We start from the raw sequence: 72,089 nt of genomic DNA, 5'->3' as shown, positions 1-72,089 counted from the left end.
ATTTCGCCAAAGAGCTGGGGGTCGAATACCTTGAAGCTTTTGGAGATTCTCAACTGGTGGTTAATCAAATACGAGGAGAGTATGAAGTCAGAAATCGAGACCTGATTCCATACCACCAGGTGGCCATTGAGATGGCAAGCTCGTTTGAAGAATTTTTCATCGAGTACGTTCCGCGTCTCCAAAATACATACGCGGATGCATTGGCAGCATTGTCAGTATCCTTGGCTCAACCTCCCGAAACAGAGCAATTAATTACAGTGAGGACTCATCAGCTTATTGTTCCAATCTACGATTCGAATGCTAAAGAGGTATACTCAACTGGAGTTGAACCCGAAGTTCGAGATTGGCGTTTTCCTATTATTGACTACGTCTTACATGGTATATTACCTGAAGATGTAAGAGAAAGGGAATCGATTCGGCGAAGAGCGCCGAGATTTTATTACAATGCCACATCGCAAACGTTGTATCGACGAGCTTATGATGGTCTTTTACTTCGTTGTCTATCCAGTAAAGAAGCGGAACAAGCACTCAAAGAGGCACATAATGGGATATGCGGTGCACATCAGCCCGGTCCTAAACTCTGCGACCGACTTAGGAGAATCGGATATTATTGGCCAACTATGGTGAAAGACGCAGTCGATTACGCACGACAATGTGTAGTGTGTCAATTGCATGCAAATTATATGCACATACCCCCTGAATATCTGCATCCTTCGGCGACATCGTGGCCGTTTGAAACTTGGGGAATGGATATAGTAGGTCCTATTTTTCCACCTTCGGTTAAAGGAGACCGTTTTATTCTAGCAATCACCGATTACTTCTCGAAATGGGCAGAAGCAGTTCCACTCCGAGAGGTGAAGACGAGTGATGTGATCAAATTTATCAAACACCATATCATATATCGATACGGTGTTCCGAGACGAATAGTGCATGACAACGGTCCTCAGTTCGTGAGCAACGCATTTATCAAGTTCTGCAGTAAATTCGGGATTAAGGATGTTTCGTCGACTGCTTATAATCCTACAGCTAACAGACTGGCCGAAGCTTTTAACAAGACTATCATCAAAATTCTAGCAAAATTGGTGAAAACCAATAAACGAGATTGGGACGACAAACTCGGCGAAGCTCTCTGGGCTTATCGTACGACCGTCCGCACGCCTACCGGAGCCACCCCGTATGCTTTAACATATGGGTGTGAGGCCATCCTTCCATTGGAAATACATATTCCTTCCCTCCGTATCGCTCTCGTAACGGGAATGACGACGGAAGAACATCATCAGAAACGTCTTGAGGAATTAGAGATGTTAGATGAGAAACGCTTGGAAGCTCAACAACAAATCGAGTTTTATCAAGCTAGAATTTCTCGGGCTTTCGATAAAAAGGTCCGACGACGAAGCTTTAAAGAAGGAGATCTAGTTCTCGCCGTTCGAAGACCTATGATTCTCACTTCTAAGAAGAAAGGCAAATTTGAACCTAAATGGGAAGGACCGTTCGTGATAGAAACAGTCTATTCGAACGGTGCATATCACCTGATTACTCAGGATGGTAATAAATTGATGATGCTAATAAATGGGAAGTTCCTAAAAAAGTATTATCCGTAATACGTTCAGGATAACCTATGTAAAACGGGAAGTTCCTAGAGAATCCTGTATAGGATATTTCAGGATAACCCGATATCAGTTGATTGTTCTAAATGAAAACTGATTATGCGAATGGTCTGTTCTTAATTGTTATAAAGATAATTAAGAACCACTTACTGCTTTTGTCGAGATGAGAGTTAATGACAATTAATATTTCCTCACAAAACCCTGTAATGTGATCATAGAAGATGAGATTCGATAATTTGTAATCTCACACTATGAAACCCCCATCGGTCGGATTGATCAATGATCATCAGTCTGTATCAGTTGGCAAATTATTTCATGTCAAATATTCGAAATCAAAATTTCTCACCGAGTAGTTTATGCAACTCAACAAATTCATGGTTATTTGCATCCTACTCCTATTCCTCACCCGGTCAAACCTTTAAATAGTTAGGACCACAACCAAAATCCCCTCTCGATTCGTTCCATGAACGAGAGGTCTACAAATTGAGCGATCAAACCTTCATACAGTTAGGATCGTCTTAAAACCCCCACTTGGTCAAACCTTACTACAGTTAGGACCACAGCCAAAATCTCCTTTCGATTCATTTTTTGAGAACGAAAGGTCCACTTTTGAATTGAGTAATCAAACCTTATGACAGTTAGGATTATTCAAGCCAATCCAGATTCTCTGAGTGGAGATCCCACTTTGAGTTTTCTTTACTCCAGGAGATAGAATATAAAATTCTTCCTCTCCGATTTTGGGTTTATCTCTACCAACAAACAAGAGACCAGGAGATAGAATATAAAATTCTTCCTCTCCAATTTCGGGTTTATCTCTACCAACAAACAAGAGACCAGGAGATAGAATATAAAATTCTTCCTCTCCGATTTTGGGTTTATCTCTACCAACAAACAAGAGACCAGGAGATAGAATATAAAATTCTTCCTCTCCGATTCCGGGTTCATCTCTACCAACAAACAAGAGACCAGGAGATAGAATATAAAATTCTTCCTCTCCGATTCCGGGTTTATCTCTACCAACAAACAAGAGACCAGGAGATAGAATATAAAATTCTTCCTCTCCATCATCGGGTTCATCTCTACCAACAAACAAGAGACCAGGAGACAGAATATAAAATTCTTCCTCTCCATCATCGTTTAATTCTTTTAGCACAACGTGATATGTAAAACGGACCTAGATAATTCACATACTAGCCCGATTCAAACGGTAATCGGTAAAGGCATATCAAATCCGTTGATGGCTGAGGATTTGCCAAAAATCCTATAAGTATTATGGTTATTTATTCTAAATAAGAATGAGTAATCATAATAAAAACCTCAATGAGCAAAAAGATTCAATATAATGAGCAAAAAGGTTCACTATGTTGACCAAGAATTTTCAAACAAAGCTACAAAAAAATGTATGTTCTCCAATTACAAAAGTTTATACTGACTAATCCGATTTTCAAGCTGCGAAAGCTCTAACGCAGGAGCCTGTTCAAGCTCAGCGGCCAATTTGATTTTGAAGGCTTCTTCGTCAACGCTGTGAAGCGCGGCGACCTCTTGTTCCTTTTCAGCAATTATTTTATCTTGAAGGTTCAGTTGCTGTAACAGGTTGCCTTCAATGTGAATTTCCTGTGTCAACTCGGATTCCAAGACCTCATGAGCATCCTTGGCCATTGCAAGTTCCTCCTCTAAACGAGCTATTTCCACTCGACTCGATTCTAAATCCCGGCGTAGATTAACCTTGGCTTGTGTCATTTTGCCAACATTCACCCTAATCTGATCACTTTGGACTCTCAGCTTTTGAAGTTCGAGATTAGCTGATTTTTAGGAATCACGCCACGCTTGCAACTTGGATTCCATATGAGAAGCGATGTAGAAGGGTATGCCTTTGGTGCGAAGAGCTTGCAGAAGTTTAACATGTCGCTTCAAATCAACTAAATAAGCGTTGACTGAATCGGCTAACTCATTATACCCTTCCTCTCTGAACCCTGACGTAAAACGCTCAAGAGATTTGTTATAACTCTCGAAGTACGATCCTTTGAAGAGAATACGATCGACCATAGAGTTCAAAAAGGGGATGAAGCCTTGGAGATTAGAGCAGATGACAGCCTTATCCGGATCCTCGTCGGTCAACAGAGCTTGAATATAGTCTGACAATGATGAAGGAACTGTGAAGAGGGTAAATAAGTCAGTACAGAACATATATATGAATTCAAGGTAATAAGCTGAAACATACCGAGTTCAACGGAAGAGCCTTCAGTGCGACTTGGTTCACCCAAAGATGGTAGTCCGCCTTCCTGAACAACGAGTTCAACGGAAGAGCCTTCAGTGCGACTTGGTTCACCCAAAGATGGTAGTCCGCCTTCCTGAACAACCAAGGTTGGTTCAGGAATAGTAGCTGTTGATGCACCCGCTACATCAGATGCTTTTTTAACTAAAGCCTCAGAAGACGGCGGGTCCAAGCTAAGAGACTTCTTAAGAGGGGATTCTACAAACAGAAGGATTACAATGAGAATAATGATAATCCGAACTTGAAACAAACGATGGGTAAAACTCACCAATTCTAGGCACAACATCGGCCGACGTACCAACTTCTTCAGCTGGTCTCGCTTTTGTTGTAACCGGACTAATTTGGGGAGAGGCGGTGACTTCTATCATCATAGGGTCCATAGGAGTAGCAGGTTGAGATTCGAAAGCCGATGATTGCAAATCGAACTCAGTTCTCGCCCATGGCACAAGGTCACGACCCTCCAGTTGATCAGACGCTCCAGTGATTATAGTAGTATCAGTTCTAGCAACTGGTCCTATAATTCAAACACTCGTATGGTCAAGCAAATTAAAATATATATATATGGAATTTAAAGAACAGAGGCCTCACTCTCAGAAGGACCGGCTTCTGTTGAACCAATTCCAACATCTGAACCGGTAGCTGCACCAGAAGCTTTCTCTAACAAAGAATCAAGGATTCGCTGATGGTCGTCCTCTGAGATATTAAAGTCGAAATCATTAAAATCATCGACTTTGGTGGCATGGGTAGTTTCTCCTTCAGTAGGCTCATGCATTATGGCATCTACAAAACGTGTTGAGTCGTAAATGACACGTAAGTTTAAACAAATTTGCCCAAGACAAAGATTAATGTTACCTTTGTGGACCGGGACAGATTCGAGAGCTCCACTACTTGTACCTGCTTCTTTTAACTTGACTAAAAGAAGAGAAAGCGCACAGGTCATTAGAGGAGGCACACAGTCCGACTCATTCATTTCTCGGATTTCTCTTCCGAGAGGAGAAAGATCAATACCTGTATCCGTAGTGGATGGATCAACGTCAGGAGTCGGTGGAACATCAGCTGGTCCTTCTTTCAAAGCATCCTGCATTTGTTGGACATAGCTGATTTCCTCAGTCTCCATACCTCCGGGAGAAGCAGCTTTAACTCGATATTTTCCCTCTTCTTGACTCCCTACAGAAGTTGAAAATAGAATGAGTTCGAGCGTTAAAAAGCGTGAAAGCGACAAAAACAAGTAATTACCTTGTTCGTCAGAAGAAGCACTACGACCAGACGTCTCTTCTAGAGCAGGAAGATGAACACGTGGTTTAGAGGCAGCTTTCTTCTGTTTCTTCAGTGGACGTACGTCAGAACCTTCGTGACGATATTTAGTGCGCAGTTCAACTTTGGGAGAAGCTTGAGTTGGAGCCTGAGTGGAAGATTGAGATCTTTGCCTACGAGCAATAGGCACTGTATCCTCTTCATCCTCTTCGTCGCAGCTGAGTACCTCTACCGTCATCCGATTAGGATACTCCATGATGACTCTCTCTTTCCGTTTTTTCGGAGCAGCTTGTGATTGAGTAGGCGCTGCAGATGGGCGCACAAGTCCCTTATCGAAGAAAGAGTCAGGGAGACCAGATGCCTCTTCAGAATTTGAACTGGTTTCACCTTCCCCTTCTGAAGTTTCGGTCGCTTCACTATCAAACTCCTCTTCACTATCCGTTGGATGGGCTGGTTCCTTTCCTTTTCTCGAGGATTCAGTAGCTTCTTTTCCTCGAGTTGACACCCCAGCCTCAAGAGTCGACTCTGCCGCTTGCCGAGGAGCTGCCTCTCCCTCTGAGTCAGATATTCTCCTGCGTCGAGTGGCGATATTAGCGGCAATCAACCACTTACAAAAAAGGAAAGTCATCCGCAGAGGCGGCGCCTCTAAGGGGAGATCAAATTCAACATTTGTGCAACCGGCAATGCTCCAAAACCAAGCTCTCGCCCCGTCGATAAGTCCACCTCGAAAGCTAAGGTGACGATTCGGGTTGCCGACGTACATTTGATCATAGCCAGATAAGGTTCAATGTGACAAGTATCTCTTACCCTGAACAACAGATATCCAGGTCGAATGTTCATCAACCATCTGAAGCACCCGACATCCAAGATGGTGCGATTCTGCCTTGGGTCTTCAGCATCTACTAAAGTAGTATTGTAGGTACCGGAGAACTGAGGGAAGCAGGGGAAGAATTCCCAACACTTGTGGATTTTAAACTGCCTTGTTATGTCCGGCCCTCGATGCTTGATCCATTTGCAACATTCGAGATTCTGTAACAGAGGGATGCTGGGATTTACCGTCTCAGGAGCTTCCATTAAATCTGGCCGGTGAAGTACTAGTCAGGTCATTAGATAAGTATAGGGCAGCTCTAGTTTCGGAACTGACAGACCGGCGGAGGGTTTCTTTTTCTCCTGAGTAAGCACGGAAATTAACTGCCGTAATCCACTGTGAATAGCGGCCACCATAGAGGGAAGCAAAGATAATTTGCGACATGTAGCTAGCTGGACGGCAGGATACAACACTTCCATTGGCATCACATCTGAAGACTGGTGGGGAACTACGCACCTCTTTAGCCATAAAGCCAGAAAACCCGCCAGCAGAGCAGTAGGGCTAATCGGAACACCAGCTTGCCACAGATAAGAGCGGAACTTAGTGCCGTGCAAAAATCCATCTTCTGAGCGCGAGGTATAAGATTGTGCGTGGGTTTTCTCTAACAGACGATTGATTTCACCCGTACTCAAAGGAGACAATCCGCACACATCTGCCGAACGGTCATCCAGGTTCTTGAAAAGATAATCAGCGAATTGTTTTAAGCTGACTTGAGGAGATTTCTTTCTGGCTTTGGGCTCCATCTCGGCCATGGCTATATGATAATGGCAGGTCAATTCCCATAAAGTGTCATGGGTCACAGTTGAGCTATCTTTCATCTTGGTCAGCTGATTGGTGGTTGGAAAGAACTCTTGATAGGGAACATCGCCCATAGGCAAACCAGACACCTGCATCATTTCATGCAGTGGTAATCCGAGTTCCCCGTTCTTGGTAAAGAATGTATTAGTGTCCGGGTTATAGATCTCGAACAAACAGAGGAAATGACCTACACTACTCTGCAGGCCATGCAAGCAGAGGAAATGACCTACACTAATCTGCAGGCCATGCATGCTGGCACGAATCGGGACATCCAACCCTAATTCTGCTAACTCTCGCCCAAAACGGCTCAACACATATCGGGTCATCCTGGTCCACCACCATTTGTCCCCAGAATAATGGACCCATCCATAACATCTAAAAGTCTCTCTGGGTAATTTTAAAACCACAATGAATACGCTCGTGGTTTTCAGTCAACTTCCAGAACATCTCACGTCCAACTGATAGATTCCTGAACATTAATAGTGAGTGATCCCGGGGGATAAAAGGCAGATATAAGAATGAGGACCCATTCTGGTGCAACCATTGCGCAGGCTGGCAGAAAGCAATCTTCGGATCTTTCACCGAATCACCAAACAAGAAATCCGGCTTCCTTATACATTGATTTGAGTCTTGCTCCGAAATCAAGGTCGCATCTGTGATTAATCGTCGTAGAACACGACAACTACCTCGCTGGATTAATTCTCTAGCACTTTCGCTATAACCAGATTTGAACTGGGGAGATGATTCAACTAACGGGATCCCCTCATAATAAGAGTGGGTCACGCTCCTCCGGCCAGTAACCACATCAGCAGTAAATGTGGTAGAAGGAAATCGGACTGATAAAAGAAACATACACATAAATTGTGTAAGTGTAGTCCTAAAATTTTAGAGAAAACGGTATATCTTACTTCATAAGATATAGTCGTCATCTCACAGCAGGTGTGACGATTTTCCATCTACCACATGTATAAAGGAGATATGCGTTACTATGCACGGGCATTATAACGGCATACCAAAACCTTTCAATACACGTGGGATGATATGAAATCGCCCCTGTGTATTCTGAAGTGTGTTTTGTCAAAGCAAAACAAACACTTTTAAGCGTCGATCCCCTCAAAGGAGGATACCGGCTCTTCTCGAGGGTATCTCAAAGGATACAAACGAGGATCTGCAAGCAAATACAGAGACATATATATGGAACTGACGAAATACAGTATTTAAATTCGTGAAAAGGTGAAAGAAATATACCTCCACGTGAGATCGCAGCAGGGGCAGCCTCCTCAGGGCTCTGAACAGTCGGTCGGCTTCGGGTTCCTCTGGATTGACGCGGCGACATAATGAGTAAATGATCTACAAGGAAGCCCAACGAAAAAAGTCAGGATTTTGAGCAAGAAATCGACCAAAATATCACCAAATATGGCCGAAATAATGCATGCACAGTCACAGGTGAAGAAAATCAAAGTTTTGGAGAAAGAAGCAGACAGACCTTTGAAATCCAAGTGGAATCTCCCCAAACGAAGCCCTACCCAAATCAGAAACGAAGAGAAGAAGAAGAGGTGAAGAACTGGTCGAAAATCGCTCGAAAATCGCCCAAGAATCACCCAAAAAATCGCCAAAATCCGACGTGAAAAAGTCCTAAAAACCCTAAGTTTGAGTTTTATACTCGCTGGCTCACATCGCGAGACAGAAAACTCTGTCTCGCTCAGCGAGACAGAAAACACTGTCTCGCTCAGCGAGACAGAAAACACTGTCTCGCTCAGCGAGACAGAAAACACTGTCTCGCTCAGCGAGACAGAAAACACTGTCTCGCTCAGCGAGACAGAAAACACTGTCTCGCTCAGCGAGACAGAAAAAGTACCAACTTCAATTCAAGATCTCGACAACGGTCAAGCGATAAACGCGACGCCGGGAAAATATTAGCTATTCTACGAAGAACTGAATAGACTAAAAGCAGAAGAGATCAAGCATTGAATCCGTTTACAAGTCCTTCCATACGATCTACTCAGCCAAGCATTGAAGGGATAGTAAGTAAAATCTATCTTATCCAAAGTATCCTAGACTCTTCTATAAAAGAATGCATCTGGAATACTTTGGAGGGGGTATCTGTAGGCATAAAAAAATGCTAATAGATATCCAAACATAGGGAAAACTACCCAAAATCGACAAATATGAACTGTCTCGCCAGCGAGACGGTGTTTGCTGTCTCGCCAGCGAGACGGTGTTTGCTGTCTCGCCAGCGAGACGGTGTTTGCTGTCTCGCCAGCGAGACGGTGTTTGCTGTCTCGCCAGCGAGACGGTGTTTGCTGTCTCGCCAGCGAGACGGTGTTTGCTGTCTCGCCAGCGAGACGGTGTTTGCTGTCTCGCCAGCGAGACGGTGTTTGCTGTCTCGCCAGCGAGACGGTGTTTGCTGTCTCGCCAGCGAGACGGTGTTTGCTGTCTCGCCAGCGAGACGGTGTTTGCTGTCTCGCCAGCGAGACGGTGTTTGCTGTCTCGCCAGCGAGACCGGGGGGAGATAGTAAACACTGTCTCGACCAGCGATACAGTAAACACTGTCTCGCCAGCTAACTTCTTCGTTTGTTTGAGTTTTGTGCAGTTATTACCCCAGAGGCTATAAATACCCCCCTAGGGTCATTTCTGACGAGGATCGAGCATATTTTTGAGCATTCCAGAGCAGAGAGAGCAGATTTGAGTTTTCTTACAACGCCTTGAAATTAAGCTTTGACTTGATTTTAAGAAGAACGACTATCTTACTTCGATAAGATATCGTTTCAATTTCTCACTTCGATAAACGGAGTCAGAATCAGTAAACCCCCTCTTCACGATCTGTGATTCGGCGGTCCACGAGCCAAAGCGTTCCCGGCACAGGCAAAGTCCCACGAAAACAAAGATCGATAGACGATTTTTGTGTTTGTTTCTAAAAAGTTGTAATTTTCGCTTTGTTGTGTAGAAAAAATCTTATAGAAAGATTATTCTTTCGAATTTGTTGTAATCAAACAAAGTTATAATGAATTCCTCAACAACACCGACTTTTGACTCAAACAATATCTTTCAAAAGAATCAAGCGGTTTTTATTTCAAATGGAATTAGAAATGTCCATGAATCACTTCAATTAACACTAACATAAGTTATATTATCAAAAAAACACCGACTGAATACCCCCTGAAGAATATATCGAACAACTTTGTTCCAATCAAAGAAACATTCTTCATGGAAGATAAAAGAAAAATTACTATGCCATGACTCTGCGTAAGCAAAAAATATAAAATCAACCTTTTTTTTCTTATATAGTGTCACGACCATGCGTGTGACTTTATTTAGGGGTATGACAACTAACAAAGGATCTATTCTTAAAGACAATATCAAATATAATGATGTAATAACACTATTAGAATTCAATATCTCTAAATATGAAGGTAGTATATTTCATTACTAAAATTCTTATTAAAGACCACTAAATATAAAATTTATCTTATATTTGTCTCAAATTTATAGAGGAGATATGTATGTCATCATAAATTACGTTAATAATATATATCAATCCAAAGATACAACTTACTGAAGAAATAAGAGAATAGTAAGTAAATATATCAATCCAAAGATACAACTTACTGAAGAAATAAGAGAATAGTAAGTAAACCAAGCAAACATCCATATAACACACTTACTGAAGAAATAAGAGAATAGTAAGTAAACCAAGCAAACATCCATATAACACCGTAAAGAAAAAAATTTACATATTAAAGCTAATATGCAGCGCTATTTTAGAGTAAGCTGCCAAGACAAAAGCATCTCTATTAAGGCTCTATATAAATGCAGCAGAAATTCAAATTACTAATATATACAACCACTATAACATTCGAAAGAGGTATGATCTTAGAAAACATACTCTAAAATTCATACAATTAAACCTAAGAATAGTTTACCAATATACAGACACACTATTACACCTTTAAGATAACAGTAACTATCATTTATAATAGAGTTGAGCATGGTTCTATGTTTGCAAAGGCTGCAATAAAAAAATGGATAAAGATGTTAATAATAAGTGTCCATATGATAAATATTGTAGAATCACCGATAATGTAGTATCAAGGTTAAGCGATATCCCTTCTTCATGAAATAAATATATCAAAATTAAATATTAATATTATAATCTAAAGGAAATTGATAATAAAAAATGTAATGTATTTAGTTCAGACCCTCATGGAAATTAAAATAGAGAGAGCAAAGGTAACATTATGAAACAGCTAAAATTCTTATTGGATGCACAACAGAAGATTTTATTGCAGAGAAAAAAGAGGTAGCTCCTAACCTTATTTAAGTAATAAATTAAAAGCACAAAAATTTCATATATATAAAATTAACATTTATTCTTATTGAAATAGGGAAAAAATCAAAGTCCGTATTGTCAGAAGTTTGTGTTGAACATAAGAAAATATATTCAACTTCTTTGTTAATTTAGACGAGAAGACAAAAGATGAATAGCCCAAGGAAAGATAACATGCTCTAGTCTCATATCACAATCGATGTAGATGATGAAGACACTACTCTAGAATTGCCCAGGAAAAAGATAGAGATGAAGAAGGATTGATCTTGACTCAATAAAAAATAAAATAGAAGCAACAAAAGATAATGTTTTGTGAATTGTTATAGAATAGTTTTATTTTTTAGTAAAATTAGGAATCTTTAGAAGGAATTTCATAAACTATTTTTAATGCTTTCATATGCATATGTGGATGCTTTTATCATATAAAAGTGTACTAGAGTTAGTATTAATCTTTAGTTTATGATTTTTTTATTAACTATTTTCTATCATTTTAGCCCACTTTAAGTCAATCATCTTGTATTGTTGGCTTTGTTATTCATCTTCCTTTTATAATGTTATTTTTTCAAGTATTTTCACTTTCATAACACTATACTTCATCAGGTCAAGCTCGGTTTCATGCCGATCCAAATGTAATAAAAATTTAAATTGGCTTTAGATTATATTTATCTCCTGACAATTCAACTATCAACATAAAAATTTAAATTGGGTGTAGCCTATTCAAACAAACATCAAATAAATAAATAATCAAAGTATAATTGAGAAACAAATTTTAGTAAGAAAATAATAAAAAATACTTAATCAAAGTGAGCAAAAATTATCAAAAAGTAATCGAGAAACAAATTTTAGTAAAAAAATAAACCAAAAATACCTAATCACAGTATTTAACAACGTGCATTGCACGTTTATAAAATCTAGTAATTAATAAATGGTTTAGTTATTATTCGTCTAACTATTCGATCGTATTCGAGCCTAATTGTGGGGAAAATTTTCAGTGGACTGAAAGAAAAAAAAAACGAGGCATCTTCTACTCGGAGTTCGCCTGAATCTTCAAAGATCGTCTGATCTTCCAAGTTCGCCTGAACTTCCAAAGCTCGCCTGAACTGCAGGTTCACCTGAACTCAGCTTCGAGCTTCGCCTGAACTTCCAAGTTCGCCTGCATGCTAAGTTTGTCTGAACTGAGGATAGAGAAATTTCTGCTTGTTCCGAGGTTTGAGTCTACACCCGAAACCAACATGGAGAAGATACTAGCAGGAATCATGCCGGTTAGGGAATTCGAAGAAAGTTAAAGATATTTATGTTTTGAGAGATTGCCAACTTGCAAATCTGGAATAGAACCAGATAGCTTATTGTCGCTGAGGTCCAAAGAACTGAGATTCCTTAACTTGGAAATCACAGAAGTAGGGATTGGGCCTTCAAAATGATTGTTGTTCAGAAACAAGGTTTCTAAACCAGTGGTGTTACTTGGAATGGTAATGATCGCATTGAGAAAATTATTTCCCAAGTCCAAGTATTTTAAGTTGGCTAGCCAATGGTGTTGGAATTTAGAGAAAGTTCTTCTAACGCGGGAAAGTTTGAAAAGTTACCGAGCGGACTGGTCAGTGTGTTGGTAGAAAGATTCGAGCGTCTTCAATGATCGGGAGAGAGCGCAGTTGGAGAAGAAAATGATAGGAACAGAGAGAAAATAGTTGTAGGAACAGAGGAGTACTCTGTGTAGGAGTTTATTAATCACCATGTCAACTGTCTATATAAAAGGAATAATTTTAATATGGGGAAAGATTAACCAACAGTGGACTAGTCTGACTTATATTTTATAAAGGCTTCAGGAGTCCATATACACAGGTTTTTTGATTTGTAGAATAGAATGAAAGGCGTCGATCGTTCATAATATGAACTAAATTTAGAGTAAATTATATTTATCTCTCCAAGTTTTACCTCAGTAACATATTTCTCTATATGTTATTCTTTCAACAATTAATGTTAGAATTTAGAGGGATAGAGCGGTTTTCCCATGCCAATGTGCAGGGGAAACTGTTGGAAGAGGAGAATAAGTAAATTGGTTTAATTTACTGAAATCTATGTGTAAATGAATGACACACTAGGAAAATACCATGACGTTAAAACACAGACCTATGCATATGAATATATGTTGATTTCAAAAAGAAATTGAACTCTTTTCTTTGTGTTTCCAATATTATGCAACTTACACAGCTGCAGTTGGAAATTTAAAATCAAACCGACCTCTTGCCTTTCCAGTTCTGTGGTACCTAAACTTTTTAGAAAGAAAGATGTATAACTAACATCATACTTGGTTTTGTAAACCTGAAGCAACATCCCCAGTGTTATCAAAATTTTGTGCACTGACAGTTCCAATGGTAGATTCTATCAGCATGTGTTCTCAGGTTTCTTTACACATTTATTTCTTCAGCTATTTTGAGAGAAACAGGCAAAAGCACCATCTGAAAGATGTGCTATTGTTCCTAATGAAATTGTGAGTCCTCAATTTTATACTGCATAACAATATATTTTCCCTCATTTCGAAAGTTGAGAGCTTTCAACCTGGCAAACTTAAGATTTTCTTATAATATTCATTGTCCGGTTGGAAACATGTTTTCCTTTTGGCTTTCTGACTATAATATAGGATTGCTTACTGTCTTGCTAATGTCTAAATTTTTTCAGTTTTGAAATTAGCACCAATGTACAACATCGATAACTGGCAAGATTCCGGTTATAAATTTGTATTTACTATTTAGCAATCCGTGAATCATTCTCAATTTAGAGTTTTGCTTCACACAATCTCGTATTGATGAAGAAAAGATGATAAGATTGTGATTGGTTGCAATAACTTGACTGAGCTTTAGTATGGAATGGGCCAAAACTTCCCTTTTATATCAAAATGTTAAGCTAGCAGTAATTTGATATAGGCTAAGACAGACTATACTTGAGTATGGGATGAGCTAAAACTTCCCCTTTATATCAAAAATACAAGCTTAACCAGGCATTCATGAATAGCTTGACCTAAGTTTAGGCTGCTGGGAGCCAACATTTAGACATGAGGACACAATATCCTTCAAGTATATTTGACTTAATTCTTAGGAAGATATGAATTATGCTATTATTCATGTAAACAGAAACCTATTTAGTAAATGATAAATATAACAGTTGGTCTTTCTCGAAAGGGATTGAACATACACTATTGTGTATATAAATTTTTTAGGCGTTTAACATGATATACAATTCTCTCAGTTTTGGACACGAATTTACGTTCTTTAAATATTCTGATAATTTGCTAGGATATAACAAGATCAGCTTATCTATTTAAAATTTATATGAAAGTGCATTCTTTAAGATAACAGAGACTTGTTTGTTGGATTTAATCTAATAAATCTATTTGTGGGCACATATGATTAATCAATGTGTATTGCTATCTTTCAGGATAACCCACTAAAGTGATCAATTAATTTGGGTTAATTGGGTATTTAAATAAGTCATGGGGTTATATGTGCAGATACCAGGTTGTAATTGTGATTTGTTGAGGGGCCAAATTGTAAATGTACAACATCTATAAATAAGGGGTTATGGTCCCTAATCTAGGGTTACATTATCTAATTCTCTTCACCCTCATCTAGAGAGAATTCGGCTATAGAGAAACCCTAAGGTTAGAAGTGTCAGAGCCCAAGCCGCCCACATGTTGATAATCAAGAAAAAGCAGCAGCCATCTTTGAAAATTTGAGAAGAAAACAAAACAGTGGGCCCCACTGCTACAGTAGAATATTAATATTTTATTGTGCATAGTGTTTTTCTAAAAACTATAAATAGGGCTCCAAATCCTTAAGGAAATCTCATCCCAGAAACAACTTCTTATATAAGAAGAGTGAGAGAGAAAAAAAATAGAGAGAGTTTCTCCTTGTAAAGAGAGAGTTTGTAACTCCAGAGTTTTTTCCTCATAGTGAATTCTTCTATCCTTGCCCGTGGACGTAGGCAATCAAGTGCCGAACCACGTAAATCTGTGTGTCCAATATTTTATCTCTACTTTTGCTCTACTATTGCTGCGACCCTGCTCTATTAGGCCCCGGGTTTGTCCCAACAAGTGGTATCAGAGCCAACTTAGGGTACTTGTATATATCTATTTATCGTATGCTCTGTGGCTGCCACCAAAGGTGGATCCTCCACATCAGAAAATAAGTTAGGTTATCACTTACCCTCTGGAGGTGACAGGTACTATTCACGAGTACGGTACTGTTCACAAATACGGTACTATTTACAAGTACGATACTATTCACGTATACGGTTACTGTTTATAAATACAGTACAATTTACGTGAGATAGTAAGAAGTTACTATTCGTGGTAGAAGCAATGGTGGCGAAGTTCAAGATCGAGAAATTCGACGGGAGTAATTTCTCACTGTGGAAGTTGAAGATAAAGGCTATCTTAAAAAAAGATAATTGCCTGGCGGCCATCGGTGCAAGGCCGGACGACATCACAGATGATAAGAAGTGGAACGAGATGGACGAAAATGCTATTGCAAATCTCCATCTGGCATTAGCAGACGGGGTGCTGTCAAGCATAGAGGAGAAGAAGACAGCAAAGGAGATCTGGGATACTCTAACAAAGCTATATGAGGCGAAATCCATGCACAATAAAATCTTCTTAAAAAGGAGACTTTACACTCTGAGGATGGAGGAATCTACATCGATGACCGATCACATCAACACCCTAAACACACTGTTCTCCAAACTCACAACGTTGGGATATACAGTTGGTGCGAATGAACGTGCAGAACTTCTACTTCAGAGTCTACCTGACTCGTATGATCAACTCATCATCAACCTGACGAACAACGTCCTCACGGACAATCTAGTCTTCGACGGATGTTGCAGCGCTGTTCTAGAGGAAGAAAATCGGCGCAAGAACAAGGAAGACAGGCAGACAAGTTCGCAGCAAGCGGAGGCCTTGTCGGTGACGAGAGGAAGATCAACAGAACGTGGCTCTAGTGGGAGTCATGCCCATGGTATATCGAAATCACGAAGTAAGAAGAATATCAAATGCTACAACTGTGGCAAAAGAGGGCACGTCAGATCGGAGTGTTGGCACAACAAGAAGAGTGGAGATAAAAAAGTCTTCAGAGCCATCAACATCTCAAGGATGCGTTGTCAGCACGTCAGAGGATGGTGAAATTCTATTCAGTGGAGCAACCACTGTTGATGAAGGTAGAAAGAAGTTTGCTGATGTCTGGCTTCTAGATTCAGCAGCCTCTTGGCACATGACCTCTCGGAGAGATTGGTTTCACAAATATGAACCTATCTCAGGAGGATCTGTATTCATGGGGAATGATCATGCCTTGGATATTTATGGTATTGGTACTATCAAAATCAAAATGTTTGATGGTACAATACGCACCATTCAAGATGTGCGACATGTGAAGGGCTTGAAGAAAAATCTATTGTCTTTGGGACAATTAGATGAGCTCGGATGTAAAACTCATATCGAAAATGGAATCATGAAGATTGTTAGAGGGGCGCTTGTGGTAATAAAAGGAGAAAAGATAGCTGCAAATCTGTACATGCTCAAGGGAGAGACTCTGCAGGAAGCTGATTCATGTGTGGCATCAACCAGCCGTGGAGAAGAACAAACCATGATGTGGCATCGCAAGCTAGGCCACATGTCAGAACGAGGCTTGAAGGTTCTCTCCGATCAGAAACTGCTTCCTGGACTTAATTCGGTAGCTCTTCCATTCTGCGAGAATTGTGTTACAAGCAAGCAACATCGACTGAAGTTCAACATATCGAGTTCTAGAAGCAAGGCTATTCTGGAACTGGTTCATTCTGATGTATGGCAAGCACCAGTTACATCCTTAGGAGGAGCAAAGTACTTTGTGTCCTTTATTGATGATTACTCCAGGAGATGTTGGGTGTATCCTATCAAGAAGAAGGCGGATGTGTTCTCAGTCTTTAAAGCCTACAAAGCGCGGGTCGAGCTTGAATCTGAAAAGAAGATCAAGTGCTTGAGGTCAGATAATGGAGGAGAATACACAGACGGTGAATTCCTAGCATTCTGCAAGCATGAAGGCATCAAAAGACAATTCAGTACGGCTTATACTCCTCAACAAAATGGAGTGGCGGAGCGGATGAACAGAACTCTGTTGGAAAGAACAAGAGCTATGTTGGCTACTGCAAATCTGGAAAAAGTCTTTTGGGCGGAAGCAGTAAAAACCACCTGTTATGTGGTGAATCGATCTCCATCAACTGCAATACAATTGAAGACGCCGATGGAGATGTGGACTGGCAAGCCAGCTGATTATTCCAACCTCCATATATTTGGAAGTCCAGTGTACGTAATGTACAATGCCCAAGAAATTACAAAGCTGGATTCAAAATCCAGAAAATGCATATTCTTGGGGTATGCTGATGGAGTAAAGGGGTATCGCCTGTGGGATCCCACTACCCGCAAGGTTATCATCAGCAGAGATGTTATCTTTGTAGAGAACCAACTACAAAGTGAAGAGAAAGAAAGCAGTTCGAGGAAGGACTCAGAGACTGTAGCTGTTCAGGTAGAAGATAATCCGAATTCTTCTGAAGCGACACCGGAGCATGATGTACAAGAACCAGTCGAGGCCGAGGCTCCAGAAGTTCGAAGGTCAACTCGTGAGAGAAGACCACCGACTTGGCACTCGGAGTATATTACGGAGAGTAATGTTGCATACTGTCTTCTAACAGAAGATGGAGAGCCATCAACTTTTCATGAAGCTATAAATGGCACAGATGCATCTTTGTGGATGGCAGCAATGCAGGAAGAAATTGAAGCTCTCCATAAGAACAAGACTTGGGAACTTGTGTCACTGCCACAAGGAAGAAAGACCATTGGAAACAAATGGGTCTACAAGATCAAGCGAAATGGCGATGATCAAGTGGAGCGGTATCGTGCTAGATTGGTGGTAAAAGGATATGCTCAGAAAGAAGGTATTGATTTTAATGAAATATTTTCTCCTGTAGTTCGACTAACAACAGTCCGAATTGTCCTGGCTATGAGCGCTATATTTGACTTACATATAGAGCAGCTAGATGTGAAAACAGCATTTCTTCATGGAGATCTTGAAGAAGAAATTTACATGCTCCAACCAGAAGGTTTTGAAGAAAAAGGAAAAGAGAACTTGGTTTGCAGATTGAACAAATCTCTGTACGGTCTAAAGCAGGCGCCGAGGTGTTGGTATAAGAGATTTGATTCATTCATCATGAGCCTTGGATACAACAGACTTAATTCAGACCCTTGTGCATATTTCAAGAGGTTTGGTGAAAATAACTTTGTTATCTTATTGTTGTATGTTGACGACATGTTGGTTGCAGGCCCCAACAAAGATCGTATCCAAGAATTAAAGGCTCAGTTGGCTAGGGAATTTGAAATGAAGGATTTAGGATCTGCAAACAAGATTCTAGGGATGCAAATTTACCGAGACAGAATTAATAGGAAGATTTAGCTTTCTCAGAAGAACTATTTGAAGAAAATCTTGCGACGCTTTAACATGCAAGATTGTAAGTCAATTTCTACCCCACTTCCTGTTAATTTCAAGTTATCCTCCAGTATGAGTCCTAGCAGTGAAGAAGAGAGGATGGAGATGTCTCGAGTGCCGTATGCATCAGCAGTGGGAAGCTTAATGTTCGCGATGATTTGTACAAGACCAGACATTGCACAAGCAGTGGGAGTGGTTAGTCGATACATGGCGAATCCTGGTAAAGAGCATTGGAATGCTGTAAAGAGGGTTCTAAGATACATTCAAGGAACCTCAAATGTTGCATTATGTTATGGGGGATCTGATTTTATTGTCAGTGGATATGTTGATTCTGATTATGCAGGTGATCGTGATAATAGCAAATCCACCACAGGTTATGTGTTTGCACTTGCTGGCGGAGCTGTAAGCTGGGTTTCAAAACTGCAGTCAGTTGTGGCTACTTCAACAACAGAAGCAGAGTATGTAGCAGCTACACAAGCTAGTAAAGAAGCGATGTGGTTGAAGATGGTGCTGGAGGAACTCGGCTATGAACAAAAGAAGATTTCTCTATTTTGTGACAGTCAGAGTGCTTTGCATTTGGCAAGAAATCCAGCCTTTCATTCAAAGACCAAGCACATTCGAGTTCAGTATCACTTCGTTCGTGAGAAAGTGGAAGAAGGAACAGTGGATATGCAGAAAATTCACACCAAGGACAACCTAGCAGATTTTTTAACAAAAGCAGTCAATACTGACACAAGCTAGTAAAGAAGCGATGTGGTTGAAGATGGTGCTGGAGGAACTCGGCTATGAACAAAAGAAGATTTCTCTATTTTGTGACAGTCAGAGTGCTTTGCATTTGGCAAGAAATCCAGTCTTTCATTCAAAGACCAAGCACATTCGAGTTCAGTATCACTTCGTTCGTGAGAAAGTGGAAGAAGGAACAGTGGATATGCAGAAAATTCACACCAAGGACAACCTAGCAGATTTTTTAACAAAAGCAGTCAATACTGACAAATTCATTTGGGGTAGATCCTCTTGTGGTCTGATGGAGACGTAAGTAACATGAAGAAGGCAAGATAGAAAGAATGGTGTGAAGATATGATTGATACTCAATCAAATCTTCAAGTGGGAGATTGTCAGAGCCCAAGCCGCCCACATGTTGATAATCAAGAAAAAGCAGCAGCCATCTTTGAAAATTTGAGAAGAAAACAAAACAGTAGGCCCCACTGCTACAGTAAAATATTAATATTTTATTGTGCATAGTGTTTTTCTAAAAACTATAAATAGGGCTCCAAATCCTTAATGAAATCTCATCCCAGAAACAACTTCTTATATAAGAAGAGTGAGAGAGAAAAAAATAGAGAGAGTTTCTCCTTGTAAAGAGAGAGTTTGTAAGAGTTTTTTCCTCATAGTGAATTCTTCTATCCTTGCCCGTGGACGTAGGCAATCAAGTGCCGAACCACGTAAATCTGTGTGTCCAATATTTTATCTCTACTTTTGCTCTACTATTGCTGCGACCCTGCTCTATTAGGCCCCGGGTTTGTCCCAACAAGAAGATCCAAAACCCATCTCAAGGTTCATCTATGGATTCAGGTATAAGCTTCCGCTCTTTTGATTCTTGTTAATCTCTTCGAATTAATCATGGATTTATGGTTTAGATCTCAAATTTTTATTAGATCTAACATTGTTGCCTTTACAAAGTGAGCGGTTGATCCAATCACAGGAAATCTAGTTAATGTAAATGCATGGGACTATATCCTTTGACCTAGGACATTAGTCTATGATTTTCTTTGAACTTCTAAACATATTATTGTTTGTAATGTAATTATATCTCCACATATAGTCCAGACAAGCAGTAATATAGCGACAATTCTGGGTTTTTCCTCATTTATACTCGTATATATTCTCTTTCGATGAGTAAATCGTATTCTTCATATCCAAAATAAGCTAATGTCATATGATTTACTGATACATTGACCTCTGTCTTAAAAAAAATAACCTAAATGTGTACTTGATTTGAATAATTCATTTGATCATCCTGAACTGTTTATAAATCCTATTGCTGAATTGAAGAGAAATTATCATCACAATATTTCAAATTGTTTGACACTATCACTGCAAGTCCTCCTGTGATCATGCAACAAGCCTGCAGTATGCAATTCAGATTAATACCTTCGTCTTGTAGAGAGAATATTAGCATCAAAATCTGTAATCTGAGCATCTCCATTTTCTTTTCAACCTGGACTGAAATCTTGTTGATATCCTTTGAACGCAATGAGGCAAGGATGTGTTGTTTTCAAAACCTTGGTCTCTACAAAAGACGCTATTTAATCTTTATGCGGTAAAGGTTAAAAACTGGGTTCCTCTCGGTAGTGATAACGACGACGAGACGAAGAACTAGCGTCTGGGGGGAAGGTGCTTGTTCTGTCCGGTCGATCATTTTGTTATTTTGCTATTTTGCTTGTCCTGCACTATCCACAGTTTAACTATTCTAATTTTTGTAAGGGTGACACTTATTTGTATCTTTTTTTTCTCGTTAAATTCTTATTAATGAAACACGGAGAATAGCTATCCATGGTCTCACTAAAAGGATTTTGAAAACTGTTCTGTCCAGCTAGCTTGCACAAAGACCGTATGTGAGCCAAAATGATTGAGTCCAGGTAGCGTCTTGCCGCCGGCAGCAGTGGTCCGAGGCGATCCGGGGCCCACCCCTACCTCAGATTCGGCCGCCACCTCTCAAGGGGGAATTTTTGGAGGAACAGCGTCACGGTTGGCGACTGGCTGTAGTCTAAAGTAGCTCGAGATGATAGCCTGGCTTTAATTTCCCACACTTTTCCTTTGTTCCGAATCTTCTATCCTCAATCTCAACTCATCGATCACATCATAATGGCATCTTCTTATTTATTCCGCTTGGTTATATGAGTATGTTGACTGCTGAAATGATATCATCTCTAATTCGATGCCGAGAGGTAGCGTCCGGTGGACGTCGGGTGTTCTGAGGAATGAAAAGCTCTTTTGTATTGCAAAACAGAAGGGTTTTGAGAGTAAATAAGTATATGTTGGTCCAAGGACTAAAGGGTTCTTCTCTTTTGAATACTGAAAAAAGTTGGAGTACCACTTAATGATGTAGGACGCTTAACAAAGAAATAATCATATCTTCCAACCTAGAAGACGGATTTTAACATATTATATATGTAAATCGCCTATCTCGACGAGACGGAGCCAACTAGATTATCAGATTTTTAAAATCTCATCAGTAATACCCATTTTGGCAGAAATCCAAAAATAATCAGCTTTTAGTTTATTTTTAGTAATAAAGTTAGAGTATGTTTAGATTAGAAAATAAATTAAATATTAGAGTCAAATTAGACTAGGAAATAAATCCAATTTTAATTCATGATTTGTTTCCTCTATTATAGGGAGTCTTTTTAGTATAGAATTTAATACTTTCTATTTCTTTGTAATTCTAGTCTTACTAGGAGTCTTAATTATTTATTTTTCTATTTAAGAAGAGTCATGTAACCCCAAAGAATAATAACTTTAATTCAATAAAATTTATATTTTAATATTTTCTTCATGAATTTGTAGTTTTTCGTGGATTTGGAGATTGTTCTTTGTGGATTCAGATAACACCCATTGGTAGATTCTGAGGTTTTACTTTCACGCTTCGTCAATTGGTATCAGAGCTTTGTTCCTCCAATCCGATGGCATGTGATGAAGCCCTTATTTCTCGAACTAAGTTCGATGAGTTAAATACCGATGTTAATCATAGGAAGAGTGTCATGGAGCGACTTGCGTCGATAGTAGAGCGTCTGAACATGGTAGGAGTTTGAAATTGCGTTGATGGTCGCCAGCAACATGATCCGACTCTACAGGATGAATTCAATAGCGACAATGACCCTAAGCAAGACCTTGGAGTTGGGAAGAGCACTAAAGAAGCAATAAAGAAAGAAGAACCACCTCCATAGTATAATATCTTCCGCACGAGATGCACTGTGATGCAAAATGTTTGTGATGTTATTATTGACAGTCACAGTAGAAAGAATCTTATCTCTCGGCGTATGGTGAATAAGTTAGGTTTGAAGATAGAGAAACATCCACCTCTCTACAAGATCGACTGGATTCGCAAGGGCAATAATGTGCAGAACGATGAGATGTGTCGGGTACCTTTTTCTATCGGTCGCAGCTATGTTGATGTGTTGTGTGATGTGGTCGAGATGGATACTTGTCATATGTTTTTAGGTAGGTCATGACAATTTGATATTGGAGCTAGTCACAGAAATAGAGACAGTGTTTATATCTTTAAGAAGGATGAATGTAGAATTGTACTTATGTCTCTTATAGAAAAGGAGCCATCTAAGATAAAAACTACTGAGAAAAGAAACCTTTAGTGGCAAACAACGAGCCTTTAGCAGAAAGTATGAAGCAATTTGAAGAGGTCTATGATTTAATTATAATTGGAAATAAAGAACCTACGCATGCCGAAATTCCTCCTAAGGTGCAAACACTCGTTATGCATGAGAATATTCATGATGGTGATATGATAGTAAAGATGGATGATATACATGATATTCTCAAACAGGTTGAGAGTGATATTGCACATATTGATGTTGTCCCGATGGAGGAGAAGGATAAATTATTGAGTGATGCAATTGATGATATGTGTGAATTGTTTGGTGGAGGGCTAGAGACAAAGGAGATGAAAAATTTGTGTATGGAGTATGACATGAGATTTTCTTCTCTGAAAGAAAAGATTGTGAATAATTTCAATATGATTTTGATGATACTTTCAGCACTAGAATATGAGAAGCAACATGGAACATATTTTGATGAGTTTTTCAAGTCATCTGCACATCCTCATACCGCTAATAAAATACACATGATGTCGGAAAGAATAATATATGAATTTGATTCAGAAGAAGCCCTAGCCGAGAAGGTAAAATAACAAATGGAGAACATCAATGCTAAGTATAAGGCGGATGATGATCGATGCAGGTTAAAAAAGATATTTATCGATGAAGCTACTATTCAAGCAAATATAAGCTCAAGGTCGAGCTTCTTTCAACAAGGGGAGACTCATGTAGGACGCTTAATAGACAAATTCATGGAGGATTCAGACAATCACGAGCTAAATATAGATTTATATGTATTATTAACTTCTGCAAAGAAACAATTATATCTTCCAGCCTAGAAAGCGGATTCTAACATATTATATATGTAAATCGCCTATCTCGACAAGAAGAAGCCAACTAAATTGTCAGATTTTTAAAATCTCATCAGTAATATCCAGTTTTGGCTAAAATTTGAAAATAATCAGCTTTTAGTTTATTTTTAGTAATAAAGTTGGAGTCTATTTAGATTAGGAAATTAATAAATTCAATATTAGAGTCAAATTAGATTAGGAAATATATTTAATTTTGATTCATGATTTGTTTTCTCTATTATATAGAGTCTTTTTAGGATAGAATTTAATACTTTCTATTTCTTTATAATTTTAATCTTACTAGGAGTCTTATTTGTTTTTCTATTTAAGAAAAGTCATGTAACCCTAAAAAATAATAACTTTACATTAATAAAATTTTTATTTTAATATTTTCTTCATGGATTCAAAGTTCTTCGTGGATTCGGAGATCATTCTTTATGGATTCAGAGAATACCCCTTGGTGGATTCTGAGGTTTTACTTCCGCACTGCGTCACGTAAGTTGCAAATTTCTTCATTGCATGTTGAGATTTTTCTTGAAGTCAGCCGACAATCTTTCTTGAATTCGTGGCCTCCATCGTGTTCGATTTTTTTTTGTTTTCCATGGACTTCTCTTGAACTTAAGTGACATCTATTTCAAAACCGAGCAACTAAATGCCCAAAAGTGAAAAAACCCGGTTTCTCTACGCATGCAAGAACATCACATAACGGATGGTATTGAAGTGTAACTTTTACACTTTAGGGTATTTAAGTGAAGTCATTTACAAACTGAGGACATTTATATGCAACATTGAGTAAACAATGGAGCACCAAAGCACAACATTTTAAAACTTTAGAACATTTATTTGCAAATTTTAAATAATTAGGGTACTTATTTGCTCGACTTTAAAATATAGGTCATTTAATTACAATATTGATGAAACTATTGGGCATTTAACTACAATTTTGCCCATATTTACAACACACGAAAAGAAAAAAAAAACATATCATATGTTCACCTAATTTTTTTTTTGATAAAAACAAGGGTTAAACCTTGTTCATTAATAAAAAAGAAAACTGAGTACAAAAAAAGTACAAAAGAAGGATACGAACTGTATCCGCATGTTGCAATATAGAAAATAGAATTTCTCCTGGTATTGATGTATAACTTTCTTCTTCCAAAGATCTGTGAAGATGAAGAGAGGGCCTTGCCGTCATTCATCGTTGACACAGATATAAGGAAGAACCAAAGCCAGCTATACATATGCGCAGTAGAAATTAAACTTTCTATAATCAACAACTAAAAAACATCAAAAACTATCCTGTATACAAAAGAGAGAGTTACATATCAACCAAACAAACCATAACAGATTCAGCGGCTTCACTCACTTGCTCTTGGTAATGGACAATCCTTCAACATGGCAGATATTTTCCTTGCTGTCAACCCCTTCCCCACACCTGACCATTCAACCAAACCAAAAATTGACTGATCAATGATCATCTTAGAAGAAAAGTTTACTTTGTCAAACAGAACTTTATTTCTACAACTCCAAATATTCCAGCAAACGTGAGAGAAGATTCCACGCCATATATATCCTGTGCCTCCCCTTAGATTCTCAATAGTTTTCATAAGAATATCAAAAGAATTTGGCCATGTAAAAGGAAGATAATAATCTTTAAAATGTCCCCAGACCTGAGTAGTCCTACAACAGGAAAAGAACAAGTGGTCTCTTGTTTCTGGTTCCAACCCACAGAAAATACAAATAAAATCTCCATGCCATCCTTTCATCAGTAAGTTATCTTTTGTATGCAGTTTGTTCATAGATAAAAGCCAAATGAAAACACTGACCTTGCTTGGAATAGCATTTTTCCATATGACTTTGTAGAAAGGTGATTTAATGCCTCTGAAATTGAGTAACTGATAGAAGGATTTGACAGAGTACATACCATTAGTTGTAAGCGACCATATAGGAATATCAGAATGAGTAGAAATTTGATAGCTTCCTATCAGATTCAAGAGATTGGATTTATCTGTACGAGACATATGAGGAATACATCTTCTTAGCAATAAGCTCCAATGCCAAGCATTATCTCTAAAAAAGCCTTGACTACGAACATTCACATTTGATGATAATGCCAACTGATAAAGAGAAGGAAAAAGACTAGATAATGAGTTATGTCCAATCCACTTATCCTCCCAAAATCTAATCCTTTCACCTGAACCAATAGTCCAAATAATATGTTGAAAAAACTCCTCTTTAAAAGAAATGAGAGTATTCCAGAAGGAGGAATTGTTAGCATTAGCATGTAATATTTGGATTAAAGAGCCTCTGTGATTATAAAGTTGACGAAGGAAAATACCAGTATGAGAATTAGGATCAAGATATTTCCATAGCCATTTAGCTAGAAGAGCACAGTTGAAAACACGAATATCTTTTACTCCTAATCCTCCCTCTGATTTGCTTAAACATACTTTCTTCCAATTGACTAAGCACTTAAAACTGCTATTTTGAGAACTCTCCGACCATAGAAAACTCTTTTTGATTTTGTCAATCTCAATGATAACCCAAGTAGGCAATTTGTAGAATGACATGAAATATAATGGAATGGATGTAAGAACTGAATTAAGAAGGACTAACCTCCCTCCATAAGACAAAGAATTCTTCTTCCAAGTAGACAATTTTTTATGAAAATTGTCTAAGAGAGGTTCCCAGTCAGTTTTTCTAAGCTTCCCATACCGCAGAGGTAAACCAAGATATTTGATTGGTAAAGTGCCAATTTTGCAGCAAAGAAGTTCTGAAAGATATTGTCCCCTCGTAGATATTTTGCCAAAGTATACAATGGAAGACTTGGAATAATTTATTCCCAGACCAGATACCTCCTCAAAGATGTACAGGATTGTTTTTAAAACAGATATATCCTTGTAAGAACTTCTAACGAATAAAAGAGTATCATCAGCAAATTGCAAAATTCTTAACTGATTAAGAGGTAACTTAATACCAAGATTTGAAAGGAGGCCATCTTCCACATTGTTGTGAATCATTTTATTCAGTGCATCAACTGCAATATTAAAAAGCATTGGTGATAAGGGGTCTCCTTGTTTAAGACCTCTCTTACAAGAGAAAAATTTAGATGGAAGACCATTAACTTTAACGGAGCAGCTAGAAGAGGATACAATATGATAAATCCAATTGCACCATTTGCTACCAAAACCTCTAGCTTTGAGAAGGCCAATAAGAAAATTCCAATTAATGGAATCAAAAGCTTTAGAGAAGTCAATCTTAAACATTGCTACTTCTTTTCTTCTCTTAGAACAATAGTGGATCATCTCATTTGCCATAATGATAGAATCAAGGGTTGATTTCCCTGATTGAAAAGCCGATTGAGTAGATGCAACCAAATTGGGAATGACAGTAGAAAGTCTGTTAGCCAGGATTTTGGAGAAAATCTTGAAGATACAATTAATTAAGCTAATAGGTCTGAAGTCATTCATATGAACACTGTCCTTGGTTTTTGGGATAAGCGTAATGAAAACCTTATTTAACCTGTGGAGGTTTGAAGGCTGTTGTTGAAGAAAGATCATCAATTTTATAAGATCATATTTGATTGTCTCCCAAAAAGTTTGATAGAAGGCCATGGAGAAACCATCAGGGCCTGGGGCCTTATTGGCATTCATACCAAAAACTGCACATTTTATCTCAGACTCCGTAAAAACATCATCTAAAGAATTCAGAAAAGATTCTTCCTGAGGATATAAAATGGACCAGTCTAAATTCATTTTTGACCTATTACTCTGACCAAAGATACTACTGAAATACTCACAGAAAGCTTCAGAAATATGATGATCATTTGAGAGCTCCTTTCCTTGATAGTTGATACAAGATATATAATTAGCATTTCTACGAAAGGTAGCAGTTTTATGAAAAAAAGCAGTATTAGAATCGCCCAATTTTAGCCATTGGACTCTTGACCTTTGATGCCAATAAGTTTCTTCTTCTTGGATAATTGCAGAAAAGGAAGAGTGAAGTCCCTTTCTGTCATATAATTCAGAATCAGAAAGAGGCCTATGCTCTTCAAGCACGTCCAAAGCATTTATTTTAGATAGGATTTCAGATTTTCTTGAAGCAACAGATCCGCAAAAGTTTTTGTTCCACCATTTGATTCTTTTTTTTGTAAGCTTGAGTTTCAAGATGAAAATATCCACTGGAGAGCCCTGACAACTAAAAGATGTCCAACAACTAGAAATGAAAGGTAAAAAACTTGGATTATGAAGCCAACTCCTTTCAAATCTAAAGATAGGAACAACTGAGTTAATCCCTTTACTATCAAGAACAAGCGGAGAATGATCAGAACCCAGAGCTGTGGGGGAGAACTGAATGCATGCAGGGAATTTTTTATCCCAATCAGAACATATAAGGAATCTGTCTAACCAGGATAATGTTCACCTAATTATACAACTTTTCACCTGACTCATGAAAATAATCCATTATAGTATGTGTAAACCAGGATCTGGCATTTATTGTTCAGATTCTCTTTATCTAGCCAAAAGGATAGACATTCTTTCACATGACAAATACCGACTTGTAGGCGTGCATGCTTTGTTCATCTTAATCTTGATAAAAAAAATGCTGATATTCTTTCTTTAACAAAGACAAAGGAAAATCACAGAGACCTAATATTCTCTCCCCGCGTTTTCTTGTAGCCGCATCTTATATCAATGTGAGAAGCATTAGAATATTAGTGGAAACTTTTGTCCTGTTCAACGCATATGAGCCCAAAACTTGTTGATTAAGTTTGTTAGGAATCTCAATTTGCTGGATAAATTGCAAGAAACGAACAATGGATCGAGTTCACTTGGTAGTATTAAACTATACTCAACTGTCTTATGAACCAATGACACATGTGCTTGTATTTATTTGAGTCATATCGGACCAAAGTGTTGTATACTTTATTCGGAGTAATATGAGATGATATTTTAGGACAGATAAGAGAGATAGATAAGAGAGACGTCAGGTACACATGCTTCGAAATATCACCATTTACACCTCAACGGTAGTGTTAGAACCCAACCAAATATTTAGCAAATAGTTCGGTATTTATTCGCCTAAGTATTCGGTCATATTTGATTTGATAGTCTATTTAACAAAAACAAATAGTTTTTTAGTGTTTGGTTCATAAACTAATAGAATTTAACCGCTTGCATATTCAATTTCTTTGTTTAATAAACTATTCATTTATATATTGCACTTTGGGCCTATAAATTTTAGAAGCATCCCAAAAGCTTTTTACACACCTCATATAAGTAGTTTTTTATTTATGAATATTACATTTATCACTAGTTTACATATTCATTGGTTATATCATGTTTGACTGCATTATAGGAACATGATAAGATAACAAATATTTATCAAATATTTGCCTAAAATTAACGAATAATTAATCTGGTAACAAATATTCATGAATAGTTGTCGGGTATTCGAATACAAATCGAATTGAATTCAAATACACATTTCCTATTTGTTTTGAATTCGAATAGTCAAATATGAGCCAAACACATACTTTGATATTCGATTCAATTTCAATTAGTTTCCACCAATGTTTTAAATAGCCTCCGCCTAGTCCAGCTAGACGTAGGTGGTACTTAGTCCGCGTACCTAGCGCCTAGTGTCTAGGCGGTACCTAACCTGCTCACTTAAGTTTCAAGAGTGCTTGGGGGAGTGTGGATTGCTTATGTGGACTGCACTCTTTAATCGTAATTTTCTCAATTGTAGTCTTGACATCCTCCAACCTCCTCCAAACTCCTCTAGGCTTCAATTATGAACACCTTTTCTACTTCTACTAACCTTCATCCTCCACCACCATTTAAAAGAAAAAAAAAATCCCTCTAGGCTAGAAGCACCCTAGGGGGGAGCGGGGTGAATAGGGTTAATGCTAATCTAATCCGATATTAATGTCAATTAAAACTAATTAATAAATATATCCTAGCAAGATTGATATTCAATGAATTATTAGCAAGGATATGCAAACTAAGGGCTGATGGACCCTAGAGGGGGGGTGATTAGGGTCAAAAGGCTCTAATATGCAATTAAAAATCAGCACAAGCAAACCACAAAACAGAAATGCGATAAAAATAAGAGAGATAAGGTTAGGAGTTCGTTATCCTTGACGCGCGATGTGTTAACGAGGTTCGGCCCTCTGGCCTACGTCCCCGCTCCCCACTCTCGAGGAGAAATCCACTACACACCCGGTTTGGAAGCCGGAACTTCGTCTACACAGCGATCTCCACAGATCTCTCTCACTACACAGTTTGATCTCACAGATCACACTCCCTCACAGTAGATCTCCACAGATCTCACTCACAAAGCAGAAGAAAGAAATGCAAGAACCTCTCTTTACACAGCCCTTATAGCAAAGAGAAGGTATACTGAAGCTGGGAGGTGAATCACACTTGAAACAGAGAGAAAAACAGAGTTTTGAAAATTTACTCAGGAAACAGAAAAAAACTCTCTGGTTTTTCAAACGTTGGGGCTAGGAAGAAGAAGAGGTCTGGGGGGTTTATATAGAAAAGTTTAAATCATTTTAAAACAAAAACAGATCTTCCCAAATGAGATAATAATCTCTTCTTCAGACCCTCATCACAGACTGTGCCAATCACTAACAAGTGAAAACACAGTGTTCGATGTAAAAGACCGTTTAAAAAAGTCGCGGCTGACCAGAGGCAAAAATCGGTTGACCGAAGGAAATTTCGGTCGACCGAAAAATGCCTTCGGTCGACCGACCGAAAAATTCGGTCGACCGCGAGAAGCTAAGGAAATTTGGTAAAACACTCAGAGACTCATCGGTTGACCGGCACGGTCGACCGATTAAAGATTGAAAATTCGGTCGACCGTACCGGTCGACCGACGACACTCTGGAAACATACTGAAGAAAGGTCATCGGATCGGTCGACCGGACCGGTCGACCGATTTCTGATATTTTCTGAAATCTGATTTTTGACCAACTTGAAATATTTGCAAAATATTTATTTGACCTCTGAAAATTCTGAAACTTTGTAAAATGTTTTTAATACTAAAAACAAACTGCTTGGAAAAAGAATTTTGCAGATAGGTACTCATACTTGTGAAAAATAGTATTTTGTGAAAAACGCTTAAAAACATAAGTATGAAAACGTTTTTAATACTAAAAACAAACTGCTTGGAAAAAGAATTTTGCAGATAGGTACTCATACTTGTGAAAAATAGTATTTTGTGAAAAACGCTTAAAAGCACAAGTCTAAAAACGTGTGTGTGATTCCCAATAGCTTCAAGTAAACTCAGTAACTCTTTGCCTACATTCTAGCACTAGAGAGAAAAACAAAATAAAGCTAATATCCTCATATAGAGAGCAATATACTTGAGCTTTGATATAGCTTGAATCGGATGAAGCTTTTGATCGAATTTGTCGTTCTTGAAATAACGTTGCTTCATCTCTTGGCCTCCTCCTCCTTTGGATATCTTCGTTGTAGCATATATTCCATCCATCCTCCATTAATGGCACTAACGAGCTTGACAAATGAGTTTACTACATTTACACTCAATAAGCCATTAGTACCGATAATGGTGGTTGTAAGAACATCATCAAAACATAAGGGCTAACAATCTCCCCCTTTTTGATGATGACAACCAACCATTATATAAGAGCAAAAATAAAATAGCTTATAGATAGGTGCTCCCCCTATCTATGAGCTCCCCCTAAATATATGCAACAAATGAGGAGATTTCTCTCCCCCTTTGTCACCATCAAAAATGGGGTAAAGAGAAATGCCAAATGCAAAATGCAACTAATCAAGCAAGCAATGTAGAACTTTCACATAGTGCATAAGCCCAAACCATTTCTTATGCGACAAAAATCATCCTCTCCAAGAGGCTTAGTAAATATATCCGCTAGTTGAGATTTGGTGTCAACAAATACTAGGGATACATCTTGTCTCTCTACATGATCGCGTAAGAAATGATGGCGCACGTCAATATGCTTAGTTCTAGAATGCAAAACCGAATTTTTGGAAATATTTATGGCACTTGTGTTATCACAAAAGATTTTAATATTTTGAAAATTCAAATCATAGTCAACTAAACTTTGTTTCATCCATAAAACTTGAGCACAACATAGGCCGGCGGCAATGTATTCCGCTTCCGTAGTGGACAATGCAACACAATTTTGTTTCTTGGAAGCCCAAGAAACAAGGGAATTTCCTAAGAATTGGCATGTTCCACTAGTACTCTTGCGATCTACCTTACATCCGGCAAAGTCGGCATCACAAAAACCATATAAATCAAAAGTGGTGCTTTTTGGATAAAACAAACCAAGGTTAAAAGTTCCATTAACATACTTAATGATCCTTTTAACCGCAATTAAATGAGATGCTTTTGGAGACGCTTGAAAACGTGCACATGCACATACACTAAACATGATGTCGGGTCTACTAGCGGTGAGATAAAGAAGACTACCTATCATACCTCGGTATAGTTTTTGGTCCACATCTTCACCACTCTCATCCGCATCAAGCTTAACACTAGTACTCATGGGAGTAGGCGCATGCTTAGAATTCTCCAACTTGAATTTCTTCACCAATTCCTTCGCATACTTGCTTTGTGAAATGAAGATCCCATCCTTAGTTTGCTTGACTTGGAGCCCGAGAAAGAATGTAAGCTCTCCCATCATACTCATCTCAAAGTGATCCTGCATAACTTTAGAAAATTCCTTGCACAAGGATTCATTAGTAGCACCAAAAATAATGTCATCCACATATATTTGAACCAAAATGAAATCATTTTTCCTTTTTCTCACAAAAAGTGTGTTATCAATTGTTCCTTTTGAAAAACCATTTTCAATAAGAAAACTAGAGAGGCGAGCATACCAAGCCCTAGGAGCTTGTTTCAACCCATATAAAGCTTTTTGTACCCGGTAAACATGATTAGGAAAAGCATGATCTATAAAACCGGGGGGTTGCTCAACATACACTTCCTCTTCTATAAAACCATTTAAGAAAGCACTTTTGACATCCATTTGAAATAGTTTGAAATTTTTAAAACTAGCAAATGCCAAAAACATCCTAATAGATTCCAACCTTGCAACCGGTGCAAAGGTTTCATCATAGTCTATGCCCTCCTCTTGATTGTATCCTTGGGCAACCAAACGTGCTTTATTTCTAGTTACAATGCCATGTTCATCAAGTTTGTTTCTAAAAACCCATTTTGTACCAATAACACTAGCATTGTTAGGTCTAGGAACTAACTTCCAAACTTCATTTCTTTGAAAATTGTTTAATTCTTCATGCATAGCCAAAACCCAAAACTCATCATTTAAAGCATCATTAACCTTTTTAGGTTCTAGTTGAGATAGAAATGCAACATTACCACATTCACTCAAGGCTTTTGAGCGAGTTATAACTCCTTTTGAAGGGCTCCCAATGATTTGTTCCTTTGGATGATTTGATGTGAATTTCCAAGCTTTAGGTGGTTCAACTTGATCTTGAGCGTTTGTGCTATCCACATCCTTTTGAACTTCTATAGAGGGAGTGTCATTGATTTGCAACAAGTCCAATCCTCCCTCAATATCATCATCATCATCTTTCCTAGGCAACACAACTTGAGAGCCAACATTAGTCTCATCAAAAGTAACGTTTATAGACTCTTCAACAACGAGGCTTCGTTTATTGAAGACCCTATAAGCCTTACTTCGAGGTGCATAACCCAAGAAAATACCAACATCAATTTTGGAATCAAATTTATCATGGTGATCTTTTGTATTTAAAATAAAGCATTTGCAACCAAAGACACGAAAATAACCAATGAAAGGAGTTTTTCCATAATAAAGTTCATAAGGAGTTTTCTTAAGCTTTGGTCTAATCAAAACACGATTTAAAACAGGGCAAGCCGTATTGACGGCTTCCGCCCAAAAATATTTTGGTAAATCAAATGAGTTTAACATAGTGCGTGCCATCTCTTGTATGGTACGATTTTTCCGTTCAACAACACCATTTTGTTGTGGTGTTCTAGGAGCGGAAAACATATGAGTTATACCATGATGAGCACAAAAATCATAGAAAAATTCATTTTGAAATTCACCACCATGATCACTTCTTATTTTAACAACTTTCAAATCCTTTTCATTTTCAATTCTTTTAACATGATTAGCAAATTCTTCAAAACAATCATTTTTCTTAGCAAGAAATATTGTCCATGTAAAACGAGAAAAATCATCAATAATCACAAAAACATAGTGTTTGCCTCCAAGAGAGGTAACACGCATAGGACCAAATAAATCAAGATGAAGTAATTGCAAGGGTTTAGAAGTCGATACCTCATGGATGGATTTGAAAGAAGACTTTGTTTGTTTACCTTTGGCACAATCCTCACAAATTGTATCTTTTATGAAGTGCAAGCTAGGTAGCCCTTTCACAAGATTCTTCTTAGACAATTTTGATATTAACTCCATATTTGCATGTCCAAGTCTCTTGTGCCAAATCCAAGGATTTTCATCAATTGCCGCAAGACACTTCACATCTTGATTCACTAACTCATTCATCTCAAAAATGTAAACATTAGACTTGCGATTTGCAATAAAAACAATTTTTCCATCCATACTAATGATGCATTTATCCGGTTTAAAAGAAATATCAAAACCTTTATCACTTAATTGGCTAATGCTAAGAAGATTATGATTCAAGCCATTTACTAAATAAACATCTTCAATAATGGGTGAGGGTTTCTTACCAATAGAACCGATACCAATGATTTTACCTTTCTCACCACCACCGAAGGAGACATTGCCTCCTTCAATCCTTGATAGGGTTGCAAATAACTCTTTGTTGCCCGTCATATGATGTGAGCAACCACTATCAAGGTACCACATCTCCTTACGTCGTTGCCGTGACGTTCCCTACAAAAGAAGAAGATGAAGGTGTAGTAGCTTTAGGTACCCATGTCTTGGGTCCTTGGTGGTTAGTAGTTTTGGTACCTTTGGGTACCCATATCAAACCATAAAAATCTTCATTGTCTTTAATTCTACAATGAGTAGAAATGTGTCCATGTCTCATACAATAGGTGCATACAAAATTTCTTTTGTATGTACGAATGTTAGAACCATGAAACCTATTTCTACCATGGTGATTGTAGTTGGCATAAGCATGAGTGGGTCTAGTCCTACAACCCTCAATTTCTAGTCTTTCAATCTTTGATCTTAATTGCTTGTTCTCAAAATCGAGATCTCCAAGCAATTCATCTTTTAGAGCAAGAGAGGTTGTTAGTTGTTCTAGCTTAATATCACAAGAGGCATGCAATTTTTTGAAAGAAGAGTATTCTTTAGACATTCTTTTAAATTCAAAGTTCAACTCTTCTAAAGCCATAGCTATGTCACATTGCATATAAAAAGATTCACTTTCGGCCTCGGATATTACCTCATGTTCATTTGCCATGAAACAAACATTTGGGTCATGAAGAGCAAGTTTGGCTCCTTCTTCATCACTATCCGAGTCACTTGGTTCGGATTCTTCCCATCCGGCATACATAGCCTTCTTCTTCTTGTACTTCATGTACTTTTCTTTGAGCTTGGGGCAATCCTTAGCGATGTGACCCGGTTCATTGCACTCAAAACATTTACCTACACGAGAGGAAAACTTGTTGTTAGATCGAGGGTTAAATTTTTTGTTCATTTTTATAAGTCTAGAGATTCTTCTAGAGAGATGAGCCACTTCTCTAGAAAAATCGACTTCACTCTCCGACGACGAAGATGAGTTGTCACTAGCTCCTTTGAGAGCTATGGTCTTCAATTTTGGTGACGGCTCCTCAACTTCTCGTGATGGCACTTCCTCCTTCTCCTTCCCCTTGAGCTTCTTCTCATGCACTTTGAGCTTTCCGATGAGACTATCAAGAGCTAAGGTAGTGAGGTCATGAGCTTCCTCAATGGCCGTAGCCTTGGGCTCCCATGCCGGAGTCAATGAGCGAAGTATCTTGTAGTTCATCTCTTGAATGGATAGTTGCTTATCTAGACCATGTAATTCATTGATGATATTAGTAAAGCGGGAAAACATAGCATCAATGGATTCATTTGGAAGCATTTTAAATAGCTCATAATCATGCATGAGTCCACTAATCTTAGATTCTTTAACTTGGGGGGTTCCTTCATGTGTCTTTTACCCAAATTTCGTATGCGGTTGCGCACGTGGAAACTCTATTATATTCATTAGGGGAAAGACCACAAATTAAGGCGTTCATAGCCTTAGCGTTGAGATTAGCTAGGTGCCTTTCTCCATCGGTCATGTTCCCGACTTTGGACTTTTCTTCATATTTCTCTTCTATGAGCTCTAGAATGTCAAGGTCTATGCAACGAAGGTAAATTCTCATTCTAGCCTTCCAATAAGCAAAATTAGTTCCTGTGAAGAGTGGTGGTCTAGTGGTGGATTGTCCTTCTAACATATGCATATTCAAAGAAGCCTCTATTAGATCTTTTCTCTAAGGTTGTTAAACCAAAAACTGATATAGAGACCAAGCTCTGATACCAATTGATGGACCCTAGAGGGGGGGTGATTAGGGTCAAAAGGCTCTAATATGCAATTAAAAATCAGCACAAGCAAACCACAAAACAGAAATGCGATAAAAATAAGAGAGATAAGGTTAGGAGTTCGTTATCCTTGACGCGCGATGTGTTAACGAGGTTCGACCCGCTGACCTACGTCCCCGCTCCCCACTCTCGAGGAGAAATCCACTACACACCCGGTTTGGAAGCCGGAACTTCGTCTACACAGCGATCTCCACAGATCTCTCTCACTACACAGTTTGATCTCACAGATCACACTCCCTCACAGTAGATCTCCACAGATCTCACTCACACAGCAGAAGAAAGAAATGCAAGAACCTCTCTTTACACAGCCCTTATAGCAAAGAGAAGGTATACTGAAGCTGGGAGGTGAATCACACTTGAAACAGAGAGAAAAACAGAGTTTTGAAAAATTACTCAGGAAACAGAAAAAAGCTCTCTGGTTTTTCAAACGTTGGGGCTAGGAAGAAGAAGAGGTCTGGGGGGTTTATATAGAAAAGTTTAAATCATTTAAAAAAAAAAACAGACCGACCGAAAAATTTGGTCGACCGCGAGCAGCTAAGGAAATATGGTAAAACACGCAGAGACTCATCGGTCGACCGGCACGGTCGACCGATTAAAGATTGAAAATTCGGTCGACCGTACCGGTCGACCGATGACACTCTGGAAACATACTGAAGAAAGGTCATCGGATCGGTCGACCGGACCGGTCGACCGATTTCTGATATTTTCTGAAATCTGAATTTTTGACCAACTTGAAATATTTGCAAAATATTTATTTGACCTCTGAAAATTCTGAAACTTTGTAAAATGTTTTTAATACTAAAAACAAACTGTTTGGAAAAAGAATTTTGCAGATAGGTACTCATACTTGTGAAAAATAGTATTTTGTGAAAAACGCTTAAAAGCACAAGTTTAAAAACGTGTGTGTGATTCCCAATAGCTTCAAGTAAACTCAGTAACTCTTTGCCTACATTCTAGCACTAGAGAGAAAAAACAAAAGAAAGCTAATATCCTCATATAGAGAGCAATATACTTGAGCTTTGATATAGCTTGAATCGGATGAAGCTTTTAATCGAATTTGACGTTCTTGAAATAGCGTTGCTTCATCTCTTGGCCTCCTCCTCCTTTGGATATCATCGTTGTAGCATATATTCCATCCATCCTCCATTTATGGCACTAACGAGCTTGATAAATAAGTTTACTACATTTACACTCAATAAGCCATTAGTACCGATAATGGTGGTTGTAAGAACATCATCAAAACATAAGGGCTAACCAGGGCAAATAAACATGAAACGATATAAACAAGATCGTGGACAAATGAGCAATGCAAATACAAGATGATGATCACGGAGTTCGGTCCTTCCGACCTACGTCTCCGCTCCCCACTCCTGGGGAGAATCCACTATCACAATGGGTTTTTGACGTTCACCCGAAAACGCTTACACCTCACAATCTCGGTTTTCTAGCTCACCGAAAACTTTCACAGCTCACACTCTTACAATCATACTTTACACCCTCTAAATGTTGGTCTCTAGCCCATGCCGCCTTCTTCAAGTGCTCGGATTTACAACCTCTCCCTAGGCTTTACTATCGATGCCACTCCTCTTGGAATCGATCTCGTCTCTCACCACACACTCCTCTCGGTGTAAAAGTGTATTACAAAGTGAAACTCACAATAATGCTCAAATACAAATGTTTGTTCTCAATAATGGATGAGAACTCAATTAAGCTTACACTCACAATATCACCCACCACAACCTAAATATATAATGTATGAAATACTAAAAGCTCAATATGGGTGTGCGTGATAAATGAGTACAAATAAAATTTAACTCAAGAATAAACTAGCAATAATATAGATATGAAAATAAAGAATAAATGCTAGATAAAAGAGTTAGAAAAACTTCTCTATAAACACAAAGAGTTGATGAAGAAGGATTGAGGATGAATTCCTCAAACAACGTTGTAAGCTCCTCTTTGTAAAAACAAACACAACTTGAAACAAACTTTAAACTCTTTTAAAACTTGTTTAAAAATATTCTTGGTTGTTGAAAATAGTTATGACAAAGGGATATAAATAGGATGGAAGAAACCAGCCTAAGAAGTACACAAAAATCCATAAAAATCACAAAACAATAAAATCTGGAAAATAGTCGTTACTGTGCAATGGCTAGTTTATAAGTCAACTTATGAAAGGGTATAAGTCGACTCATATGTAATAAGTCGACTTGTCAGTGATATAAGTCGACTTAGCATTTTAAAAACACTATCTATGTAACACTTCGTAAGCCGACTTAATAGAGATCATAAGTCAACTTACAGGAAATACAAGTCGACTTAGTAGAAAGATTTTGCATATTTCAGAGCAGATCATAAGTCGACTTATCAGATCTTATAAGTCGACTCATGAACGTGCACACGCACTATTCATGTATGATATCTGATTTTTGAAGTGTCTTTAAAAATAGCAAATAAATACCAAAAAATATAAAACTTGGGAAATAATTATAAAAATGATAATGAGCATGTTACAAAAATAAAATTTTAAATTACGCATCCCAATTATAAAATCTCATCATTTTGCAAAAACACTCAAATACATGTTTGTATAAACACTTGATTTTTGATTTTTGACTTAAACTAAAGTTTAAAAACTTTTATATGGCTTTATAGACTTAGGAAAAGATATAAACTAGTATTATCAAGTCCATAAACTAAGAACACAATATTTTATCAAAAATACACATATTATGCAATCTTTTAAAATAATAAACATGATTTCAAATCTTGATTTTACTGAAATTATATCAAGCACATATAAATATGAAACGAATATGAGTGTATACAATTTGTATTCATTTGTTTCATATTTATGTGGCTAAACACATTGTTTACCAAAACCAAAAATGATAAATATGAAACATGTATGTATGTATATAAATAAGTAAATTTGTTTCATATTCAAACTTGAAAACTAAAAAACCAAAACATGTATGTGTGTATAAGATTGAGCTCTAAGTATTGACACACAAGTATAAACCCTAAACTATAAAAACTATACCCAAGCAATCTTCATCTTCAATAATATCGACTTGGTTGCGGATGAAGCTTGATCTTAAATTTGGCTTGAATGTGCAATGGCTTCACTCCACTATTTCCGCCAACCTCCATTTGATATGATCGTTATGGCGCAATCCATCCAACCTCCAACATCGATATTTGTGTAGATTACCTAACAAAACAAATACAAGCACTTGACGCACAATGTTAGGAATTGTTTGTAATCATCAAAACAAGATTAGGGAGTAGGCTCATAACCATGAGGCTAACATAGGCGTCATCCTAACACCTAAGCTTGCTGTAACATTGGCATTTGCTATTAATTATTGTAATTAAAAAATAAAAAATAAGAAAACTGTCTTCGCCCCACCTAAGCTCACCCCTAGATGCTAGGCGTCGCGTCCAATGTCTAGGTCATTTAGAACTTTCTGTAACATTAGTTTCCACTCTACTGAAAGGTAAAAGATATTTTCTCATGTATGAGCTTCAAAGATGCTCCTAGAAAAGTTTCACATGCCCTGAGTAGCACCAATGAGCGTCTGACGCCCAAGCAAATTGTAGCTTTTGCTTACAAAGGAACATTCTGGATCATTAAGTTCTATCGGGACGTCTTCAATGCTAACTCGTCTACAATATCATTTCAAGACTATCTTTACAAGTTTTCAATCGTTAAAGAATCTTTTTAAAGCAGATCGGATTTGAAATTTGGATCCGACTTGTATCTGAAAAACTTGTTGAATGGGTATTTTGAAACTTTTATTGTGGGAAGATACTTATCGAGTTTCCAAGTACATTATCAATTTCCATACATCATGAGGAACTTTTTTTTAAAAGGAAAAATGGATTAAATTAATAAGGATTAATCGAAGCTAGATCACCAGTAATATCCTGGGCAATAAACTCAGAATAAGAAGAAATTCAATGACAATACATGCTACTTGTGACTCCAAACTTCGCAATCGATCGAATAAGCAATGTTGTTGCCTTCTCTATAAGCGAAGGAAAAACGGTGTAAAGGGAAATGACAAGCCTCCAATTGAATAGCGTTGCAAATAGGACCAAATGCAGCTAATTAAGCAATCTTTACCACCATTTAACTCATCAATAACTAACTTCGCATCCAATTCAAACTCTACCGTAGAGCCTCCCATATACTTGGCGACGCGATCGAGCACCTTTGAGGAATACTAAAGCTTCCATCAAGACTGGGGGAGAACAGTAGAACAACTACCTCCACAGACACCAATAAACCTTGTCATGTGTAAATTGAGGGTTTGGAGAATCTAGATTACGCTGATGTAGAATATATAGAACTTGCTCCGAAACCCATAAATTTATCAAGTTGAGCTCCTAGGGGTGAGCCGTGTACAGTAAATATTGACCAGTCTTAATGCAAGAAGAGGCAACTTGGCTTCAATAACTGTTAGGGATGAGGGATTTGAATGAATCTGTCCAGTGGTTGACTTATCCTACAAAGTGGAGAATATATAGAAGCAAAAGGCAGCGTACATTATTCATCGTTTGGGGGCAATTATTTCTTGCATGCACTGTTTTGGATAGATAGTCTAGTATAATGTTTGTCCAGTGTTGGTTCCACTTTTTGTTGTGATGTTAATGCTGCATTTGGTGACACATTAATTATCGAATGGTTTTTTTTCCTTTGTTTTTTTTCTTTTTTGAGTAATTCGGGCAGGACAATCCACAAATTTATTAAGCAGAGGAAACAAATAAAGAATACACCTATAAAAGATGAAGGAAAAGGGTGTAGTATAGTTTGAGGAGCTAAGAAGTATTAGAAAATAAAATATGCTAATCTAACTTCCCGAATCAAGGTGTTATTTAGATATGGGGTAATGTCATTATACTAAAGGGTTATTTAGATATTAGTCCCTCAAATCTTCAATAATTGACTAGTAGTCCCTCAAATCTCAATAATTGCTCATTGGTCCCTCAAATCCTAATGGATCTTGCAATTTAGTTGTCAAAATACCCATTGTTGGGGATTCGAATCACACAATCGAACATGTATCATTTCGGATCTTGTGTCGAAGTAGGCAAGCGGGAAATCACAGCAAATAAAGGAAAAAGTTGCAGGAAAGATCAAACAAAAAGAACACACCAGATTTAACGAGGTTCGACAAACGTGCCTACGTCCTCGGGAGCCACACCTAAAAGTTTTGATTAATTGAAGAAGATTACAATGCTCACAAATAGGTTTTTATCTCTCTGAGATCTCTCTGAAAAAATCCTCTCAAAACCCTCTTTTTTATGTTGCAACTAACTCTAAAATCGTTTAGGTATATATAGCATCATGGCCCAAAACAGATTCCCAAACAAAGCAGGAAACTAGAAAAAACCGATTCCGATCAACCGGACCATGGGTGTCGGTCGACTAGCCAGAACACACTTATTTTATAGGGTTTTCGTGTATGTTTTCGGTCAGTTAGATTAAGGCCCTCGGTAGAGTGATTGGTCACCCTCGGTCGACCGACAACACAGCTTCAGTCGACCGGCCAGAGCGTGTGTTAGACCCTAATACCACTAGGAAAGAACCCTAGAGAGGTGATGAATAGGGTTTATGCTAATCTAATTTGATTTAATGCCAATAAAAACTAATTAACAAATATCCTAGCAAATTAGACCTGCAATAAGATATATATGCAAGGATATACAAACAATGGTAAGTAAAGTATAAACAAATACAAACAACATAGTAGATAAATTAGACAATGAAAGAATGGTGATACAGATAAACAAAATATAAGTGCACAAGCCAAACTCAAACACACAAGAAATGATCATGGAGTTCGGACCTTCCATCCTATGTCTCTGCTCCCCACTCTCGGAAAAAATCCACTACACAACCGGGTTTTCAACGCTCACCTGAATAACGTTTACAACTCACACTCGGTTTTCTAGCTCACCAAAAACTTTACAATCAACACTCTTGCAAATCCACTCTACACCCTCTAAGTGTTGGTCTCTAGCCCGTGTCTCTCTCAAGTGCTCGGATTTACAACCTCTCCCTAGGCTTTACTACCGACGTCACTCCTCTTGGGACGATCCCGTCTCTCACCACACACTCTTCTCGGTGTACAAGTGTATTAAAAAGTGTATCCTCATAATAAAAGCTCAAATAAAAAATTTTGTTCTCTATTATGGATGAGAACTTAATTAAGGCTCACTCTCAATGTCACAATCTCACAACCCGAATATATACTATGTATACAAATACAATAAGCTCAATAGGTTGTGTATGAACAATGAGTATAAATCAAAATCAAATTAAACTCAATATAAATTCTAGCTTAAAGAAATGAAAATCAAACATATAAATAGCTAGACAAGAGTTTAGAAAAACTTTTCTAGATGACAAGAGAGAGGGAGAAGAGTTGAATGCTCAAACACCAAAGGATGATCTCCTCAACCTCTTGTGAAAATTTTTTCACAAACCAAACTCTTAAACACACTTTTAAAACCCTTAAACAAACTTGTAAAACTCTTTAAAAATTTTCTCTTGGTAGATCAAAATAGTTATGACAATGGGGTATATATATGGTGGAAGAAACCAGCCCAAGAAAACCTCAAAAACCCATAAAAATCACTAAAATACACAAAATCTAAAAATAGCCATTACTGTGCAACGGTCAGATTTATAAGTTGACTTATAAGTCGACTTGATACAAGTCAACTCGTATAAAGTATAAGTCAACTTAAGAGATGAAAACAATAACTGGAAAACAAGACATAAGTCGACTTTCCATGACTGATAAGTTGAATTGGCAGAGGAAAATTTGATCATTCCAGAAGAGAACATAAGTCGACTTATCAGGTGTTATAAGTCAACTTAAAACATGCACAAACACTGTTCATGCTGAAAATCTAATTTTAAAAGTCCCTTTAAAAATAGCAAATAAATTTCAAAAAATGTAAAACTTTAGAAAATGATTGTAAACATGATAATAAACATGTTACAAAAAGTATTTTTAGAATTACACCTCCCAAATGAGAAATCTCTTTATTTTTCAAAAAAGTCCAAAACATGAAAGCTAAACAAGACATGTTTTTGACAAAATGTTTTAAACAAACTTTTAAAACTTTGTAAAATAATTTTATAGACTTGATAAAAGGTATAAACTATAGTTGTTAAGTTTATAAACAAAAAACACAATATTTTTCAAAATACCATAGAATATGAAACATATGAATATGTATATGAATGTATTCTTGTTTCATATCTATATAACTAAACTAAAATATGAATATGTATATGAATGTATTCTTGTTTCATATCTATATAACTAAACTAAAATAACTTATCCACATTAAAACAAACATATATGTATATATTCTTGTTTCATATCTATATAACTAAACTAAAATAACTTATCCACATTAAAACAAACATATATGTATATAAACATAAATTTATTTGTTAAAAAAACTTTGTTTGTGGTAAAACCTAAAGCGGATAAACTCATAAAATGTGTGTGTGTGTGTGTGTGTGTATAATATTAAGCTTGTTGTATTAAACACACATAATATAGCACCTAAACTAATTACCCAAGCTATCTTGATCTTCAATAAGCTCGACTTGGTAAACTATGCAGATGAAGCTTGAACTTGAATAGTTGACTTGAAGTGTATTGCTTCACTCTACTATTCCTTCCATCCTCCAATGTATATGATTGTGTAGGCTCAATCCAACCAACCTCCGATATCGTTGTTTGTCTAGAATAAATAAGAAAACACAAACACTAGACAAACAATATTAGACATAAATTATTTGTTAAAATATCATCAAAACAAAAAGGCCAACATCGTGTTCCTAAGCTCATTTTCTGCAGTCTCTTCGGTCGACCGGGGTCACTCCGTCTGTCGACCAACCCGAGATTTTTCAGCTTCGCGGATTTGTTTCAGGTTTCGTTCTTCACACAACCAAAACCAACAATCTCCCACTTGGAGATGAAACTGCCATCAACGAGCTCTCCCGATCTCTCATCGTCATCACAAGCATCTTCTCCTACCCAAAAAATCCATTCTTAAATCAATATCATCTCGACGGACCTGCCTATCCTCCTAGTGTGGCTCCACCTTCGTCTCTTATGCGTGAAAGCTAACTGAAGTGCACACAACTCCAATTTGTCGATGGTTGTTGCTTTCGTCAACATATCCGTAGGATTTTGACTCTCCAAAAACTTTTCTAGTTGTAACTTCCTGTCCTTAATCAGCAAGCGTATGAAGTGGTAACGTACGTCGATGTGCTTTATTTTAGTATGATATACTAGATTCTTGGCAAGGTGTATAGTATAATGGCTATCACAATAAAGAATGTTGTTCCCCTGCTTCAAACCCAACTCTTCTAGGCTCCCGGTCAACCAAATTATCTCCTTCCTGGCTTCAGTCACTGCGACATACTCTGCCTCAGTCGTGAACAATGTATCTTCTATAGACATGAGACCTAGCTCACGGCTGTCGATGCTAACGTATAAACATACCTTGTGGTGCTTCACCTCGTATCATGATCACCAGCGAAATCTGCATCCACGTATCCCCATAGTACCGACCACTTCCTCCTAAAATACAATGACATATCCGTAGTCCCTCTTAAGTAACACAATATCCATTTCACAGCCTTCCAATGTTGCTTCCCTAGACTGCTTGCAAACCTGCTCACAACTCTCACTGCATGGGCGATATCCGGTCTCTTGCAAACCATCGTGTACATAATACTACCAATGGCTTACAAATATAGCACTCTGCTCATGTTCCCCTTCTTTACATCTGTCTTGTGTGATTTCTCCTTAGATAACTTGAATTGACTTTCAAGGGGAGAGCTGACGGGCTTAGCATTCTTCATGTTAAATCTCTGAAGTACCTTCTCGATGTATTCAGCCTGACTCAACCTCAACGTCCCTTCAGCTTCATCTCTACTGATTCGCATCCTAAGAATTTACTTCGCTGTACTTAGATCCTTAATAGCAAACTCCTTCGCCAACTGCTTCTTCAAATTGTTTATCTCCTCTAAACATAGTCCTACAACTAACATGTCATCAACATATAATATAACACGATATAGCTAGACTCGAACCTCTTGAAGTAGCAACAATGATCTGAATTGCATCTTCCATAGTCATTGTTTTGCATGAAGTTGTCGAACTTCTTGTACCACTGTCTTGGAGCATGTTTCAAACCACACAAGCTCTTCTTGAGATTACACACCATCTCTTCCTTTTCTTCCTCAATGAAGCCAACGTGTTACTTTATGTAGATTTTTCATCCAAGTTACCATGAAGAAAGACAATCTTCACGTCTAATTGTTCAAGGTAGAGATCTTCTGCAGCTACTAAGCTTAACACCGATCTGATGGTTGTAAGCTTCACAATGGAGGAAAATATCTTTGTATAGTCCACTTCTTCCCTTTGTTGGAACCCCTTCACGACTAATATGGCATTGTACTTCTTGTTTTCATCACTCTCCTGCTTGACCCGATAGACACATTTGTTATGTTAGGCTTTCTTCTACGCAGGTAGCTGGGCTAACTCTCATGTCTCATTAGTGTGTAGAGAATCAATCTCTTCTTGCATCGCATGCTCCCACTATTGAGATTCACTAACTTGCATAGCCTCCTCATAGCACTCTGTAGGCATCAAAAATTACTTATAGGTTCCCGCACGTAGTTCAACATAAAGAGAAGACGAAGAACGTCGATATCCGAGTCAAAGAAGATCATCCGATAACAAAAGGAAGCAAAGGAATGCGCAAAACAACGAAACAAAGAACCAACAAAGCGTACAAATTGACGAAGCGACAAACAAGACACAACCAATGTGTCTTGAAACCCGAGACAGATAAAAACTGTCTCTCATGCTGAGATAGATAAAAACGGTCTCTCACAGTCAGACTCCCCTAAAACTCATTTTTTGATAATTTCTCATGATTCGTGCTGCCCGGTGCCTCCCTAAATGTGGTAAAGTTATTTTTAACTAAAGAGATGACCAGATCAGGAAATCTTATCTGAAAACACATCATCCAAAGCTTATAAATACACCCATAGTGCCCCTATGCACAGGAGATCTAAAATTCAGAATTTTGAGGCAAGATGTTGACGTTCTAAGAGCAGACCCACAAATTTCAGAGAGAGAGGCGAGGTCTTGGCGATTTTCTGAACATAAAGGGAGAATTTCGAGAGATCTATTGCCTTTTCACCTATTCCTTAGGATCAAAGTCGTTTTGATCTCGAGAAGAATATTTATCTCATATTATTGAGATATTTATTTCTATTCTTGTGTCTAAAACAAAACAAGAATTGCGAGCCTTCATTCCGATCAATTCGAATCTAATACTCGGTGGTCCACGGATCAAAGCGTCCCCGGTACATGCAAAGATCCGACGCAAGTAGCGATCGATAAACGATTCTGCATGTGTTTCTAGGAAGTCTTTATTTATTTTCGTTGTAACGAGAGATCTTATAAAAAGATACACTCTTTTGAATCTGTGTAAATGATAAATGTTGAAACAGATTCAACAATAAAACTGATTTCTGATGAAAACACTCTAGCGATCATAGTGGGAGGCAACAGTCTCATCACCAAGGTTGTCGTATCACAACCGAAGATCAAGATCCCCGTTGATTTAGTGGTCGAGTACAAGTTCGACGAAGTCAAGTTCGAGGAATATTTCTACTCGTCTTTATCAAAATCCTCCTCTCTCTGCAAGTGCGAAAAGATCTCGTCTTTGAAGGAGGCATATTCACCGATGAAGGCTACAAGTGACTCTGCTCGCTACAACTCATCTCCAGTCAAGGAGTTGTTCAACCAAAGTACGCAAACTCTGACGAAGAGGGCTTATCAGAGGGGGCTCCAATGCTAAGCTCGTCAAATTGCTAAGGCCATAGAAAAAGTCGATTGGGTTTGTTGATATGCAGACTTAGAATCCAGGAAACATCAAATAATCCAATCGCCTCAACGACAATTTGTTGTTACTTCCTTAAAACCATCAATGGAAGAATAGGTTCTCATCAAAAGATCCCACTCAACTCTTAAGGAGCGCATCCAAAAACGTCACACACGTGCCGTACACGCGCGTGCCCTTGTGCGAAAAGCACAAGAATTAAAGAAGAAAGAGGTGGTCGAAGAACCGCCGAGTCTGGATTCCAAAATTTGAACTCAGGCGAAAATCAACTAGGAAGATAGTCGGAACTATCTCTCCCAGCCGAGACAAAGAAGTCTATCTCGCAGGCCGAAACAACCTAACATGTCTCATGCCTGGACGAGACAGGGAAGTCTGTCTCGCACAAATAAAATCTCCCGCGGCTATTTCTCCATTTTTGTCAGCCTCTGTTCCTGCTCCAGTCTCTTTCGTACCTCTAGTAAAGCCTCACGGTAGCATTGACCTGTCAAAATTCAAGGTTATGATGGTATATCGCCTTGGTCCTTCCCACAAAAATCGAGGCAAAGCTCCGATAAACAAAACCTGAGTAGTTCCACAAACTGGGGGTCGTACATGTTCTCCCGTCAAGCCATCTGCTGTTCAAAGGTGTCCCGCCATATCCAAACAAACTAGGACACCTCATTGTATACGTTCATGTGCCGTGCATAAGAGAATTCTTGTCACCTCTCGACTGAGGGTTCATGTTGAAGTCCAGAAACCCATTAAGATTCCACACTCGCAAGGGGGTGGTTCTAAACATGTGACTCCTAGTGGTTCTAAACATGTGACTCCTAACGTAATATCGCACCAACGAACAATAGGATGCTTTGGTCATAATGCGACGAGTTGTGCTATCAGGCTGGGGGTACGAACAAATCTCAAAACATAATTATCTGAAAAACAAGTTCTTATTGTCCATGCGAGAGACTTACCAGGGCAATATTATCAAAATGTAGTTGCCCCATGATCATTTCACAAAGGGTCTCGGTATTTGAGAAAATTACAACTGAAGCATCAAAGCTCAGATCAAAATGCTTCCACGAGAGAAAATCTGTCGTCCAGGATGATGAATTACCTGAAGTCACCGTCAATATGGCTATCAAAAAAAGTCTGCAATTGCTTCAAATGACTCTAATCCCGACTTTTCTCCGGGAAAAAAGTCGATCCAAGAATAGCCAAACGAATGTTTCGGCTTTAATTAGGAGCCACTAGAATTCACGAAGGACTGTCTTCGGATGATGAACTTTTGGATACCTGCTCCGCAATCACCTCTGATGATACCATATCTAGCATGAGGGAAACCAGAGAGGCATTCACGATCACTCCTGATCTCGTAGCTTAGACCCTTCAAGAACCTCTAGCCAAACAACGAGAAGAGCTTAGAGCCTAAATGAAAATAGAGATGGAGTTGGCTATGTAACAAATGAGAGAGTTGCAAGCTCAAAGACATCGACCACCAGAGTTCAGTCAGCGGGCTGAGTCTAGCCATCGCACTACACCTATCATGCCCGTTTAAAACGGTGCAGACGATAGTGATCCTGAAGTGGATGAAGTCATCAAGGCTGATGCACCCCTCGATAACATCGGGGGTAGTTAATTGCACCCCTCAATGAAACTACGGGTGGCCCAATTGCTTCTCCTCAACATCGCTCAAAGAGAGATGCGGGCAAGGACAAGAATATGAGAGAACTCGAGAGTAAGATTAATGCCTTAATGTCCACTCAAGAAGTAAAGAAGACAGGCATTTTGTGCCCGTGTCTAAGGAGTAGGACACGATTCCGTACCTGTCGAAGTACAATTTGATTAACTTCACGCCATTTGATGGGAGAGGCTCACTAACCCAACACCTGATCTACTTCAAGTCTCACTTAGGAGTAATCTCTGGGAATGAACCCTTGATGACTCATTCATTTGTGGGCACCCTTCACGGGGCCGCCTTCAATTGATATCGACATCTCAAACCTGAAAGCATCAATAGTTGGGATAACATGGAAAGCCTATTTCTCAGCCACTTCTTCGATGACGACACTAAAGTGTCGATTAGAGCTCTTCTAGATTAGAAGCAAAAGGATGGGGAGACGGTTGATAACTTTGTCAAATGCTTCCGCAACCAGGCGATGAACTACCGTGATCCGGTCATGGAGAAATTCATCTTGTAAACTTGCCACAATAACCTTTCTCTAGATGTCCTGGAGGTCATGGGAGTTGTACCTTCAACCACATGGAAAGGGTTAAAACTACACGGTGAACTGGCCAAATGCTTTCTCAAAAGAAAGAAGGATGAGAGAAGCCAATCAATGGTTAAGGTACCTGCAACTGATCCTAGATCCCAGTAGGAGTATTCTTTTGAAGATGATGAAGTTCCAGCCATCTTTGAGTACCTCCTCTTCAACAAAAAAATCAAGCTGCCATCGATTACAAATCAGGAGGAAGCAAATAAGACCTCGGATCCAAAGTATTGTGTGTATTATAGGAAGGTCCATCATCCAACCAAGACTTGTTTTACTCTAAAGAACAACATTCAAGCCTTGGTTGATATCGGTGTCATAACGACAAAACAAGCTAAATAAGAATGGCAAACACTTCGATGAGTATAAACTGCATCTCTGTAGGTTATCTAAAAATCACTGTAGATAGTAGATCCCCCATCAAACACCAATGATGGAAGTTACAATCTGACGACTTCTAGAAGTCTATAATTTAAGGACTTTCACATAAATCGATGAAGGTTACAATCTGACGACCTTCGCAATAACTTATGAAAGCTCTAATCAATAACATTCACGATCAACATCGGGGGTTATAATCTGATGACTCTCATATTTTTAAGGAGCCAAGACGAAGATTACAAGATGACAGTCTTTACAACGCTCTAGCAAAAGAGATTATAAATTGACGGTCTCTTCAAATCAAAACGTAGGGTTCATCCCCAGCGTTCAAGTCTAAACGCACGGGTCAGACCTGCGTTGCAACATCAAAATGCACGGGTCTGACCTGCGTTGCAACGTCAAAATGCAGAGCGACCTATGTGTTCTCAACCACCAAAATAGGCCCGAACTCTACGTTTTAGACTACTCTGCGTTTCAAGTCTAAAACGTAGAGTTCGGGCCCAGAACGCTATTCTCTACATTTAACTCATTCAAACAGTTCCAAAAAACCGTTTCCCACGATCTGAGGGGATCACAACTCCACCCAAGAGAGATTTTAGAGGGCGGTTACACCCCTTAAACTCTTGAATGGTTTCAAAATAGTTTTTCACAAAATGGGGTCGGTTACACCCCATTAAGGAGAGATTTTAGGGGGCGGTTACACCCCTAAAACCTCTATAAATATGAGTAAACTCAATTGAGTTTGGGGCTGGCTTTTTAGGGTAATTGCTGGAACTTTGGAGATCGACAACAGGAGCTTTCTTCATCCTTGGCCTATAAACCAATTTCGGTTAAATCTACTCTTTCATAAAGTTTCAAACTCGTTCAGAGTTATTAACTCATCAAGAGTTAATTTTAAACTTTCTTTGCAAGTTCTTCACAGTGTCAAATCGGGAGGAGAAGACCACGTTCTAGTGAAACAAAACGTCAGATCGTCAACGGAAAGCAAGCTCGATGCGAGCATTCGAAGGAGGCATTCCATCGCCACCGTGAAGAACCCAGACTAAAACAAAGGAGAAATTTCACATCAATTCTCTTCTCTTTTATAATCAAAAAAATCAAATTATAATTGAGTTAGAGAGAATAAAACATTTAATTCTTTCATTGTCTTGTTACAAATTTTCCAACAAACAATCTCCTTAAACCTTCAACGGGTATATAAGGTTAAACTGATTCCGGCCCAAAACTCTGATGAGTATACGAGTGTAAACTAATTCTCAACGCTCTAAAGCTCTAATACCGTAAGAGCCTAAACTGTATAGACTCTAGTTAACGTATGAGTATAAATTGTGTTCATGCCACAACGGAGGACAATGACGGTCAACGCGTCAACAATTTCGCCGAAATAAGTGTTAGATCTCATGTTATTAGCCTACATCTTCTAATCTTATTTTGATGATTACAAATAATTCCTAATATTGTTTGTCTAGTGTTTATGTTTTCTTATTAGATATTCTAGACAAACAATACATTGGAGGTTGGATGGATTGAGCCTTCACGATCACATCAAATGGAAAGTTGTCGGAATATCGGTATGAAACCATTGTACATCAAGTCATATTCAAGATCAAGCTTCATCCGTAACTAAGTCAAGCATATTGAAGATCTATCAACCTTGGGTAAATTAGTTTAAGATTTATACTTTGTGTGTTAATATCTTAAGCTTAATATTATACACACACAATTTAATGGTTTATGTGTATTATCCACAAAAGTTTTTGCAAACAAATAAATATATAGTACTTATTTGTTTTCTATGTGAATAAATTGTTTTGGTTTAGCTATATAGATATGAAGCAATATATATTCACATTTATGTGCTTCATACTATATTGAATTTGTAAAATATTATGTTTATGGATTGAAGACTTACTTACACTATTTTTATATCTAGTATAAGTCTATAAATCCATTTTAAAGTGTTTCAAAATTTTGTTTAAGTCATTTTGATAAAATCAAGTTTTCAACATGTTCATACTTATGTGATTTTGCAAAATGATGAGATTTTACAAATGGGAAATGAAATTTTAAAAAAACTTTTTGTAACATGTTCATTATCATGTTTACAATAATTTTTCAAAATTTTATATTTTTCTAAATTTATTTGATATTTTAAAAAGAGGCTTGAAGTTCATTTTTACTATTCAATCCAGGCTGATAACATGTTATCAGTCGACTGATGGTTTGTATCAGTCGACTGATGAAACTGCCTGCAATCATCAAAAGTTTTTATTTCGTTTTGATCGACTAACCAGTTGACTGATGAGGTTATCAGTCAACTGACTATGCTCATCAGTCGACCGATGAGCTGTTAGCTGCCTATAATGGTTAGCTCATCAGTCGACTGATCCAACCCGTCAGTCGACTGATGGCCTGTAACGGCTATATTTCTAGTTTTTTATTTTTTTTTTATTTTACTGGATTTTACTTAGGTTTTGAGCTTTGTTTCTTCATCCTAGATATACTCTATACCATTTCACTTCTGAACCAAGAAGGGAAGTTTTAAAATAAGTTTAAAAAGAGTTTTAGTTTGTTTTAAGTGTTTGTTTACAAAATTAGTTTTGTGAAGATTGTTTTATAAGAAGAGAAGATCAATTTTAGTTTGGGCTTTTAATCTTCCTATCCCTCTCTCTTGTGATTAGAGAAGTGTTTCTAAACTCATATCTCTAGCTTGTTTATGCTTTAATTATTATATTCATATTTGCTAGATTTAATTGAGTTTATATTTGATTTTCTCATTGTTTGCACACACACCCATTGAGCTTAACTATTTTCACATATTGTATAATTTAGGGTTGTGGTGAGTGTAACCTTGAGAGTGAGCATAAATTATGTTCTCATCTATTATAGAGAACAAATATTATAATTGAGACCTAATTGTGAGAGTATCACTTTATAATACACATTTACACCAAGAGGAGTGTGTGGTGAGGACGTAGTCGATACCAAGAGGAGTGGCATCGGTAGTAAAGCCTAGAGAGAGGTAGTAAAGCTAAGCACTTGAGGAAGGTGATACGTGAGGACCAACACTTGAGGTTGTAGTTTGTGTATGTACATTATGAGAGATTTGTAGAGTTTTTGATGAACTAAAAAACCGAGTGTGTAGAGAAGTTCTGGCTTCCAAACCGGGTGTGTCAATAATGGAGTTCTCCCCGGGAGTGAGGAGCGGAGACGCAGGACGGAAGGTCTGAACTCCGTGATCATATTATTGTGTTTGGATTACTCTTTGTGTCCACTATTTGTTTATATTGTTTCTTGTTTATTTTTCCATTTGCATATATATCCTTGCATATAGCTTATTGAATATCATCATTGTTAGAATATATTTGTTAATAACTTTTAATTGGCATTAATATCTAATAAGATTAGTAATAACCTTATTCACCCCCTCTATGGTACTTTCAATTGGTATCAGAGCTTGGTGCTCTTGATTTAAGGTTTAACCGCCCTGAGTTAATGGTCCAAGCTTTAATATTGTTGCTAATCTTATTTTGATATTATTTGTTTCTTGTTTGCACATATCATGAACATGCACGGTGCACGTAGTCTTAGTTATGATATTAACATTGCTCCTAGAATCAATAATTTTCCCTATGAATAATGGTGTGCTAGATTTAACATTTTCGCTAGATCTACAAATATCGATATATGGGAAATTATTGAATGCGCTTATATTGTACCCACTACGGAGAAATCCAAGTGGAGTAATAATGATAATAGATTATTTGCTATGAACAAGTCCTTGTTAGAATTTCTAATTGATGCATTTGGCTTATCTTTTGCTAACAAACTTGATTCTTTTGATAGTGCTTATACGTTATGAAAATTAATAGAAGCACATCAAGGAGACTTGGAGGCAATCCGACAACATTTGGAGGATTCAGCTTAAGTTCAAAAGGAGCCTCATCTTCATGCATACGACCACTAGGCGATAGCCCTAGTGAGGTACGCGAGTCCGACAACGATAATGATTTTACTTTTGATGAGCTCGCACATGAATATGAAAAATTGTTGCATGACCATCAGAAATTAAAACATAACTTTAAAGAATTAAAAAGCAAGCATGTTCAATTAAAATCCAATCATGAGTCCCTTATATTCAATTAAAATCCAATCATGAGTCCCTTATATCTAAGTTTGATTTCATTACAAATGAAAATGTTAATCTTAAAGAATGCAATGAAAAAAATAAGATTGGATATTGCATGTTTGATTCATGATAAGAATAATGCTATGATAGAAGTAGAGGCTAATAAAAATAAATTAGATACTCTTGTTTGTTCTACTTCTTGTGACAATACATATATTTCAAATGATGAGTTGAATCAAATAAAGAAATGCATATCATTCTTAAATTCAACATTAAATACATGCATTGCCAACAATGAAAAGCTGATGGACTTGTGTGCAAAGTCTCATGATAATGTTTCTAAGAAACCTATTTTACTATGCACACATGTATAACAAAACTTACAAGTGTTCTATTTGCGGCCGAAAATGCCATATTGCTAAGTTTTGTTATGATGCACAAAAACCCACCATGCCTAAATATATTCATCCTTGTTCATCCCATCAAGCTTCTCCATCTCATACACATGTACACATACATAATGATAATCATAAACATGCTCATGTGTATAAGTGTAAATTTTATGGTCACTTTGGTCATTTGACTAAATTTTGTTTTGATTTGAAAAATATTTCTCATTTGCAAAAAGCTTCAAATAAATTACCTTTGTTTGCAAATAATTTCGTGCACCACCACTTGGTCAACACAAACCTTTTAGACCCTTTTATTCACACATTACAATCGAAAAGGTCATGCATATGAATTTTTTGACTGTATCTGTGCATCATACACGCCCAAATGGGTTCATAACCCAAGGGCCTTGAGTTTTAATGATAGGGGTCATGTCCCTAGACTCTTAGATACCAAGAGTAATTGAGTATCAAAACATGTTTAATATTTAAGAACAAATTCTTTAACTTTTTAGTTTTTCATGTTCTTAAAGATGTTTTCTATTTAAAGTTTTATAAACAAAATTAAAAATAATTCTATACTTGGTATTTGATTTGAAAAGTTATCATTCATATTAAAGTTTTATAAACAAAATTAAAAATAATTCTATACTTGGTATTTGATTTGAAAAGTTATCATTCATATTTTTTCATGATTCTCTTTCATAGATTTATTTGATTTGAAAAGTTATCATTCATATTTTTTCATGATTCTCTTTCATAGATTTTCATGTTTTCATCCCTATGAATTGATACAATTTTTATCAAGATGATTTTTTGCTAAAACATCTTTTTTTTGTTATTATAACTTGTTTTCAATTTTTTTAGATTGAACTATGTGTTTATGCTTATAGGATCATTTTAAATCACTCTTATGATGACATTTATGTATTTGAGCTTCCGGATCATCTAGTTGTGGTTTATAATGTATTCCTTATGTAGTTTGATCAAGTTCTACAAATAAGATTTCTTCTATTGATCAAACACTTTTTAGATATATATATATATACTTTGTTTTCATGTATTGAGACATCATTCTTATAATAATGTATTTATATATGTTCTCAATCAATCATAATTTATGGTTTGATAACTTATGAATTTTCTTTTGAATTTATTGACAAATCATTTGATTCTTGATTTTTTATAATTTTTAAAACTTTGATTTTTATTTTTGGGTTTTTTTTGTTTTTGTTTGTTTTTTATATATATCCTATGGATATATATATAGATAGATATGTTTTAGACTCTTATGACTCTTTTCTTAATAACACATACATGTGGTCACTTGGTCTCCTTTAATATGAGTGGTGTTTAGGATATTCTGTATCCATGCTTACTCACATTTATTTACCATGCTCATCATTGAATATTTTTTATATGGCTTTTTGATAGGAGAAGCCTTCCATATTTTTGTTTATACCCACCTATGCTTTATGATAGGAGGAGCTTTCTCTCTCTTACTCTTATATTTTCCCCATTTTGATGTTGCCAAAGGGGAAGAAACAATTGGATTGTGAGTATATATATTTTAAGAGTATTGTGTTTTATTATATATCTTATATACTCTTTGTGTAGATTGTTTGTCATCATCAAAAAGAGAGAGATTGTTAGGTCTTATATTATGAGCCTATATCTTCTAATCTTGTTTGATGATTACAAACAATTCCTAATATTGTTTGTCTAGTGTTTATGTTTTCTTATTAGGTAACAAACAATACGTTAGAGGTTGGATGGATTGAGCCTTCACGATCACATCAAATGGAGGTTAGCAGAATATCGGTATGAAACCATTGTACATCAAGTCATATTCAAGAGCAAGCTTCATCCGCAACCAAGTCAACCATATTGAAGACCTATCAAGCTTGGGTAAATTAGTTTAGGGTTTATACTTTGTGTGTTAATATCTTAAGCTCAATATTATACACACACAATTTAATGGTTTATGTGTTTTATTCAGAAAAGTTTTTGCAAACAAATAAATATATAATACTTATTTTTTATATGTGGATACGTTATTTTGGTTTAGCTATATAGATATGAAGCAATATATATTCACATTTATGTGCTTCATACTATATTGAATTTGCAAAATATTTTGTTTATGGATTGAACACTTACTTACACTATTTTCATATCTTGTATAAGTCTATAAATCCATTCTAAAGTATTTCAAAGTTTTGTTTAAGTCATTTTGGCAAAATCAAGTTTTTAACATGTTCATACTTATGTGATTTTAAGTTTTGTTTAAGTCATTTTGGCAAAATCAAGTTTTTAACATGTTCATACTTATGTGATTTTACAAAATAATAAGATTTTACAAATAGGAAATGAAAATTGAAAAATTCTTTTTATAACATGTTCATTATCATGTTTACATTAATTTCCCAAAGTTTTATATTTTTACGAATTTATTTGATATTTTAAAAAGAGGTTTGAAGTTCGTTTTTTACTATTCAATCCAGGCTGATAACATGTTATCAGTCGACTAATGGTTTGTATCAGTCGACTGATGAAACTACCTGTAATCATCAAAAGTTTTTGTTTCATTTTGGTTGACTGGCTATGCTCATCAGTCGACCGATGAGTTGTTAGCTGCCTATAATGGTCAGCTCATCAGTCGACTGATCCAACCCGTCAGTCGACTGATGATCTGTAACGGCTACATTTCCAGTTTTTAATTTTTTATCATTTTGCTAGATTTTACTTGGGTTTTGAGCTTTGTTTCTTCATCCTATATATACCCTATACCATTTTACTTCTGAACCAAGAAGGGAAGTTTTAAAACAAGTTTAAAAAGAGTTTTACTTTGTTTTAAGTGTTTGTTTACAAAATTAGTTTTGTGAAGATTGTTTTACAAGAAGAGGAGATCAATTTCAGTTTGGTCTTTTAATCTTCCTATCCCACTCTCTTGTGATTAGAGAAGTGTTTCTAAACTCATATCTCTAGGTTGTTTATGCTTTAATTGTTATATTCATATTTGCTAGATTTAATTGAGTTTATATTTGATTTTCTCATTGTTTGCACACACAACCATTGAGCTTAACTATTTTTACATATTGTATAATTTGGTGTTGTGGTGAGTGTAACCTTGAGAGTGAGCCTAAATTGTGTTCTCATCTATTATAGAGAATAAATCTTGTAATTGAGACTTAATTGTGAGAGTATCGCTTTGTAATACATATTTAAACCAAGAGGAGTGTGTGGTGAGGATGTAGTCGATATCAAGAGAAGTGGCGCCGGTAGTAAAGTCTAGAGAGAGGTAGTAAAGCCGAGCACTTGAGGGAGGCGATACGTGAGGACCGAAACTTGAGGTTGTAGTTTGTGTATGTACATTGTGAGAGATTTGTAGAGTTTTCGGTGAGCTAGAAAACCAAATATGTAGAGAAGTTCCGGCTTCTAAACTAGGTGTGTCGATAGTGGAGTTCTTCCCGGGAGTGGGGAGCGGAGACGTAGGATGGAAGGTCCGAACTCCATGATCATATCATTATGTTTGGATTGCTCTTTGTGTCCACTATTTGTTTATATTGAATCTTGTTTATTTTTCCCTTTGCATATATATCCATGCATATAGCTTATTAAATATCATCATTGTTAGGATATATTTGTTAATAACTTTTAATCGGTATTAATATCTAATAAGATTAGCAATAACCCTATTCACCCCCCTCTAGGGTACTTTCAATAAGGCTCAGGATAATTCTCAGTTCCAAATTACCCTTGAGAGTTTAATCATAATTTAGATACAAACTTCTAACGAAGACCGTCAGTTAAATATTGATTTAACGACACGAGGTAATTTAGAAATCAACACACTAGTTTTTAGTTCAAGGTTTCGACAACGGTCAGATGATAAACGCAACACCCAAAAAATTTCAAACTATTCGACAAAAGTACTAAATAGGATGAAAGCTGAAGGAGTCAAAGAATTGAAGGCTGGATTTATCTTATCCAAAGTATTCCAGACTCCTTAATAATAAATATTGATGAGGCTAAAAACTTTGGAGGTGGTATTTGTAGGTATTAAAAATTACTTATAGGTTCCCACACATAGCTCGAGACAAGGAGAAGACAAAGAATATAGATATCCGAGTCAAAGAAGATCATCTGATGCCAAAGGGAAGCAAAGAAACATGCAAAATAACAGAACAAAGAAGCGACAAATCGTACAAATCGACGAAGCGGCAAACGAGACACAACTAATGTGTCTTGAAACCTAAGACAGATAAAAATTATCTCTCATGTCGAGACAGATAAAAATTGTCTCTCATGCCGAGACAGATAAAAATTGTCTCTCATGTCGAGACAGATAAAAACTCTCTCGCACAGTCTGACTCCCCCAAAACACATTTTTGATGATTTCTCAGGAATCATGCTACCCGGTGCCTCCCTAACTACTTTAGGATCATCCTTAAACATGGTAAAGTCATTTCTAACTGAAGAGATGATCAGGTCACAAAATCTTATCTGAAAACACAGGATCTGAAGCCTATAAATACACCCCTAGCACCCCTATGCACGGGAGATCTAAAATTTAGAACTTTGAGGCGAGATGTTGACGTTCTAAGAGCAGAACCCACAAATTTGAGAGAGAGAGAGAGAGAGAGAGAGAGAGAGAGAGAGAGAGAGAGAGAGAGAGAGAGAGAGAAATGCGAGGTCTTGGCGATTTTCTGAACATAAAGGGAGAATTTCGAGAGATCTACAGCCTTTTCGCCTTTTCCTTGGGATCAAACGTTGTTTTGATCTCAAGAAGAGTATTTATCTCATATTATTGAGATATTTACTTCTGTTCTTGTGTCAAAAACAAAACAAGAACAGCGAGCATTCGTCCCGATCAATCCGGATTTGATACTCGACAGTCCACACATCAAAACGTCCCCGGTACAGGCAAAGATCTCATGCAAGCAGCGATCGATAAACGATTATGCGTGTGTTTCTAGGAAGTCTTTGTTTATTTTTATTGTAATGAGAGATCTTATAAAAAGATACACTCTTTTGAATCTATGTAAATGATAAACGTTGTAATGGATTCAACAATGAAACTGATTTCTGAAGCAAACACACTCCGGTTCTCCGCTATATGTCAAAAACAAATAATCTAGTGACAAAAGATATCTGGGATTCGGTTTGGGTACTCTGGATGACCTCCTAAGCTACATGCCCTGCGTAGTAGTCTTTGCGCCTAGAGTCTCCTTCGTTCTTCGGTCAAAACTAACATTGTCTTCCCCATCTGGAAGTTCCTCTAAATCCATGTACTCGGATACACCTACATCCGTAGTGCTGCTCCCATTGCTTTGGCTATTCTTAGCATTGTCTATGTCCTTATACATCACCTCCTTATTAAATATCACATCCCTGCTCCTGGTGATTTTCCTGTTCTTCTCATCCTAAAGATGATACCCGAACTCATTAATATTGTATCCAATAAATGTACACTTCTGTGACTTAGCTTCTAGCTTGTCCCTGACATGGTCACTGATATGAACATATGCCACACAGCCAAAGAAATTCAAATGTGAGAGATTAACATCCTTATCACTCCAAGACCTCTTCAGGAATCCTAAAATCTAATAGAACTGATGGCCCATGATTAATCAAGTAAGTTGTTGTATGCACCGTGTTCGCCCAAAACATCTTAGATAGACTTTCATGTAGACGCATGCTCCTCACACGCTCTATCAATGTCCTGTTCATCCTTTTTACAACGTTGTTCTGTTACGACGTCCCTGGAGTAGTCCTCTCCAAAAGAATTCCATTCAGAGCACAGAACCTCTTGAACTCCTCCAGCTCATATTCTCCATCATTGTCTAATCTCAGATACTTCACTTTCAGATTTGTCTCATTCTCTACCATGGATTTTCACTTCTTGAAGATCTTGAACACCTCTGACTTGTGCTTTATGAAGTATACACACATCTTCATCAAGTGATCATCAATAAAGGTAACATAGTATGCCGAACCGCCAAGAGAAGACACGCTAGCTGGACCCCAAATATCTGTATGGACAAACTCTATTTTCTGAGCTTTAAGTGGTCTTCCATTCTTCTAAAAACTAACCCTCTTCTGCTTCCCGTAGATCCAATCCTCGCAAACACCAACTTCAACTGAATCAATGTCGGTTAGATTTCCCTTTGAGTGTAGAATCTTCATACCCTTCTCACTCATGTGTCCCAGCCTATTGTGCCACAGATCTACACTCTCCTTGCCAGCTGCAATTGCGAGGTTATCACTCGCATGTGAAGTTAGGTAGAGCGTTCCGGTTTTGTTGCCTTGGGCAACCACCATAGTACTGTAGGAGATTTTCCACGAATCTCCGGTGAATGTTAAAACATAGCCTTCTGCTCCAAGCTGGTCAACCGAAATAAGATTCCTCTTTAGCTTTGGTACTTATCTGACATTCTTCAAATTCCACTTAGAGCATTTCATTTGAATTTTCATGTTGCCTCTTCCAACAATACTGCAAGGCTTTTTGTCCCCCCAAGTACACTTTCCCAAAGTCCCTTGCTACATAGTTCTAAAGAAATTTCCTATTAGCAGTGGTGTGGAATGAGGCTCCTGAGTCAACAACCCAAGAATTTGAGTCGTTGTCCATAGTAAGGATCAATGCATCTTGCACGATGTGAGCCTCCTGCTCGTTCGCATCCTTCTTTAGCTCTTTGTAGACTGAAAACATATGGCCCTCCTGATCGCAGTTCCAACACTTCCCTTTGATAGGTCTAACCTTCGAGTTTGACATCTTCTTCTTTGACTTTGACCGATTCCTATTCTGGTTACCCTTCTTCTGGCTTCGGCCTCTCTGCTCGAGATTTAGGGCTGAACCTAAACCTTCTGATTCGGACGGTTTCCTTCTAACCTCCTCGGATAGAATCATGCTAGCAACCTCGTTCAGCTTCAACTTCTCATTCCCTGCTGAGTTGCTAATTGTAGTCACGTAACCTGCCCAACTATCCGGCAACTGCGACAGAATCAATTGAGCCTGCACTTCATCATCAAATGTGATGTCCACGGGGATAAGTTGACCAACAATCATGTTGAACTCGCTGAGGTGCATCGTGAAGGAGCATCCTTCTGCCATCTTGAGGTTGAAGAGTGTTTTGATGAGATGCACCTTGTTTGTGGCTGACGGTTGCTTGTACATTTTTACGAGCGCTTCCATAAGCCACGTCGTCGTCTTCTCCTTCAATATATTATGGGTGACTGATTTGGCGAGCGACAATCAGATCTTCCCTAGAGCCTTTTGATCCAATATTTTCCAGTCCTCGTCTGATTCCTCTTTCTTCTGTTCCTTAGCCTTGCTCATTAACGGACGATAAAGATCCTTCTGATACAGATAGTCCTCCATCTGCGACTTCCAGTAGGCGAAGTCTGACCCGTCAAACTTCTCAATCTTTGATTTGCTTTCCTCTGCCATGGTTCTCGCACAAATCTCCTGAACAAAGCACTGATACTAGTTGTTGGGGATTCGAAACACACAATCGAACTCGTGCCCTTCAGAATATTATGCCGAAAGTAGGTAAGCAGGAAATTACAGCAAATAAAAGAAAAACTTGCAGAAAAGATCAAACAAAAATAACACACCAGATTTAACGAGGTTCGGCAAACGTTCCTACGTCCTCGGGTGCCATACCAAAAAGTTTTGATTAATCGAAGAAGATTATAATGCTCACAAATATGTTTTTTTATCTCTCTGAGATCTCTCTGAAAGAATCCTCTCAAAATCCTCTTTTTTTATGTTGCAACTAACCCTAAAATCGTTTAGGTATATATAGCATCCTGGCCCAAAATAGATTCCCAAACAAATCAAGAAACTGGAAAAAATAGATTTTGGTTGACCGGACCATGGGTGTCGGTCGACCTGCCAGAACACACTTATTTTATAGGGTTTTCGTGCATGTTTTTGGGCGATCGGATCAAGGCCCTCGGTCGACTGATTGGTCACCCTCAGTCGACCGACAACACAGCTTCGGTCGACCAGCTAGAGGGTGTTCCTGAACTCGTTTTCTACAGTCTCTTTGCTCGACCGGGGTCACTTTGTCGGTCGACCAACTTGAGGATTTTCAGCCTCGCAGATTTGTTTCAGGTTTTGTTCTTCACACAACCAAAACCAACACCCATTAGTTATGATTTCTCTATAAAAAAAATTATCTTGTTTAGGAAAAAGGTTATTTGTACTTTGATACTCTAAAGTTTACACATTTTTAACTTTAATACCCTAAAGTTTACTTTGATAGTCTAAAATTTATACATTTTTAACTTTAATACCATGAAGTTTTTTTAATACTTTGATACCCTAAAGTTTACAACCTTTTTTAACTTTGACACCCAAGTTTTTTTGGCATCTTTTGTTATGAAAAAGTTTATACCTTTTTAACTCTAATATCCCAAAGTTTTACTGTTGACACTTTGATACCCTAAACTTTATGGTATCAAAGTAAAAAAAATGTGTAAACTTTGGGGTAGGAAAGTTGAAAAGTGTGAAACTTTGGGATATGAAAATTAAAAACTATGTAAACTTTTGTGGTAGCAAAGTGTTTGAGAAAATTTTAGGGTATCAATGTTAAAAAGATGTAAAGTTCAGGGTATAAAAGTGTATGAAAACTTTAGGTATCACAGTTTAAAAAGTGTAAATTATAGAGTGTTAAAGTGCAAATAACCCTTAAAAAACCTAGCTAAGGGTGTTTTGGTTATTAACGCACCAAGCAGAGCAACTTCGCGGTTTTGAAGAACCAATATGAAATTATTGAAGATTTAAGGGACTAATATCTAATAATACTAAAATGAATGGGCACCTCATCGGACTTTCCAAATATGTTCTGTACCACTCAAAAGACAATATTAATAATATAAAATTATTAATCAAAGAGCCAAGTCATAATAGTACTACTTAACCACCTACAAGTCCAATGTAATTTGCTTGCAGGCTCGCAGGAACCCTGCAGACTGCAGCCAATCATGTGCTCTAAAAAAATGCTCTGAATGATGTACATAAGTTTAAAGCGAAAATATCTCCAGTATCAAGTTATTGTATTACATAGGCGCGTGCGCCCAAGCTGCCCATGGGATACTGCCCCTGATAGTATATAAGAAGTGTTCGTCAACTTTGTAAAATTAAGCAGGACTACACAATTTAATTTTAAATTATTTCTTATTTAACAAATGAGAAGACTAGTGTTGGCCCTATTTGTTTAGCCCAAAAATCGGTCACCATAGCAATTTTCTTTTGAAACTGGCAGGGCAGGGAGCCAAAAGAAAACTGGTTTAGTAAAAAATTGGATCATGACTAATCCTGACCTAGTTTTATGTAATTTTCCAAACACATGAGAAGACTAGTGTTGGCCCTATTTGTTTAGCCCAAAAATCGGTCACCATAGCGATTTTCTTTTGAAACTGGCAGGGCAGGGAGCCAAAAGAAAACTGGTTTAGTAAAAAATTGGATCATGACTAATCCTGACCTAGTTTTATGTAATTTTCCAAACACATCCTAAGATTTTGTTAATGTATAACTTTTTTTACTGCTGTATGTACTGTCAAAACAGGAATATAATAATATAACAACAAATTAAAGAGTTAGAAAATTCAGGCCTAATCGGGAGCAGTCGTGATATCACTGCCCTAGCTAGAAGATTAAGGCCCCGCCTATCGTCCTGGCGTAATTTGTCTCCTCTCCCCTAGCGGTAAAAACCCCCGGAATCGGCCGGCCTCTGCACTCGGGCGTGAGTCACAGAGTTTATGCTCAGACGAAAAACGGTTGCCCAAAAAATAAATATAAATATGTAGCCGAAATTTCTTGGAGGAATAAGAGTAGAGGAAGAAGAGAGCTTAGAAGATGTTCTTCTCTTCGTTGGTGTGCTTTTGAATGAGCTCCAAGCCTGCTTATATAGGTGAGGAGAAGTGTAACCCCCGCTGAATCCAAGGGACCGTTACGCACAAATCTTGCTTCCGTTACCCGCATGCAACCGTTACAGAACGTGTAAAACGTGCAAAAATAAAAGCTTGAGGGGCGCGCGTGCGGGCGTGGCGAGGCGAGGCGTGGCGTGCGGGCGCGCGCGCGTGTGTGGTAGATATGCAAAGCCCACAAAACCCAAAACACTATTCAAAGCCCAATAAGGAGAGAACCATTATATACCATTTACTATTCATCTCATTTTCCAATGTGGGACTATTCACAAAGGTTAAATTGCCTTTTCATGAACAAAGCTTCCAACAGTCCCCCCCAAAAGACAATATTGACTGAAAATTCAAAATAATAAATCAATAAATAAATCACAAAATAAATATAGGTTGGGCAACCTTTTGTATCGTGAATTCGGGAGAGGTAGCTTTCGGCTTTGAACCTTTCCTTAGTGAGTTCATCGCCACCTGAGGGACATAATGGATTAGGCCTTGAATTAGGCCCCTTGAATCAGGTATTGATAAAAATACACACAATACGTTTTTATCTATTGAGCTAAGCGGGTTGAGCGTTAAAGGTCATGCTCATAAAAAATCGACTCATGAGAGTTTCTAGGGGTCAGCCCTGCCCCCCCCCCCCCCCCCCCCACGGTTCCTCTCACGTAGGTAAGTCCTCAAAGGGTACTACAGCTGTTTATTTAATACCCCCCACAATACACGCGTTGGACTTATTAAGAGTAAAACTCAGCCTAGCCAGCTGTATCATAAGAGCATCGTCATCATAAAGAAGGTGTAGTAGCAAATGCTACATAATGATATATAAATATATCTAGGTCGATGCTCCACACGAGAGTCACTTGTCTAGCTTGTTTCTACCACATTGAACCGACATTGGGACTACGTCTCCAAATAAGGGTTGGGTTGCCGCTGTCAGTGACCTCATTTATGGGCTTAACCCCATCTCCCTCGATGAATCCAGAACCACACTCCTGGATAATCCCTTAGTCAAAGGGTCAGCAAGATTTTTCTCAGACTTTACAAAGTCCAAGATTACAACTTTGCCTAATAGGCGTTGTACAGACTTATATCTTATTTGAATATGTCTGTTATGTTTTTTATTTACATGTACTTGCTTTAGAAGCTCTATGGTAGATCTAGAATCAGAGTGAATGGAAATAGGAGGAGAGGGTTTATGGACCAAAGGAAGTTCAGAGAGAAGATCTTTTAACCATTCGGCTTCTGTGCAAGTAGTATCAAGAGCAATCAGCTCAGATTCTATAGTGCTCCTGGCAATTATTGTTTGCTTATATGATTTCCAGGATACAGCAACACCAACAAAAAGAAATACATATCCAGATGTAGACTTTATACTGTTGGAATCCGTGACCTAGTTGGCGTCACTATACCCTTCTATAGCATCAGGGTAACCAGTGTAAGTCAAGCAATAGTCTATTGTGCCTTTTAGATATTTGAATACTCTTTCTAAGGCAGTCCAATGATCTTTGCTAGGGTTTCTAGTATACCGACTCAGTCTCCCTACAGCATAAGCTATATCGGGTCTGGTTCGGTTGGATATGTAAAGAAGAGATCCAATCATCTGAGAATATTTCAGCTGGGAGACAGGTTCACCTTCATTCTTCTTCAAAGGTATAGAAGAATCATAAGGTGTGGAAACAGGTTTAGAGTTATGAAAGTTGAATTTGATTAGCATTTTATCAATGCTATGGGAAAGACTCAAAGATATTCCTCTAGTGTCTCTAGAGATTTTCATTCCAAGTATCATGTCTGCAAGACCTAAGTCTTTCATATCAAAATTTTTGGAAAGATAATCATTAACCTTTGAAATTAATTCAAGTGTTGTTCCAAAGATAAGGATATCATCAACATAGAGACAGAGAATGACATAGTCATTGTTTATCACTTTAGAATAGACACATTTATCGTATTCATTCACAGTGAAGCCATATTGTGCAATGACGTTGTCAAATTTCTGGTGCCATTGTTTAGGAGCTTGTTTAAGACCATACAAAGATTTAACAAGCTTACAGACTTTGTTTTCCTGACCCTTGGCAATGAGGCCTTCAGGTTGGTGCATATAGATCTCTTCATCTAAATCACCATTCAGGAAAGCAGTCTTGACATCCATCTGATGTATGATAAGCTTATGGATAGCAGCAAAGGCTAGTAATACTCGGATAGTTGATATTCGGGCTACAGGAGAATATGTATCAAAATAATCAATGCCCTTTTGTTGAGTAAAGCCTTTAGCTACTAATCTAGCTTTAAATTTATCTATGGAACCATCAGCTCTGAGTTTCTTCTTGAATATCCACTTACAACCAATAGGTTTACAACCTGGAGGTAAGTCAGTGAGTATCCAAGTATGGTTTTCCATGATAGATTTAATTTCATTATCAATGGCTTCTTTCCAGAAAGGAGATTCAGGTGAATCCATTGCTTCTTGGAATGAGCTTGGATCACCTTCAACAAGAAAGGTAAGGAAGTCTTCTCCAAAATCCTTTTCGATTCTACCTCTTTTGCTTCTTCGAGGTTCAATATCAAGAGGTGGAGAATAACTGAAAGATGGTAGATCAGAAGGAATGGATGATCTGGGATTTTCTGAGATTTTAGATTTGAAAGGAAATATGTTTTTAACGTAGACTGCATCTCTTGCTTCAATGATGGTATTATTGGATATGTCACTGATTTCAGATTTGATGACTAAAAATCTGTTAACATTGCTATCTAGTGCATATCCAATAAAAGCAGCATCTACAGTCTTAGAACTAATTTTTCTCTTCTTAGGTTCGGGAATAGCTACTTTAGCCAAGCAACCCCAAACCCGAAAGAAATTCAGATTAGGAGATCTCCCCTTCCAATATTCATAAGGAGTTGTATCGGAATATTTCTGGGGAATCCTATTGAGAATGAAGCAAGCAGAAAGAAGAGCTTCACCCCAGAGATTTTCAGGTGCTCCTGAACTGAGTAACATACAGTTCACCATGTCCATTAGGGTTCTATTCTTTCGTTCAGCTACCCCGTTAGACTGTGGTGTATAGGGAGCAGTAACCTCATGAATAATACCGTGTTCTTGGCAATATTCAGTCATATGATTTGAGGTATACTCCCCCCCACGATCAGATCTTAGAATCTTGATCTTCCTGTCAAGTTGGTTCTCAGATTCAGCTTTGAACACCTTAAACCTATCTAAGACTTCATCTTTAGTTTTGAGAAGATAGGTGTAACAATATCTGGAGTGATCGTCTATAAAAGTCACAAAATATCTCCTACCCCCTCGGGTGAGAACTCGGTTAGAGTCACACACATCACTATGAATTAATTCGAGGGGTTCAGAGTTTCTAGTTATAGACTTGAAGGGTTTTTTAGTGTGTTTCCCTTGAACACAGATTTCACATTTAGATGAGGGATCATGAGAAGATTTAGGAATGAGGTTTAATTTACTCATTCTCTGCAAGGTATGGAAATTAACATGTCCAAGTCGTCCATGCCAAACATCACAAGACTCAACAATTTGAATAACAGAAGACTCAGAAATTTCATTAGAACTGGAATTGATTACATTGAGTTTGAAAAGGCCATTACAGATAAAACCTTTTCCTATGAAAACATTACTCTTTGTAATCACAAATTTATTGGATTCTTTTACAATCCTATAACCAGCTCTAAGAAGAAGAGATTCACTAATCAGATTGCGACGGAGAGAAGGAACATGATAAACGCCTTGCAGATGAAGAACTTTCCCAGAAGTCATGGTGAGCTCTATACGTCCACTTCCTATTATTGAATTAGTGGAGTCATCTGCTAAGCTTATGCTTCCTCCACGTGATTCCTGATAATTTGAAAACCAAGAGCGGTCATTACAGACGTGGATATTTGCTCCGGAATCCAAATACCAATCAGTGGAAGAAGTTAGAGAATTTACAAGATGAGATGAAGAGGCTAACCTGAAGGAGGTTGGATTCATTTCAATCATATTAACTTTGTTGGATCCATTTCCTTTAGGGGCAGGTTTGGCCGGTTCCTTCTTCCGAAAGAAACAGTTGTGAGCCATGTGGTTGGTTCTACCACAGACAAAGCAGAACTTCTCATCAGACTTATGGCTGGAAGAATTGGGATTTGGTTTGAAGGAGGATTTGTTGAAAGATTTGTTGAAAGATTGTTGATTTTTCTTGAATTTCTTCCCTTTGGGTTTGAAATTCTTAGATTTAGGCTTATCCTCTACCAAGTTTACTTTAGCTTTTGTTTCATTCTTGGTATTGGAATTTTGCCTATGCTGGTCTTCAATACGAATAGCCTTGAGGGCTTCAGTTAAGGTTAGATCTCCTTGCTTGTGTCGGAGATCTCCAGCAAATCTAGACCAGGAGGGAGGAAGTTTATCAATCAAACAGGAAACTTTATAATCGTCAGTAAAAGTGTTTCCTTTTGATTGGAGATGACGGAGGAAATCTAGGAATTCATGAATTTGTTCATTAATGGGCTTGTCATCAACCATCATGAACTTATTGAAGGAGGAGGAGGTGAAACACAGAATTCCGGCATCATCATAGCCATATTCTGCTTCAAGAGCATTCCATAGGTCTTTTGCACTTTTGAATTCATAATATATGTCATAAAGGTTGTCCGCAAGTACACTAAGGATCCTATGACAATAATGATAGTTGATTTCTTCTGGTTTCATAGAGCTAGAAAAGGAGCTAGCATCAGAACCAGAAGTGGAAGGAGCAGGTTGAGCAGGATCAGGAGTCAAATGTTGAGAACCACTAGTAGATGACTCAGAAGTGTCAATAGCAGATAAAAGACCTAAGGTAGTGAGCCAGTATTTCATCTGATTAGCCCACCGTTTATAGTTAACACCGGTGAACTTCTCAGGTTTGACACTTTTTGAATGATCAGGAATTGCCATAAGTCCAATTCAAGTTTACTAGTCTAGGTAGATGTAATCTGATATAAAAAAGGATTTTGTCAATATTACTAGACCAGAAACTTAATTAAACCTGCTTTAAATCAAAAACTCTGAAAGTAAAAAGATAAAAGTTTTACTCGGGTAGTTTGGCCAGGTAAGGATAGTACTAGAGGTTGATCAAAGATCTATTAAGTACCTCGTTTCTTGCAAAGCGCTTTACGCAACCCTTAAACCTTACCTTAGACACCAACTAATCCAAGAAAACTTGAACCGGTTCACTTAAAGATTTTTTTTTATTTTGACAGATACTGAAATTGAGCACAGAAGCAGCAAAGAATATATATATAATTTTTTTAAAACTAATTTAGATGCCACAAATTAAAACAATTAACTAATACAACAAGTAATTACAATGAAGATTCGGGTGAACAGTAATCCCGATGAACAGTAATTTTTTTTAACTAATTAACTTAACAGCAAGAATTTTTAATTAATCTTCTAGATTGCTGTCAACACAGGAATATAATAATATAACAACAAATTAAAGAGTTAGAAAATTCAGGCCTGATCGGGAGCAGTTGTGATATCACTGCCCTAGAAGATTAAGGACCCGCCTATCACCCTGGCGCAATTTGTCCCCTCTCCCCTAGCGGTAAAAAACCCCGGAATCGGTCGGCCTCTGCACTCGGGCGTGAGTCACAGAGCTTATGCTCAGAGGAAAAACGGTTGCCCAAAAAATGAATATAAATATGTAGCCGAAATTTCTTGGAGGAATAAGAGTAGAAGAAGAAGAGAGCTTAGAAGATGTTCTTCTCTTCGTTGGTGTGCTTCTGAATGAGCTCCAAGCCTGTTTATATAGGTGAGGAGAAGTGTAACCCCCGCTGAATCCAAGGGACCGTTACGCACAAATCTTGCTTCCGTTACCCGCATGCAACCGTTACAGAACGTGTAAACCGTGCAAAAATAAAAGCTTGAGAAGCAAAAATGTGTGCGGTGCGGCGTGCGAGGCGTGCGCGCGTGTGTGGTAGATATGCAAAGCCCACAAAACTAAAAACACTATTCAAAGCCCAATAAGGAGAGAACCATTATATACCATTTACTATTCATCTCATTTTCCAATGTGGGGCTATTCACAAAGGTAAAATTGGCTTTTTATGAACAAAGCTTCCAACAGTATGAACAATAACTTTAAGGTTTCAGTTTTAAATTAGAAGCAGTAGATAACAAATGACACTTAGTATTAAAAGTTTAATTACATATATATCTTCTATGCCATAGGAAGTTAGTCGCTTACTACTTTGAACTTTTTAATTAGTTTAGACCTTTCAAGGCCCAAATGAATTTATATTTTTGTTATTTGTACTTGTCAAATGAGCGTTATATGATATTAATGTGCTATGAAGCTAATCAATATATTTCAATGTATTGGAGAGAGACTCTATTTTATTACATGTGTCGAACACGACTTTCTTGCCCGCAGAGGCGTAACTCTGCTCGGATTCGTGGGGTCTAGGTGATAATAAAAAATGGATTAATTATACATAGACCCACATGTATATAGCACCTTGAAACTTAGTACTCTAGAGGTTAGATTAGGCAAAATTTTCCGAGTCTTTTACCATCAGATAGACTCAAATTCTCTCCCATCAGTTCATATCCATCATGATCAAGGTTTACCTTAAATGAGTAAAGACAAAAGAATAATTAAGCCTCTAGTTATAGAGGAGATTAAGTAATTCTCGATGGATTTATATGGACGGCACTCTTTACAGTAGCCAACTTTGAGTGTTGCCCATCATGCCACGTGTACATTCTACACATCATGACCATCTAGCAAGTTAGCCACTGTTAATACATTCAAACTAGTTAATGGAAAAGTTACTTCCAACCTCAAAGGCAATTCTTTAATTAGAATTGATTTTGCTCTCCCCAGTCTTTGGAAGCGGCTAAATACCTATATTGGTATTTTAATTCAACCCCATTTGCCAAGAAGGTATTTTAAATAAAAAAATCGGCGTTAAGACATTTTAATTGATTAAAATTACCAATTAGGTCCTTTTTTCTCGTCGGCCATCACTTTTCCGGCGAGAACTCGTCACGTGCGTGGCACGTGATGACTTAATCTGTATAAATACCCATATTGGTATTTTAATTCAACCCAATTTGCCAAGAAGGTATTTTAAATAAAAAATTGGCATTAAAGCATTTTAATTGATTAAAATTACCAATTAGGTCTTTTTTCTCGTCGGTGACCACTTTTCCGGTGAGAACTCGTCACGTGTGTGGCATGTGATGACTTAATCTGTGTTTTAGCTGATGATGTGGCTCCGTTTGCTGATGTGGCTCGGTTTTAGCTGCTGATGTGGCTTAATCACAATTTAAGTCCAAAACGAACCAACCTGAACCCTAAAAATTTCAAAACAAAGATCAAACTTCCACGCATTCACTCCAGATCTCAGATCCAACTCAATTATCTTACCTTTACCGCTAACAGAAGCAGCCAAAACCCCCGATTCCAGGAACTACTAGAAGAAAACGTCATGGGAATTCGGAGAGGAGAGTGAGAAGACGAAGATCACTGCAGACTAGATTGCCGCCGGCGCGGCCATGGATCGATGCAAGAGAAAGAGGTTCTATTTATACGGTAATTTCTCCACTAATTTTTCGCTAATTTTTTTACCAATTTTAGAAATGGGGGATTTTAAAATGCATCGACTCTTATTCTTCCTACCACTGCCACG

At 37.6% G+C, this 72,089-nt stretch overlaps 1 protein-coding gene across 1 annotated transcript; it reads right to left on the bottom strand.

Annotated features, from left to right (window-relative positions):
- Positions 25,175 to 61,563, bottom strand: LOC109830842. The gene is made up of 7 exons (XM_020398202.1): positions 61,387 to 61,563; positions 59,750 to 59,920; positions 48,622 to 48,724; positions 48,300 to 48,442; positions 45,725 to 45,914; positions 44,934 to 45,011; positions 25,175 to 28,218 (listed from the first exon to the last, which is right to left on the bottom strand). The coding sequence occupies exons 1-7, from the start codon at positions 61,561 to 61,563 to the stop codon at positions 25,175 to 25,177; spliced, it is 3,906 nt and encodes a 1,301-aa protein (XP_020253791.1).

Source organism: Asparagus officinalis, chromosome 2, assembly GCF_001876935.1.
Source record: "Asparagus officinalis chromosome 2, Aspof.V1, whole genome shotgun sequence".
NCBI lineage: Eukaryota > Viridiplantae > Streptophyta > Magnoliopsida > Asparagales > Asparagaceae > Asparagus > Asparagus officinalis.
Note: the sequence above shows the minus strand (reverse complement) of the source record. Positions and strands in the feature narration are given on the sequence as shown.

What these genes read in the sequence shown, in the direction of transcription:
- LOC109830842 (XM_020398202.1), bottom strand. Translation starts at nt 61,563, where the DNA reads ATGATTGTTGGTCAACTTATCCCCGTGGACATCACATTTGATGATGAA. An exon ending in CAGAGGTGATTGCGGAGCAG is followed by an intron (nt 48,443 to 48,621) that starts GTATCCAAAAGT and finishes CGGTGACTTCAG; the next exon opens with GTAATTCATCATCCTGGACG. An exon ending in ACGAGGTGAAGCACCACAAG is followed by an intron (nt 28,219 to 44,933) that starts GTATGTTTATAC and finishes TATCCTGGTTAG; the next exon opens with ACAGATTCCTTATATGTTCT.